Below are 70,401 nucleotides of genomic sequence, written 5' to 3'. Positions count from 1 at the left end.
TTGAGGCTCTAGACCCTTCCAGAGCTGAGATATCGAAACTCAAAATTTCGACCCGAAAAAAAAACGACAGTGTTACCCCTTACGTTTTTTTTTTTTTGGGCGAAAAATTTAGTATCCCCAATCTTCTCGAAACTCTGGATTCTGATAGAGGGCACTGAGACTTACACCTGAGCGCAAAAATGGAGGCTCTAGACCCTTCCAGAGCTGAGATATCGAAACTCAAAATTTCGACCCGAAAAAAAAACGACAGTGTTACCCCTTACGTTTTTTTTTTTTGGGCGAAAAATTAAGTATCCCCAATCTTCTCGAAACTCTGGATTCTGATAGAGGGCACTGAGACTTACACCTGAGTGCAAAAATGGAGGCTCTAGACCCTTCCAGAGCTGAGATATCGAAACTCAAAATTTCGACCCGAAAAAAAAACGACAGTGTTACCCCTTACGTTTTTTTTTTTTGGGCGAAAAATTTAGTATCCCCAATCTTCTCGAAACTCTGGATTCTGATAGAGGGCACTGAGACTTACACCTGAGCGCAAAAATGGAGGCTCTAGACCCTTCCAGAGCTGAGATATCGAAACTCAAAATTTCGACCCGAAAAAAAAACGACAGTGTTACCCCTTACGTTTTTTTTTTTGGGCGAAAAATTAAGTATCCCCAATCTTCTCGAAACTCTGGATTCTGATAGAGGGCACTGAGACTTACACCTGAGTGCAAAAATGGAGGCTCTAGACCCTTCCCGAGCTGAGATATCGAAACTCAAAATTTCGACCCGAAAAAAAAACGACAGTGTTACCCCTTACGTTTTTTTTTTTTGGGCGAAAAATTAAGTATCCCCAATCTTCTCGAAACTCTGGATTCTGATAGAGGGCACTGAGACTTACACCTGAGTGCAAAAATGGAGGCTCTAGACCCTTCCAGAGCTGAGATATCGAAACTCAAAATTTCGACCCGAAAAAAAACCGACAGTGTTACCCCTTACGTTTTTTTTTTTGGACGAAAAACTAAGTATCCCCAATCTTCTCGAAACTCTGGATTCTGATAGAGGGCACTGAGACTTACACCTGAGTGCAAAAATGGAGGCTTTAGACCCTTCCAGAGCTGAGATATCGAAACTCAAAATTTCGACCCGAAAAAAAAACGACAGTGTTACCCCTTAGGTTTTTTTTTTTTTGGGCGAAAAATTTAGTATCCCCAATCTTCTCGAAACTCTGGATTCTGATAGAGGGCCATGAGACTTAGACCTGAGCGCAAAAATTGAGGCTCTAGACCCTTCCAGAGCTGAGATATCGAAACTCAAAATTTCGACCCGAAAAAAAAACGACAGTGTTACCCCTTACGTTTTTTTTTTTTGGGCGAAAAATTTAGTATCCCCAATCTTCTCGAAACTCTGGATTCTGATAGAGGGCACTGAGATTTACACCTGAGTGCAAAAATGGAGGCTCTAGACCCTTCCCGAGCTGAGATATCGAAACTCAAAATTTCGACCCGAAAAAAAAACGACAGTGTTACCCCTTACGTTTTTTTTTTTGGGCGAAAAATTAAGTATCCCCAATCTTCTCGAAACTCTGGATTCTGATAGAGGGCACTGAGACTTACACCTGAGTGCAAAAATGGAGGCTCTAGACCCTTCCAGAGCTGAGATATCGAAACTCAAAATTTCGACCCGAAAAAAAACCGACAGTGTTACCCCTTACGTTTTTTTTTTTTGGGCGAAAAATTTAGTATCCCCAATCTTCTCGAAACTCTGGATTCTGATAGAGGGCACTGAGACTTACACCTGAGCGCAAAAATTGAGGCTCTAGACCCTTCCAGAGCTGAGATATCGAAACTCAAAATTTCGACCCGAAAAAAAAACGACAGTGTTACCCCTTACGTTTTTTTTTTTGGGCGAAAAATTAAGTATCCCCAATCTTCTCGAAACTCTGGATTCTGATAGAGGGCACTGAGACTTACACCTGAGTGCAAAAATGGAGGCTTTAGACCCTTCCAGAGCTGAGATTTCGAAACTCAAAATTTCGACCCGAAAAAAAAAACGACAGTGTTACCCCTTACGTTTTTTTTTTGGGCGAAAAATTTAGTATCCCCAATCTTCTCGAAACTCTGGATTCTGATAGAGGGCACTGAGATTTACACCTGAGTGCAAAAATGGAGGCTCTAGACCCTTCCAGAGCTGAGATATCGAAACTCAAAATTTTGACCCGAAAAAAAAAACGACAGTGTTACCCCTTACGCGTTTTTTTTGGGCAAAAAATTAAGTATCCCCAATCTTCTTGAAACTCTGGATTCTGATAGAGAGCACTGAGACTTACACCTGAGTGTAAAAATTGAGGCTCTAGACCCTTCCAGAGCTGAGATATCGAAACTCAAAATTTCGACCCGAAAAAAAAACGACAGTGTTACTCCTTACGTTTTTTTTTGGGGGGTGAAAAATTTAGTATCTCCAATCTTCTCGAAACTCTGGATTCTGATAGAGGGCACTGAGACTTACACCTGAGTGCAAAAATGGAGGCTCTAGACCCTTCCAGAGCTGAGATATCGAAACTCAAAATTTCGACCCGAAAAAAAACCGACAGTGTTACCCCTTACGTTTTTTTTTTTTGGGCGAAAAATTTAGTATCCCCAATCTTCTCGAAACTCTGGATTCTGATAGAGGGCACTGAGACTTACACCTGAGCGCAAAAATTGAGGCTCTAGACCCTTCCAGAGCTGAGATATCGAAACTCAAAATTTCGACCCGAAAAAAAAACGACAGTGTTACCCCTTACGTTTTTTTTTTTGGGCGAAAAATTAAGTATCCCCAATCTTCTCGAAACTCTGGATTCTGATAGAGGGCACTGAGACTTACACCTGAGTGCAAAAATGGAGGCTTTAGACCCTTCCAGAGCTGAGATTTCGAAACTCAAAATTTCGACCCGAAAAAAAAAACGACAGTGTTACCCCTTACGTTTTTTTTTTGGGCGAAAAATTTAGTATCCCCAATCTTCTCGAAACTCTGGATTCTGATAGAGGGCACTGAGATTTACACCTGAGTGCAAAAATGGAGGCTCTAGACCCTTCCAGAGCTGAGATATCGAAACTCAAAATTTTGACCCGAAAAAAAAAACGACAGTGTTACCCCTTACGCGTTTTTTTTGGGCAAAAAATTAAGTATCCCCAATCTTCTTGAAACTCTGGATTCTGATAGAGAGCACTGAGACTTACACCTGAGTGTAAAAATTGAGGCTCTAGACCCTTCCAGAGCTGAGATATCGAAACTCAAAATTTCGACCCGAAAAAAAAACGACAGTGTTACTCCTTACGTTTTTTTTTGGGGGGTGAAAAATTTAGTATCTCCAATCTTCTCGAAACTCTGGATTCTGATAGAGGGCACTGAGACTTACACCTGAGTGCAAAAATGGAGGCTCTAGACCCTTCCAGAGCTGAGATATCGAAACTCAAAATTTCGACCCGAAAAAAAAACGACAGTGTTACCCCTTACGTTTTTTTTTTTGGACGAAAAATTAAGTATCCCCAATCTTCTCGAAACTCTGGATTCTGATAGAGGGCACTGAGACTTATACCTGAGTGCAAAAATGGAAGCTCTAGACCCTTCCAGAGCTGAGATATCGAAACTCAAAATTTCGACCCGAAAAAAAAACGACAGTGTTACCCCTTAGGTTTTTTTTTTTTTGGGCGAAAAATTTAGTATCCCCAATCTTCTCGAAACTCTGGATTCTGATAGAGGGCACTGAGATTTACACCTGAGTGCAAAAATGGAGGCTCTAGACCCTTCCAGAGCTGAGATATCGAAACTCAAAATTTCGACCCGAAAAAAAAACGACAGTGTTACCCCTTACGTTTTTTTTTTTTGGGCGAAAAACTAAGTATCCCCAATCTTCTCGAAACTCTGGATTCTGATAGAGGGCACTGAGACTTACACCTAAATGCAAAAATGGAGGCTCTAGACCCTTCCAGAGCTGAGATATCGAAACTCAAAATTTCGACCCGAAAAAAAAAAACGACAGTGTTACCCCTTACGTTTTTTTTTTTGGACGAAAAATTAAGTATCCCCAATCTTCTCGAAACTCTGGATTCTGATAGAGGGCACTGAGACTTATACCTGAGTGCAAAAATGGAGGCTCTAGACCCTTCCAGAGCTGAGATATCGAAACTCAAAATTTCGACCCGAAAAAAAAAACGACAGTGTTACCCCTTAGGTTTTTTTTTTTTTGGGCGAAAAATTTAGTATCCCCAATCTTCTCGAAACTCTGGATTCTGATAGAGGGCACTGAGATTTACACCTGAGTGCAAAAATGGAGGCTCTAGACCCTTCCAGAGCTGAGATATCGAAACTCAAAATTTCGACCCGAAAAAAAAACGACAGTGTTACCCCTTACGTTTTTTTTTTTTGGGCGAAAAATTTAGTATCCCCAATCTTCTCGAAACTCTGGATTCTGATAGAGGGCACTGAGACTTACACCTGAGTGCAAAAATGGAGGCTCTAGACCCTTCCAGAGCTGAGATATCGAAACTCAAAATTTCGACCCGAAAAAAAAACGACAGTGTTACCCCTTACGTGTTTTTTTTTGGGCAAAAAATTAAGTATCCCCAATCTTCTCGAAACTCTGGATTCTGATAGAGGGCCATGAGACTTAGACCTGAGCGCAAAAATTGAGGCTCTAGACCCTTCCAGAGCTGAGATATCGAAACTCAAAATTTCGACCCGAAAAAAAAAACGACAGTGGTACCCCTTACGTTTTTTTTTTTTTGGCGAAAAATTTAGTATCCCCAATCTTCTCGAAACTCTGGATTCTGATAGAGGGCACTGAGACTTACACCTGAGTGCAAAAATGGAGGCTCTAGACCCTTCCAGAGCTGAGATATCGAAACTCAAAATTTCGACCCGAAAATAAAACGACAGTGGTACCCCTTACGTTTTTTTTTTTGGGCGAAAAATTTAGTATCCCCAATCTTCCCGAAACTCTGGATTCTGATAGAGGGCACTGAGACTTACACCTGAGTGCAAAAATGGAGGCTCTAGACCCTTCCAGAGCTGAGATATCGAAACTCAAAATTTCGACCCGAAAAAAAAACAACAGTGTTACCCCTTACTTTTTTTTTTTTGGGCGAAAAATTTAGTATCCCCAATCTTCCCGAAACTCTGGATTCTGATAGAGGGCACTGAGACTTACACCTGAGTGCAAAAATGGAGGCTCTAGACCCTTCCAGAGCTGAGATATCGAAACTCAAAATTTCGACCCGAAAAAAAAACGACAGTGTTACCCCTTACGTTTTTTTTTTTTGGGCGAAAAATTTAGTATCCCCAATCTTCTCGAAACTCTGGATTCTGATAGAGGGCACTGAGACTTACACCTGAGCGCAGAAATGGAGGCTCTAGACCCTTCCAGAGCTGAGATATCGAAACTCAAAATTTCGACCCGAAAAAAAAACGACAGTGTTACCCCTTACGTTTTTTTTTTTGGGCGAAAAATTAAGTATCCCCAATCTTCTCGAAACTCTGGATTCTGATAGAGGGCACTGAGACTACACCTGAGTGCAAAAATGGAGGCTCTAGACCCTTCCCGAGCTGAGATATCGAAACTCAAAATTTCGACCCGAAAAAAAAACGACAGTGTTACCCCTTACGTTTTTTTTTTTTGGGGCGAAAAATTAAGTATCCCCAATCTTCTCGAAACTCTGGATTCTGATAGAGGGCACTGAGACTTACACCTGAGTGCAAAAATGGAGGCTCTAGACCCTTCCAGAGCTGAGATATCGAAACTCAAAATTTCGACCCGAAAAAAAAACGACAGTGTTACCCCTTACGTTTTTTTTTTTTTGGGCGAAAAATTAAGTATCCCCAATCTTCTCGAAACTCTGGATTCTGATAGAGGGCACTGAGACTTACACCTGAGTGCAAAAATGGAGGCTCTAGACCCTTCCAGAGCTGAGATATCGAAACTCAAAATTTCGACCCGAAAAAAAAACGACAGTGTTACCCCTTACGTTTTTTTTTTTTGGGCGAAAAATTTAGTATCCCCAATCTTCTCGAAACTCTGGATTCTGATAGAGGGCACTGAGACTTACACCTGAGCGCAAAAATGGAGGCTCTAGACCCTTCCAGAGCTGAGATATCGAAACTCAAAATTTCGACCCGAAAAAAAAACGACAGTGTTACCCCTTACGTTTTTTTTTTTGGGCGAAAAATTAAGTATCCCCAATCTTCTCGAAACTCTGGATTCTGATAGAGGGCACTGAGACTTACACCTGAGTGCAAAAATGGAGGCTCTAGACCCTTCCCGAGCTGAGATATCGAAACTCAAAATTTCGACCCGAAAAAAAAACGACAGTGTTACCCCTTACGTTTTTTTTTTTTGGGCGAAAAATTAAGTATCCCCAATCTTCTCGAAACTCTGGATTCTGATAGAGGGCACTGAGACTTACACCTGAGTGCAAAAATGGAGGCTCTAGACCCTTCCAGAGCTGAGATATCGAAACTCAAAATTTCGACCCGAAAAAAAACCGACAGTGTTACCCCTTACGTTTTTTTTTTTGGACGAAAAACTAAGTATCCCCAATCTTCTCGAAACTCTGGATTCTGATAGAGGGCACTGAGACTTACACCTGAGTGCAAAAATGGAGGCTTTAGACCCTTCCAGAGCTGAGATATCGAAACTCAAAATTTCGACCCGAAAAAAAAACGACAGTGTTACCCCTTAGGTTTTTTTTTTTTTTGGGCGAAAAATTTAGTATCCCCAATCTTCTCGAAACTCTGGATTCTGATAGAGGGCACTGAGACTTACACCTGAGTGCAATAATGGAGGCTCTAGACCCTTCCAGAGCTGAGATATCGAAACTCAAAATTTCGACCCGAAAAAAAAAACGACAGTGTTACCCCTTACGTGTTTTTTTTTGGGCAAAAAATTTAGTATCCCCAATCTTCTCGAAACTCTGGATTCTGATAGAGGGCCATGAGACTTAGACCTGAGCGCAAAAATTGAGGCTCTAGACCCTTCCAGAGCTGAGATATCGAAACTCAAAATTTCGACCCGAAAAAAAAACGACAGTGTTACCCCTTACGTTTTTTTTTTTGGGCGAAAAATTTAGTATCCCCAATCTTCTCGAAACTCTGGATTCTGATAGAGGGCACTGAGATTTACACCTGAGTGCAAAAATGGAGGCTCTAGACCCTTCCCGAGCTGAGATATCGAAACTCAAAATTTCGACCCGAAAAAAAAACGACAGTGTTACCCCTTACGTTTTTTTTTTTTGGGCGAAAAATTAAGTATCCCCAATCTTCTCGAAACTCTGGATTCTGATAGAGGGCACTGAGACTTACACCTGAGTGCAAAAATGGAGGCTCTAGACCCTTCCAGAGCTGAGATATCGAAACTCAAAATTTCGACCCGAAAAAAAACCGACAGTGTTACCCCTTACGTTTTTTTTTTTTGGGCGAAAAATTTAGTATCCCCAATCTTCTCGAAACTCTGGATTCTGATAGAGGGCACTGAGACTTACACCTGAGCGCAAAAATTGAGGCTCTAGACCCTTCCAGAGCTGAGATATCGAAACTCAAAATTTCGACCCGAAAAAAAAACGACAGTGTTACCCCTTACGTTTTTTTTTTTGGGCGAAAAATTAAGTATCCCCAATCTTCTCGAAACTCTGGATTCTGATAGAGGGCACTGAGACTTACACCTGAGTGCAAAAATGGAGGCTCTAGACCCTTCCAGAGCTGAGATATCGAAACTCAAAATTTCGACCCGAAAAAAAAAACGACAGTGTTACCCCTTAGGTTTTTTTTTTTTTTGGGCGAAAAATTTAGTATCCCCAATCTTCTCGAAACTCTGGATTCTGATAGAGGGCACTGAGATTTACACCTGAGTGCAAAAATGGAGGCTCTAGACCCTTCCAGAGCTGAGATATCGAAACTCAAAATTTCGACCCGAAAAAAAAACGACAGTGTTACCCCTTACGTGTTTTTTTTTGGGCAAAAAATTAAGTATCCCCAATCTTCTCGAAACTCTGGATTCTGATAGAGGGCCATGAGACTTAGACCTGAGCGCAAAAATTGAGGCTCTAGACCCTTCCAGAGCTGAGATATCGAAACTCAAAATTTCGACCCGAAAAAAAAAACGACAGTGGTACCCCTTACGTTTTTTTTTTTTTGGCGAAAAATTTAGTATCCCCAATCTTCTCGAAACTCTGGATTCTGATAGAGGGCACTGAGACTTACACCTGAGTGCAAAAATGGAGGCTCTAGACCCTTCCAGAGCTGAGATATCGAAACTCAAAATTTCGACCCGAAAATAAAACGACAGTGGTACCCCTTACGTTTTTTTTTTTGGGCGAAAAATTTAGTATCCCCAATCTTCCCGAAACTCTGGATTCTGATAGAGGGCACTGAGACTTACACCTGAGTGCAAAAATGGAGGCTCTAGACCCTTCCAGAGCTGAGATATCGAAACTCAAAATTTCGACCCGAAAAAAAAACAACAGTGTTACCCCTTACGTTTTTTTTTTTGGGCGAAAAATTTAGTATCCCCAATCTTCCCGAAACTCTGGATTCTGATAGAGGGCACTGAGACTTACACCTGAGTGCAAAAATGGAGGCTCTAGACCCTTCCAGAGCTGAGATATCGAAACTCAAAATTTCGACCCGAAAAAAAAACGACAGTGTTACCCCTTACGGTTTTTTTTTTTTGGGCGAAAAATTTAGTATCCCCAATCTTCTCGAAACTCTGGATTCTGATAGAGGGCACTGAGACTTACACCTGAGCGCAGAAATGGAGGCTCTAGACCCTTCCAGAGCTGAGATATCGAAACTCAAAATTTCGACCCGAAAAAAAAACGACAGTGTTACCCCTTACGTTTTTTTTTTTGGGCGAAAAATTAAGTATCCCCAATCTTCTCGAAACTCTGGATTCTGATAGAGGGCACTGAGACTACACCTGAGTGCAAAAATGGAGGCTCTAGACCCTTCCCGAGCTGAGATATCGAAACTCAAAATTTCGACCCGAAAAAAAAACGACAGTGTTACCCCTTACGTTTTTTTTTTTTGGGGCGAAAAATTAAGTATCCCCAATCTTCTCGAAACTCTGGATTCTGATAGAGGGCACTGAGACTTACACCTGAGTGCAAAAATGGAGGCTCTAGACCCTTCCAGAGCTGAGATATCGAAACTCAAAATTTCGACCCGAAAAAAAAACGACAGTGTTACCCCTTACGTTTTTTTTTTTTGGGCGAAAAATTAAGTATCCCCAATCTTCTCGAAACTCTGGATTCTGATAGAGGGCACTGAGACTTACACCTGAGTGCAAAAATGGAGGCTCTAGACCCTTCCAGAGCTGAGATATCGAAACTCAAAATTTCGACCCGAAAAAAAAACGACAGTGTTACCCCTTACGTTTTTTTTTTTTGGGCAAAAAATTTAGTATCCCCAATCTTCTCGAAACTCTGGATTCTGATAGAGGGCACTGAGACTTACACCTGAGCGCAAAAATGGAGGCTCTAGACCCTTCCAGAGCTGAGATATCGAAACTCAAAATTTCGACCCGAAAAAAAAACGACAGTGTTACCCCTTACGTTTTTTTTTTTGGGCGAAAAATTAAGTATCCCCAATCTTCTCGAAACTCTGGATTCTGATAGAGGGCACTGAGACTTACACCTGAGTGCAAAAATGGAGGCTCTAGACCCTTCCCGAGCTGAGATATCGAAACTCAAAATTTCGACCCGAAAAAAAAACGACAGTGTTACCCCTTACGTTTTTTTTTTTTGGGCGAAAAATTAAGTATCCCCAATCTTCTCGAAACTCTGGATTCTGATAGAGGGCACTGAGACTTACACCTGAGTGCAAAAATGGAGGCTCTAGACCCTTCCAGAGCTGAGATATCGAAACTCAAAATTTCGACCCGAAAAAAAACCGACAGTGTTACCCCTTACGTTTTTTTTTTTGGACGAAAAACTAAGTATCCCCAATCTTCTCGAAACTCTGGATTCTGATAGAGGGCACTGAGACTTACACCTGAGTGCAAAAATGGAGGCTTTAGACCCTTCCAGAGCTGAGATATCGAAACTCAAAATTTCGACCCGAAAAAAAAAACGACAGTGTTACCCCTTAGGTTTTTTTTTTTTTGGGCGAAAAATTTAGTATCCCCAATCTTCTCGAAACTCTGGATTCTGATAGAGGGCACTGAGACTTACACCTGAGTGCAATAATGGAGGCTCTAGACCCTTCCAGAGCTGAGATATCGAAACTCAAAATTTCGACCCGAAAAAAAAACGACAGTGTTACCCCTTACGTGTTTTTTTTTGGGCAAAAAATTTAGTATCCCCAATCTTCTCGAAACTCTGGATTCTGATAGAGGGCCATGAGACTTACACCTGAGCGCAAAAATTGAGGCTCTAGACCCTTCCAGAGCTGAGATATCGAAACTCAAAATTTCGACCCGAAAAAAAAACGACAGTGTTACCCCTTACGTTTTTTTTTTTTGGGCGAAACATTTAGTATCCCCAATCTTCTCGAAACTCTGGATTCTGATAGAGGGCACTGAGACTTACACCTGAGCGCAAAAATGGAGGCTCTAGACCCTTCCAGAGCTGAGATATCGAAACTCAAAATTTCGACCCGAAAAAAAAAACGACAGTGTTACCCCTTACGTTTTTTTTTTTTGGGCGAAAAATTTAGTATCCCCAATCTTCTCGAAACTCTGGATTCTGATAGAGGGCACTGAGATTTACACCTGAGCGCAAAAATGGAGGTTCTAGACCCTTCCAGAGCTGAGATATCGAAACTCAAAATTTCGACCCGAAAAAAAAACGACAGTGTTACCCCTTACGTTTTTTTTTTTTGGGCGAAAAATTTAGTATCCCCAATCTTCTCGAAACTCTGGATTCTGATAGAGGGCACTGAGATTTACACCTGAGTGCAAAAATGGAGGTTCTAGACCCTTCCAGAGCTGAGATATCGAAACTCAAAATTTCGACCCGAAAAAAAAAACGACAGTGTTACCCCTTACGTTTTTTTTTTTTTGGGCGAAAAATTTAGTATCCCCAATCTTCTCGAAACTCTGGATTCTGATAGAGGGCACTGAGACTTACACCTGAGTGCAAAAATGGAGGCTCTAGACCCTTCCAGAGCTGAGATATCGAAACTCAAAATTTCGACCCGAAAAAAAAACGACAGTGTTACCCCTTACGTTTTTTTTTTTTTGGGCGAAAAATTTAGTATCCCCAATCTTCTCGAAACTCTGGATTCTGATAGAGGGCACTGAGACTTACACCTGAGTGCAAAAATGGAGGCTCTAGACCCTTCCAGAGCTGAGATATCGAAACTCAAAATTTCGACCCGAAAAAAAAACGACAGTGTTACCCCTTACGTTTTTTTTTTTTGGGCGAAAAATTTAGTATCCCCAATCTTCTCGAAACTCTGGATTCTGATAGAGGGCACTGAGACTTACACCTGAGCGCAAAAATGGAGGCTCTAGACCCTTCCAGAGCTGAGATATCGAAACTCAAAATTTCGACCCGAAAAAAAACCGACAGTGTTACCCCTTACGTTTTTTTTTTTGGGCGAAAAATTTAGTATCCCCAATCTTCTCGAAACTCTGGATTCTGATAGAGGGCACTGAGACTTACACCTGAGTGCAAAAATGGAGGCTCTAGACCCTTCCCGAGCTGAGATATCGAAACTCAAAATTTCGACCCGAAAAAAAAAACGACAGTGTTACCCCTTACGTTGTTTTTTTTTTGGGCGAAAAATTAAGTATCCCCAATCTTCTCGAAACTCTGGATTCTGATAGAGGGCACTGAGACTTACACCTGAGTGCAAAAATTGAGGCTCTAGACCCTTCCAGAGCTGAGATATCGAAACTCAAAATTTCGACCCGAAAAAAAAACGACAGTGTTACCCCTTACGTTTTTTTTTTTTGGGCGAAAAATTTAGTATCCCCAATCTTCTCGAAACTCTGGATTCTGATAGAGGGCACTGAGACTTACACCTGAGCGCAAAAATGGAGGCTCTAGACCCTTCCAGAGCTGAGATATCGAAACTCAAAATTTCGACCCGAAAAAAAAACGACAGTGTTACCCCTTACGTTTTTTTTTTTTTGGGCGAAAAATTTAGTATCCCCAATCTTCTCGAAACTCTGGATTCTGATAGAGGGCACTGAGACTTACACCTGAGCGCAAAAATGGAGGCTCTAGACCCTTCCAGAGCTGAGATATCGAAACTCAAAATTTCGACCCGAAAAAAAAACGACAGTGTTACCCCTTACGTTTTGTTTTTTTTGGGCGAAAAATTTAGTATCCCCAATCTTCTCGAAACTCTGGATTCTGATAGAGGGCACTGAGATTTACACCTGAGTGCAAAAATGGAGGCTCTAGACCCTTCCAGAGCTGAGATATCGAAACTCAAAATTTCGACCCGAAAAAAAAACGACAGTGTTACCCCTTACGTTTTTTTTTTTTTGGGCGAAAAATTTAGTATCCCCAATCTTCTCGAAACTCTGGATTCTGATAGAGGGCACTGAGATTTACACCTGAGTGCAAAAATGGAGGCTCTAGACCCTTCCAGAGCTGAGATATCGAAACTCAAAATTTCGACCCGAAAAAAAAACGACAGTGTTTCCCCTTACGTTTTTTTTTTTTTGGGCGAAAAATTTAGTATCCCCAATCTTCTCGAAACTCTGGATTCTGATAGAGGGCACTGAGACTTACACCTGAGTGCAAAAATGGAGGCTCTAGACCCTTCCAGAGCTGAGATATCGAAACTCAAAATTTCGACCCGAAAAAAAAACGACAGTGTTACCCCTTACGTTTTTTTTTTTTGGGCGAAAAATTTAGTATCCCCAATCTTCTCGAAACTCTGGATTCTGATAGAGGGCACTGAGACTTACACCTGAGTGCAAAAATGGAGGCTCTAGACCCTTCCAGAGCTGAGATATCGAAACTCAAAATTTCGACCCGAAAAAAAAAACGACAGTGTTACCCCTGACGTTTTTTTTTTTGGGGCGAAAAATTTAGTATCCCCAATCTTCTCAAAACTCTGGATTCTGATAGAGGGCCATGAGACTTAGACCTGAGCGCAAAAATTGAGGCTCTAGACCCTTCCAGAGCTGAGATATCGAAACTCAAAATTTCGACCCGAAAAAAAAACGACAGCGTTACCCCTTGCGTTTTTTTTTTGGGGGCGAAAAATTTAGTATCCCCAATCTTCTCGAAACTCTGGATTCTGATAGAGGGCACTGAGACTTACACCTGAGCGCAAAATGGAGGCTCTAGACCCTTCCAAAGCTGAGATATCGAAACTCAAAATTTCGACCCGAAAAAAAAAACAACAGTGTTACCCCTTAAGTTTTTTTTTTTTTGGGTGAAAAATTAAGTATCCCCAATCTTCCCGAAACTCTGGATTCTGATAGAGGGCACTGAGACTTACACCTGAGTGCAAAAATGGAGGCTCTAGACCCTTCCAGAGCTGAGATATCGAAACTCAAAATTTCGACCCGAAAAAAAAAAACAACAGTGTTACCCCTTACGTTTTTTTTTTTTGGGCGAAAAATTAAGTATCCCCAATCTTCCCGAAACTCTGGATTCTGATAGAGGGCACTGAGACTTACACCTGAGTGCAAAAATGGAGGCTCTAGACCCTTCCAGAGCTGAGATATCGAAACTCAAAAATTCAGCCCGAAAAAAAAAACGACAGTGGTACCCCTTACGTTTTTTTTTTTTTGGACGAAAAATTAAGTATCCCCGATCTTCTCGAAACTCTGGATTCTGATAGAGGGCACTGAGATTTACACCTGAGTGCAAAAATGGAGGCTCTAGACCCTTCCAGAGCTGAGATATCGAAACTCAAAATTTCGACCCGAAAAAAAAACGACAGTGTTACCCTTACGTTTTTTTTTTTTGGGGCGAAAAATTTAGTATCCCCAATCTTCTCGAAACTCTGGATTCTGATAGAGGGCCATGAGACTTAGACCTAAGTGCAAAAATGGAGGCTCTAGACCCTTCCAGAGCTGAGATATCGAAACTCAAAATTTCGACCCGAAAAAAAAACGACAGTGTTACCCCTTACGTTTTTTTTTGGGGGGCGAAAAATTTAGTATCCCCAATCTTCTCGAAACTCTGGATTCTGATAGAGGGCCATGAGACTTAGACCTGAGCGCAAAAATGGAGGCTTTAGACCCTTCCAGAGCTGAGATATTGAGATCCCACGTAGCATTTATGCCATTGTAAAAATAGTGGGTTATTAGACAAATAGTGGGTTTGTGGACACGTGGTTTTTAAGCTTAGCTTTCAGAATTTTAGGATGAAAACTATTTTACTGCACTCAGGGAGTCCCCCTGAGTCTGTGGCACCAAGGCATTATAATATTTTTATAATGTGTCTGTGCCAGTACTGAAAAAATACAAGAAAACTCAGGATGCACACAGGAAATGACTCTAACATGAATGCATTGATTGATTCCTAGGTTAATTTTGTTATGAATAAACAAATGTGCAATATAAAGGAAAAACCTTACGATTAAAGTTGTAATGTTATAATGTTCAAGTTTTTGTTCTAAAAAGAGAAAGATGCACACAGAAAATGACTCTAATATGACCAGATCGATTGATTCGAATACGTTTAGTTTGTTACAAAAAATCTGTAAAACAAAAACCTCAAAATTATAGTTGAAATGGTATACTGCTGGAATTTTTTGACCTTGAGAAAAAGACTAAAGTGTAGACCAACAAATTTTATGTTTATTAATTTATTTCATGTTGGCACATTTTTGGAAAGTAAGCTGTTTTGACCTGATGTCCATTGGAATGGACAAAAAAAAAATCACAATGAAAGCAATTATATATTTAAAAAAATCATTTGTTTACATTTATAGAAACCTCATGAGCTGGGAAAATGTATTTTTATATTTTTCAGAAACTTGAAACATAATTCAGGTCTGAGGGGGTTAAGGTGTCATTGTTACTGTGTAATTATATATTAATAGTAATATTAATTAACTACATGTACTTGTAGGGTAGGAAGAGGATTGGGTTTCATGTAGTTATGCATCATTTACAAGCACATGTAACATATGTAACAAGGACGCTGTAGAATACAGTGTTTCCCCTTAATGTTGATACTGACTGCTATGGATGCCAGTTTGTGGAGACGAGATGAACGAGCCACAGTTCTGACACAGACGGCAAACAATATTCCTGATATGAGACACCAGCAGAACATGAGCAGATCTGCAGTGAAGGACGATCATGGCTCACTCCTGCCATCTGTTGATGAAGAGAAGAGAAACACTGTCATCACATGTTTAAACCTAGTTTCCCACTGGTTTCCCCTGGATGGTTTTGTCGGACTGTGTTTGTTTGACATCTCGCCTTAGTCACCCTTGGCTGACAGAGTTGGGGACATCATTTAATGTTCAACACTATTATTGTGTATGTATGAATAAAGCGGACTTGAACATTATTCCACACCTCTGACTGTCTCGTTCTGGGCCCGTATTCATAAAGAATCCTCTCAGAAAACTCTTAATTTAGCTTAAAAACTTTTACGTAGGAGTCTTAGCTTTAGAACGATTCGGGACCGATCTGAGAGAAACTCTGAGTAAGGAGTAGACAGAAATGTTCATCTCAGTGAGGGGGCGGGGGTGACCCCGTTGCTATGTGTGACACAATCTTTTGAAGACTGTGATTGGTTGGTTGTCCGAGAAGGTAAAAAAAAGCAATTTTAAGTATAGAGTTTATTCACACACACACATTATATAGATGTATATATAAATCTTTTTTTACCATGCTGTTAATTTCCTAAGGTATTTGATTGGATTAGAATGATAAAAATTGTTCCACTCTCTCCAATTACACTTACTGCTGTCTATTTAAAGCCACACTGTGCAGGATTTCCGTTTTTGTCAAACTGTGACCCCTAGAGTCGCTTGTACTGTTGTAAATAGCACTCACGCAGAGATGTCTCTGCACTCACGGCCTCCCTGTATACCGTCAGCCCATTCTCATCCCAAGACATCACCTAGCGCCAACATCCGACGTTTTGGGGTACCCTTTAACGTTAGTTAGATGACGTCTTGGGATGAAAATGTTTTGTTTCAGTAGGATGGAAGCTTCTACGAGTGGAAATAAGGTGTGGTCCCTTTAAGAGCCACGCCCTGTTGAACTGTCGGCAGTCTGTATTGTATGCGCCTCGAAAACACCGCATGTATACAGCGCCGGGTAATTTCTGTTTGATGCTCGTTTTAGCAGATCTTTCTTGGTTTTTTCTTTAATTTTAAGAGTAAACGCCCACATTTCTAAGAATTGTGTCACTAGGAGCGACTCTTTGCACTAAGAGTCTTAATGAATATGGGCCCAGGTCTTTAGAGGAACGGCTGGTGTTTGGAAAGAAACCAGTGCCCTGCTGGTCTTTCTCTCTCGTGGCCGGTATCTCTGTGTCCGGCTCTCTCTCTCTCTGAGTAACAGCAAGAAACGAGAAGAGAGAATGATCTCGGTCGAGGCGATTGCGTATGAAGACAGAACATTTCTGGAAACTTCCACACCAAGATGCCTGAAAAAGAAAAGTGCTGAATCAGAAGCAAACACGCTCACCGCCCCCGTCTCTCACTCTCGTTCTCCATCTCTCTCTCTCTCTCTCTCTCTCTCTCTCTCACTCTCGTTCTCCATCTCTCTCTCTCTCTCTCTCTCTCACCACTTCTTACCTCAAGAAATCAAACTCTTTTCAAGCCAATCAGAAGTATTTCAGCCAGACTCCATGTCTATCTATAAGGGGTGTAGTGGTACATGTACTCGTCACGGTTCATTCATTCACTCAGATGGTGAACACACTACACACTCTGATCCAGAAGGGGCAGAACTGGGCAAACGAGCAGAAGAAGAAAAGACAACATATGCACCAATTCACAAACAAGAGTTCAGATGGCGAGCAAAAGCTATCTATCTATCTGTCTGTCTGTTTGTCTGATATCCACTGAAGAGCAGGGCGGTTGGATCATGTGACTCAGTTCTACTTCCTGTTGTGTTCAGGTGAGCGTCTGCTGAAGGAAACCACCAGGTGTGTAATGTACGCAGAGATGCCGTGTCACGCCGACCGCACGATTTCAGGAGTGAACAAGAGCTCGTAGTGTTTGAGATGTTTGCTCCTGATAAACTCAGGAACTGTGATCTACAGCGCCACACTGAGGTCATGTTGGTACAGATACATGTGTATCAGGCCTCGGCCACACTAATAAGGGTTTTTTATCTCTTTTTCTCTCTGTTTTGGCCTTTCGTTGACACTGAGGCGATGTTTTTATTAATGAAAACAAAGCTTTCTGAAAAGCGGATACATTTGAAAACAGTTTTCGTGTTGTAGTGTGGACTGGGAAACTCAACGTGTTTGAAAAGGATGGCGTAAGTTTAGTCATGTGACCCATATTGAACACAGATATTGATGTTTATAGCGGTATTGAGCCTGTTATGTGCCATTCACTTTCACACCGCTGTTGAAATGTGTTCCTTCACACACTCTTCATATAACAGTTCTGCAAAGATTCATGCATTAGCATTAGCTGTCCTGCGGTGAAACATGAGAGCAGTTGCGTTTCAGATCAAACATGTAATGGGGATTGAGAGCGACCCAGACCATCAGTGAATGCTGACATATTGAGATTAATGAAATGATCCTGTCAGGTGTGCTTTAGCTTTATTATTTATTCTCAGTGAGCTTTCATGAGGGGTTACGCAAATTTTGGAAAACGTTTGAAAACACTATGTGGAACGCCCCAAGATGCCGTTTTCAAAAGTATCCGTATTAATGTAGACGTAGCATAAGCGTCCCAAGCGGATTCGGTAAAACAGATCTGGGTCGATTGCAATCACTCGTGAGTCTCCTGTGAACCGAAGCCCTGAGATCAACATCTGAAGAACACTCCTGAGATATCAAGTACTGCTCAAACCTTTCACTGCTTTGAGTTTAGGTTTGTCTTTACGTTTCTGTGAACCTGAGGTGGGAAACCCTATGGTAGTGAAACACTGATCATGTTTCCCCTGTTATGCTGATGTGTGCAGATTACAGACACTGATGTACACTGATCTATCCAACTTCTCCTTCTGCAATCTCGTGCTTGTGACTGTCGTGAGCTGTGATGTCAATAGCAGCAGAAAAGGAGAAACCATCATTCAATTGTTCAATTGTTTCAACAATTACAGTAACATGATGCCTCTAATGTCAGACCCAAGTTGAGTTCTTTAAATGTGAGGATACCAGCATTTCCCGCTAGAATTTTTCAGCTCTGTTGAGCGGATTCTTAAACAACTCTGATTGGACTTTGCGTTCACACACTCAACATAAATGCCTGCAATTGGCTACAATGATCAGCGTTTCAAAAACATGTTGTCTTTGATGCTCTACATCGAGATAGTCATGTCAAGCCACCTTGTGGAACACAATATCCAATCACGGTCAAGTATGTTGAGCATGTGAACAAAATGGCCAATCAGAGACATATATGTTAAGGGTGTGAACACAATGGCCAATCTCAACAATGGTGACAAACATATCACCTCTGAACATAAGCTCATTATTTATTCATGCAACAATGCATGATGGGAGCCATGAATGAGTTTTGATTGGTGGCACCCAGAATGCAATGCAACATGCTTCATGATTGTCACCATTGTTGAGATTCACAGGCTAATCATTGATGTCTGTGTGTCTTTAAAAAAATTAAAGAAAGAAGAGAAACTTTTTTCTAAAAAATTATTTTGAATACATTGTCAGGGCTGCCAACTATGTTGCTATGCTGCTATGTTGAACACAATGGCCAATCAGAGGCATTTAAGAATCCTCTCAACAGCGCTTAGAATACTAGAGGGAAATGCTGGTATGGTCACATTTTTTAAATGTCAGTTTCAGCTTGGTACCGAAGTCGGTACTTTTGTGCGCCTCTTGAGATCAGGGGAGTGAGGTTTACACGCTCAGCTTGGACGCTACTGAGACAGAAGTCGGCTTTGGATCGCCCGAAACGCCCGACTGACTCATGAACTGACTTTCCTTGAATAAGACTTTCAAACGGACTGGATGTGATCAGTGGACAGCAGTGTGTTGAGGAGTATCATATTAACAAACCCAGGCGGCCACACAGGCGAGCAGAAGACGTCTGCAGGGATTCTTGTCTGCCTTTCGCTCTTAAGGTAACAGAAACGAGACGTTTGTTTGTTTGTGGTGACAGCAGGTTTTTGGAAACTTCCGGCATGAGTGCAGAAATGCGCTGAGTCAGGAAAAGACGCAACCCCCCCCCCCCCCCCAAAAAAAAACCCGTTCCACGGTCCACTTTCTGTCTTATTCCACCTCGCCTCACCACATCCTCCACACTATCTCCTGCTTATCGCCATTTCCTCCAGCGCGCTCCCTCTCCCACCCTCGCATGTGTGTGGGTTTGAAGTGCAGAGCTGCATTCAGCACGTTGAGGTTGCAAACGAGAGAGAGAAAACAAGGTAGATAAGAGACATTGTTCAAGACCGACTCGCTAGACAAGACTATTTGAGGTTTCAATATTTTATTGTTATTTTTATGATGATAATTCATTAAATGCACATTCCAGTCAAAAATGACAATGCTCGACTGACACATACAGTTAGTACGTACTCTATAAATAACATCACAAATGTCACACACCCACTCTAACTGTAACACACACATGAATGTTAGATCTCATTGAACACACTCTAGAGGCCCGTTCACACCGAGGACGATAACGATGTCGTTTCAAATAAATCAAATGTTCTAAATGTAAAAGAGAGTCCAGATCAGAACTATCGGTCTTATTCAGCTACACAAAAATACAGCAGGGTTTTAACTCTATACTTGTAGAAAATGAAACTAAGAATGTGAATCAGTGTGAAATCTTTGTATATATTGTTTTGGTCAAGTTTTCTGTCCTTTTCTTGTCATTTTATTTATTTGTTATTTAGTCATGATTGTGGGTGGATCTTGGGAATGGGCTTTGTTGATCAGGTGTGCTGTTTTTTGTTTTGTTTTTTATTTATGAAACCACCGTAAATGTATTGTTACATATTATATTGGTATTTTACAATGCTATTATATTTTGTGCAGTTTGTCACTAATAATAAAAAAATCTAACCATATCACTGCTACATACCCTAAAGGGATAGTTCACCCAAAATTGTAAACTCTGTCAGGAATTACTCTCCCTCGTGTTGTTCAACCCCGTAAGACTTTCGTTCATCTTCAGAACACAAATGAAGATATTTCTGATTAAATCTGAGAGCTGGATCACTCTTCCATAGGCCTCTTGGTAATTTCATCTGCCAGCCCAGAAAGTTAGTAAAGGCATCATTAAAATAGTCTGAGTGACTACAGCGGCTCAACCTTTAGTTTATCAAGCGTCGAGAATACTTTCTGTGCGCAAAGAAAACAAACAAAAATAACGACTTTATTCAACTATCTCTTCTCTTGCATGTCGGCCAATAGTGAGCCTACGTTCTGACGTACAACCGCGCTGTTACACTACGCTGTTGCATTTTTGAGTGAACTAACCCTTTTATTTACATGAGTAATATATTTGAACTAACCCTTTAAAGTATTGTGGTATTTGGCCATTTTTCTCTCTGACACACACCCAACTCGTAAACATCTCGTTCATGTGCGTTAAACTCGTAAATACGATCTCTACGAGATGACTTGAACGCACCATATAACAATACCGTTTAGAGCAATTTTTTCCAGCTGGTGAATGATAAAAACATTAACAACCAATCAGAATCCATCCTGCTTTAAAGAGCTCGCGCATTTAAAGTGGCAGACGACAAAACTACAGCACCTGTAATATACAGATCGTCATCGCGCTTTGGTGTGGACGCTAACACAGTTATCGTTCTTGGTCTGAAAGGGCCTTTACTGTGGCGTTAACAAACTTGCTCAGCAAGATTCTCTCAAACTGTTGCTGAACTGAAACAAACAAGGAAAAGATTGATTTATACAGCAATGCTTTCCATTTCAGAATGCAGCGCGAGTTTGAGTAGATTACGTTTCTGCCCCAATGATTCAGTCTCTGACTAAATATTAAACATCACAGTAAATTAAGTTCGGTAAAGGTGACAGTTATAATCACATCATCTCGGAGGATCTGCACAGTTAGCACACGTACATCTCAGAGACGTCTATTTGATGTTCGGGTTACATCTTAATGAGGATCTGCACAGTTAGCACACGTAAATCTCAGAGACGTCTATTTGATGTTCGGGTTACATCTTAATTATAGAGCGTTTGCTCATCTGCAATACGGTTCCTGTCAGATGTTAAACAGACGTTTAGAAAACGTCTTTGAGATGTTTATGATTTAAAATGCACGAAAATCGGCTTTTACTAAACTAAGACGTTTGTGCTCTTTAGCAGACGTCTAACAGACGTACCTGTGCTATCTGGGAAATCCACTTAAACTTGTAACAAACACATGTAATACTTATATATAAAAAAAGACATGAGCTCATAAGCAAAATATATATATCAGACATCATGTTAACAAGCATCTGAATCATAATACACATGATTTAAAGGCACGGGATGGACTTCTGACCTCAGATAATGTGTTAAGCGACCCCAGATGAATCTGAGCTGACACAGTAAAGCACTTCTTTCTCAGGAAAGGGTGTGTATTATTAACAGCATTTTAAAATTTGTTTTAATACCAGCCATTTTGTATATCCACATCATTATTACATTTTAATGGTTATATACTATGAATTGTTTTTCTGAAAAACATTTATTGTTTTATAATGTAAATATAGGAATAACGCTGGTACGTTGGACCTGAGGTGGGAAATGAGATTTCTTAAATATTAAAGTTATTTAAAAATAAATTATTTTTAAAAAAATACATTTATTTTAAAATGGCACCGTCTCCTGAGAATGAGCCTTTAGCACACACACCGGCAGAATGCAATTTTACATGTACAGAGAAATTACATCTGATTTTAGCAATACACACACTAAATATATTTAAGCAACTAAAAAATAAAAACAATTAGTGGTTGACCAATATTGATTTTTTTAAGGCTGATGCTTAGAGAGCAGTGTGGACTAATTTATATTACTTAATATTTAATAAATTGTGAATAAATAATTTGGTAAAAAAAAAAATAATTAAAAAATAATCTGTGAAATAACAGACTTACATTATACTTTAGATGGCAACTTAATTCTCTAGTCCTATATTACAGTATTTTCACAAGAAACAAACTTGAATAAAAAGGAAGTAAATACTGTAACCAACAGGACACTCCGTAATCTGGGAAGATAACACTAATTTTACATACAGGTCACAGTATGAATGACATGAACATGACAGTGGATTCGAGCATAGTTTAATATCAAGGGTTATCCCAAAAGTCAAAAACCCAAAGTCGTGAATTTAACTTACGCGCAATATTTAAATATATTCAAATTGCAAAGTCCGACTGTTACGTTTTTATGCGGTCTACAAATACACACTTCAGATATCTCACAGCTGGATTCAAGGAAGTCTGCAAGGATTGAGAAATTAATGTTTATTGAATATTCAAAGATTTATTTAAATTATATAATTTCGTACTTGCTGAGTCAGAAACTTTTTTCGTTAACGTTAAAAAATAAATACGACCTCACTTTGTGTGAATCATGTTTACACGTGCCTCAGAAACTCGCATCGGTTAGTAAAAAAAAAACGGATCGGGTTCGATTTTCTGCATTTTTCATATCCGTAGCTCAAGCATTTTGGGAAGTGTTTAGACCGAAAGACGAAAACGAAAAAAAAACGCATACGAAAAATTTCAAGACCTTAAAGGCCATTGCACACCGAGTCCGAAATTTTCATATGCGTTTTTACATATTCGTGATTCGGTGGCTCTGAATTGTCAAAACACCCTTCAAACTCCATTCAAACTGCCTGCTATGAATGCGAAAAATGCAGAAAATCGAACCCGATTCGATTTTTTTTATGACGGACGAAAGTTTCGGAGGCAGTGTGCAAGCGTGATTGACATAACGTGAGGTCGTATTTATTTTTTAACGTGCGAAAATTTCGGACGCGAATTTTGGACTCAGTGTGCAAGGGCCTTAAATGAAAAAGTATTATATTGTTTGTGTTTATTACTATTGGGAGCATGGGATAGCATGGAATCAGCGCTGTCAAAATAAAAGTCGAAACCTCAGCCAAACAGAAAAGAGTATCATAACATGGCAAATATCGGTGGATATATCAACCTTTGGCAATATATCGGTCAACCACTTGAAAAAAGATATATAAAATTTTTATATTGCAATGCTTCACATAATGTGTTTATAAAAATAATATTTAAAACCGGAATGAGAACCTATGTGTGTGCGTGTATGAGTGAGAGAAAGTTTCCTGCAGATTTTTGTACTCAGACCATGAAGGCACCAAAAACGTTCTCGTACGTGCTATGGAGGACCAGCGAGCTGTTATTGACCATCACGAACACACTGTCTCCTTTACTCAGCTGGAAGATGCCGCCCAGGTTACTGTTGCCCTGCCCGCTCCTCGACTGGGGCTTATCCGGCACGCAGAGGATCCTGCAGTGAACACATTCATGATCGTAATGTTGACAGAAGTCGTCTGAATTCATTGTGCTATTTAGACTTAGAAATAGTCATTATGGCATTTCTAAGTGATTACGCTATTTCTGCAACATAACGCTACTTCTACGACATTATGCTATTTCTACAACATTACGCTATTTCTACGACATTACCCTATTTCAACAACATTACACTATTTCTACATCATTCCACTATTTCTACATCATTTCGAGGTCATTCCGATATTTCTACGCCATTATGCTATTACTACGTCATTACTTTATTTCTAAATTTTACACTATTTCTACGCTATTTCTTCATCTTTACTTTATTTCTACATTTTATGCTATTTCTACACTATTTCTACATCATTACGCTATTTCTATGTCATTACTTTATTTCTACATTTTACGCTATTTCTACCCTATTTCTACAACATTACGCTATTTCTACATCATTACACTTTCTACGACATTACGCTATTTCTTCATCATTATGCTATTTCTACATCATTTTGACGTCATTCCGCTATTTCTACGTCATTCCGCTATTTCTACGTCATTACGCTATCTCTACGCCATTATGCTATTTCTACGTCATTACGCTATCTCTTCGCCATTACACTATCTCTATGCCATTACGCTATTTCTACGTCATTTCTACATTCTACTGTGTTACTTTGGCATAATCTATACGCCATTATGCTATTTCTACGTCATTACTTTATTTCTACATTTTACACTATTCTACGCTATTTCAACGTCATTCCACTATTTCTACGTCATTACTTTATTTCTACATTTTATGCTATTCTATGCTATTTCTATGTCATTACGCTATTTCTACATCATTACGCTATTTCTACGTCATTAGGTGTAGATAAGGCATTTACACGAAGGCTTACAGTCCGACTGAGCCATCAGTCCTGACGGATTATTTGTATGCCTGTAAAGGCAGCCAGTGAGTCGTGTTATCAGAGGGAGTACCTGGAGTTCTGTATCAGCTCCATGGGTATGTAGTTGTAGCTCTGCGAGCACTTCATGAGTTTGTGTTGGAAGATTGTGCAATTCTCCAGGTGGGAGATCTTGGAGAAGACGTAATAGTAGCCCTCCTGCTGGATGTACAGACTGTTGTTCTTGTAGTCCATTCCCTTCATGAACATGGGGAAGCCGTCGGTCCTCCAGCCCAGGATGCCGCTGCCTCCAGACGCGGCCGAATTGCCTACACAAACACACTCGAGCTAGATTACATACGTATGAGTGCTGTCAGTCCATTAAACGCATCCAAAACAAAAGTTTGTATACACATAATATATGTGTGTGTGTGTGTGTGTGTTTTTTTAAGAAACTTAGATATTTATATATAAAATATTTATATATAATAAAAATGATGTAAAATATATATAATACACAAGCAAATATTTCTTAAATATATACATGCATGCATTTATGTATACAAAATAATTATACACAGTATATACATATCTATATATATATATATATATATATATATATATATATATATACATACTGCTACTTTAGAGCAAGCATGGACTACTGGAGGTTTAACGACCTCATGTTTTTTTCCGTAAAGTAACTAATCGCTGATTACATCATTAATAAATACAGGAGAGAAGGGAACGCTTTGCAACAAGCCACAGTTTGCAACTAGAAGCTAATGTTTGTGAGTTGGTGTGTGTTTGTTGAGCCTGAGCCGACACTGGGACATGTTAGTTAGTTAGCACAGCGTTAGTCTATCGCGGCTGCACAACCACTCGTTTTAGTCCATGGGTCGCTATTTCTCACAGTTTTCTGCCTGTTCTAAATCAGATACAGATAAAGTAACACAGTAAAATTATTTACTTGAATGTGTTAGAGAGAGAGCGATTGCGTGTGTGAATTGTTAGTGCTGCATTTTTCTACTAATTAGCGTTAGTTTTTAGTTACTTCAACAGGAAGAAATCTATGCTAGCACTTTTTAGTTCATAAGCTGGTTTATTGATAAAAAAAAGCAGTGTTGACGGTAAGTTTCGGCACTCCTGAATGATTTGAGTGCGCACTATTGTTTGTATGTGTGTGTGTTACAGCACATTAGTTTACTCGCGGAATAAACTAAAAGCGGCATTCACCCACGGGCGTAAAAGTGTACAAAGATTTCTTATTGCGTGACTCCCTCTATAGGCCAGCACTAGCATTACAGCCAACGTACATCTATGGGATTTTTTAGTTTTAGTTTTATGATTAGCATAAAACAGTAAGCCAGAACACTACAAAAGATCTTCTGCGACCAGCGACCAGCGGTGTAGTGAAGTATTTTGTAGTGAGTATACTGTGATACAAGCTTAAAGGCCCTTGTTGCACAGAGTCTGAAATTTGAGCACATTAAAAAATCAATTCGCCCTCACGTTATGTCTGTCACGCTTGCACACTGCACCCCCCCCAAAAAAAAATAAAAAATAAAAATAAAAAAAAATAAAAAAAATCGCATCGGGTTCTACTTTCTACGTTTTTGCATCCGTAGCTGTTTGAATGGTGATTGAATGGTGTTTTGACAATTCAGAGCCACCGAATCACGAATATACGAAAAAACGCATATGAATATTTCAGACTCATTGTGCAGCACAGACTGGACCGCAATATCTGAGTCTGAGCAAGCGATGTCATTGGCTGCCGGATCACCTGAGCCACTCAGCTTGTGCCATGTGGTAATGTGATTGCTTGCAGAGCTCATGTAAAGTCAATCAGAGTTTCATGACGAGATACTCGTTGTTAAAAATTAACAACATTAGTTTTTACTTTCGTAAAAAGTGTAACAGACGGCACAGAACGGTCAAAATGTTTTTAATGAAAAATGACATGGCTTATAATATCATGATTTTACTATAAGTTTTTAATGGATTTTAATCTTTTACTATTAATGGAAAGACTCTCTCTCTGTGTGTGTGTGTGTGTGTGTGTGTACCTACTTAACCACATTTTGGGGACAGATTTGTTCCCAGAAGTGAGCTCAACCTGACAAAACCTCAAAATGTTATAGTTTTATTCTGTTATTGTAAAAATGAAGGTTTTATGTTGGGGATTGCAGTATTTATAACTTGCTGTACTGTATTTAATTAAAAGTAATATACGCAATGTCCCCATTCATTCTGATAGTTGAGTAAACGCGTGTGTGTGTGTGTGTGTGTGTGTGTGTGTGTGTTTTCATACTTAGCAGAAATGCTGCCGGTTTGCCATCAGCTTTAGGGGTTTTTTCAGGTAAAATTTCATTAAGATCTGTTGAGAAAACAAACAGGATGAACATTAAAGACATGATGAATAGCAGTATTTCAAACGTGTGCGTGTGTGTTTACCAACCTTTAACACTAGCGTGAAAGACGTCCTTCTCTGCCTGCAGATTAATATTTACAGCAGAATTATTAAGATCAACCAAGATATGTTTATATATTTACACACACATTTCCGAGCAAAGAAAAACTCACTTTTCTAAACTCCACTTTCTGGATATCTGATGAAATCTAGGGGGAAAAGAGACATTTTTTGACAACCTGTTTTTTCTGGAACATTTTGCCGTTTCAGATTTAGTAAATTTTCTGGGAAACTAAAGCCTGTAAACACAAACGTTCAGAGCGATATTTTAATAAATGTATCTATTCGGACCGACACAAACACATAACCAAGAAGATTGTTGTAAGATTGCTGTTAACGTAAAAATATGACTTGATGGCGCTCATGACTTAGTCTGTAAATCTAGTATTTCAGATTAGATTTAGTATGTCTTCATTTAAATTTTTTGATCTCATAATTTCACGTTTTCCTCATAATTAATGACATATTTATCTCATAATCATGATTATGACTTGATATGTCATAATTATGACTTTTTATTAAGATGTACCCAAGCATGATTATTTTGACTTGTGTGTGTGTGTGTGTGTGTGTGTGTGTGTTTGAAATAGGCTGATCTGCTAAACGGCATCTAATGCGTGTTCATATGTTTGCTTTCTCAGGCCCTGAAACTAAGTGTGCAAACCAGTCTATATGTTTACAGGAAATCAACACTTATACAGAACTATGTCAATACACTGCGGGGGTTGTGTAACCTAGTGGTTAGTGATCTGGGCTAGTTACCAACATTCAGAGGGTTCAAACCTCCACCAAACACACATCTGAACCAAGATCCATTAGCTAAAAGACAGATTCATTAATGCCACTATAGATCAGCAGAGAGATGTGTATTATTAGCAGAGGACACTAGCTATCACACTACTTTTGCTTGTGTGTAAAAGTGGAGTTCAAGAGACACTAGAAAAGCATTTGGCTGTTTCTCCTCCATCATAAACGAGTGTGTGTGTCGACTAAACTGTCATGTTCTCTGGCGCTCGGATGCTGGTGTTTGGGAACACACTCGTTTGTGTGACCCAATCATTCACTTCGACTCCAGCGTTTCAGAAACACCAAACCAACATTAGAGACGCTGCGACGCCATTGGTCCACTGGCTACTCCAGTTATCCAATCACAGTTATCTTTTGTGTGCAATCATGTCCATTTGGTTCTGCGTTTGGATATACATTTAGACTTCATCGTGGCTGATTTGTAAACTATAACCCCAAATATTAAGCTTGCAGGGCAACCACCTAGTAGAGCATTACAGTAATCTAGCCTTGATGTCATGAACACATGAACCAATTGTTCCGCATTTGTCAATGAGAGCATATGACGTAATTTGGATATATTTTTAAGATGGAAAAATGCGGTTTTACAGATACTAGACACATGACTTGAATGAGAGATTGGTATCAAAGAGCACACGCAGGTTCCTAACCGACGACGAAGACTTAACAGAGCAGCCATCGAGTGTTACGTGATGAAGACGTTTTTTGTCCAATAATTAGAATCTCTGTTTTTTTCAGAATTTAGTGGTTATTACTAGTCATCTAGTTTTTTATATCTATGCATTCCGTTAATTGTGAATTGGTAAGTTTCATCAGGGCATGAAGAAATATATATTCATCAGTATCATTCGCATAACAGTGAAAACTAATGCCATGTTTCCTAATGAAATCTCCAGAGTGAACAGCAGCGGTCCTAGTACTGAGCCTTGTGGTACGCCATAGTGAACTTGTGATCAAGACATCTCTTCATTTATTGCTACACACTGATAACGGTCAGATAAGTATGATTTAAAACACTATTTTTATTTGCAGTTCCACTAATGCCAACATTTCAAAGAATATTGTGGTCAATTGTGTCAAATGATTGAGTAACACTAATAAAGAGATACAACCACGATCGGACGATAAGAGCAAATCATTTGTTCATCTCTAACGAGAGCTGTCTCAGTGCTATGGTATGGTCTAAATCCTGATTGTTCCTTTATTGAAAGAAATGATATCTGAGAGGATTTTCACAGTTGTGAGGAGACTGCCTTTTCTAGCATCTTTGACAGAAAAGATAGATTAGAGATTGGCCTGTAATTGACTAAATTCTGTAGGATCAAGTTTCGTTTATTTTTGTTTTTTTTTACAAGCAGTTTAATAACAACCAGCTTAAAAGTTTTCAGTGCATACCTAATGACAAAGATGAATTAATGATATTGAGAAGAGGATCTCTGACCTCTGGAAGCATCCCTTTCAGTAGTGTAGTTGGTATAGGGTCTAACATACATGTTGACGATTTAGATGATTTAACGATTTAAAAAAAAACTTTCCTCTCCTATAGTAATGAATTAATCAACCTGAATCAACAAGTTCAATGTTTAAAGAATAGCATTTTCTAATCAGCCTAATCAGCCTTTTCTAATCCGTATTGTTGGTATGTGAAATATGACTTTATGACTGAAAGCCACAAGAAGGACTCAGGAGTGTGTGTCTGCAGTCCTGACCGTGTGTCTGCTGTAAAGATGGCAGATAACTCTATGCTATAGAAATTAAGCACTGACCGGGTGTCTGCTGTAGAGATGGAAGATAACTCTATGCTATAGAAATGAAGCACTGACCATATGTGTAAAGATGGCAGATAACTCTATGCTATAGAAATGAAGCACTGACCGTGTGTCTGCTGTAGAGATGGAAGATAACTCTATGCTATAGAAATGAAGCACTGACCATATGTGTAAAGATGGCAGATAACTCTATGCTATAGAAATGAAGCACTGACCGTGTGTCTGCTGTAGAGGTGGAAGATAACTCTATGCTATAGAAATGAAGCACTGACCGTGTGTCTGCTGTAGAGGTGGAAGATAACTCTATGCTATAGAAATGAAGCACTGACCGTGTGTGTAAAGATGGCAGATAACTCTATGCTATAGAAATGAAGCACTGACCGTGTGTCTGCTGTAGAAGTGGCAGATAACTCTATGCTATAGAAATGAAGCACTGACCATATGTGTAAAGATGGCAGATAACTCTATGCTATAGAAATGAAGCACTGACCATATGTGTAAAGATGGCAGATAACTCTATGCTATAGAAATGAAGCAATGACCATATGTGTAAAGATGGAAGATAACTCTATGCTATAGAAATGAAGCACTGACCATATGTGTAAAGATGGCAGATAACTCTATGCTATAGAAATGAAGCACTGACCGTGTGTGTAAAGATGGCAGATAACTCTATGCTATAGAAATGAAGCACTGACCGTGTGTCTGCTGTAGAAGTGGCAGATAACTCTATGCTATAGAAATGAAGCACTGACCATATGTGTAAAGATGGCAGATAACTCTATGCTATAGAAATGAAGCACTGACCATATGTGTAAAGATGGCAGATAACTCTATGCTATAGAAATGAAGCACTGACCATATGTGTAAAGATGGCAGATAACTCTATGCTATAGAAATGAAGCACTGACCATATGTGTAAAGATGGCAGATAACTCTATGCTATAGAAATGAAGCACTGACCGTGTGTCTGCTGTAGAGGTGGCAGATAACTCTATGCTATAGAAATGAAGCACTGACCGTGTGTCTGCTGTAGAGGTGGAAGATAACTCTATGCTATAGAAATGAAGCACTGACCGTGTGTCTGCTGTAGAGGTGGAAGATAACTCTATGCTATAGAAATGAAGCACTGACCGTGTGTCTGCTGTAGAGGTGGAAGATAACTCTATGCTATAGAAATGAAGCACTGACTGTGTGTGTAAAGATGGCAGATAACTCTATGCTATAGAAATGAAGCACTGACCGTGTGTGTAAAGATGGCAGATAACTCTATGCTATAGAAATGAAGCACTGACCGTGTGTGTAAAGATGGCAGATAACTCTATGCTATAGAAATGAAGCACTGACCGTGTGTCTCCTGTAGAAGTGGCAGATAACTCTATGCTATAGAAATGAAGCACTGACCATATGTGTAAAGATGGCAGATAACTCTATGCTATAGAAATGAAGCACTGACCATATGTGTAAAGATGGCAGATAACTCTATGCTATAGAAATGAAGCACTGACCATATGTGTAAAGATGGAAGATAACTCTATGCTATAGAAATGAAGCACTGACCATATGTGTAAAGATGGCAGATAACTCTATGCTATAGAAATGAAGCACTGACCATATGTGTAAAGATGGCAGATAACTCTATGCTATAGAAATGAAGCACTGACCATATGTGTAAAGATGGCAGATAACTCTATGCTATAGAAATTAAGCACTGACCGGGTGTCTGCTGTAGAGATGGAAGATAACTCTATGCTATAGAAATGAAGCACTGACCGTGTGTCTGCTGTAGAGATGGAAGATAACTCTATGCTATAGAAATGAAGCACTGACCATATGTGTAAAGATGGCAGATAACTCTATGCTATAGAAATGAAGCACTGACCGTGTGTCTGCTGTAGAGGTGGAAGATAACTCTATGCTATAGAAATGAAGCACTGACCGTGTGTCTGCTGTAGAGGTGGAAGATAACTCTATGCTATAGAAATGAAGCACTGACCGTGTGTGTAAAGATGGCAGATAACTCTATGCTATAGAAATGAAGCACTGACCGTGTGTCTGCTGTAGAAGTGGCAGATAACTCTATGCTATAGAAATGAAGCACTGACCATATGTGTAAAGATGGCAGATAACTCTATGCTATAGAAATGAAGCACTGACCATATGTGTAAAGATGGCAGATAACTCTATGCTATAGAAATGAAGCACTGACCATATGTGTAAAGATGGAAGATAACTCTATGCTATAGAAATGAAGCACTGACCATATGTGTAAAGATGGCAGATAACTCTATGCTATAGAAATGAAGCACTGACCGTGTGTGTAAAGATGGCAGATAACTCTATGCTATAGAAATGAAGCACTGACCGTGTGTCTGCTGTAGAAGTGGCAGATAACTCTATGCTATAGAAATGAAGCACTGACCATATGTGTAAAGATGGCAGATAACTCTATGCTATAGAAATGAAGCACTGACCATATGTGTAAAGATGGCAGATAACTCTATGCTATAGAAATGAAGCACTGACCATATGTGTAAAGATGGCAGATAACTCTATGCTATAGAAATGAAGCACTGACCATATGTGTAAAGATGGCAGATAACTCTATGCTATAGAAATGAAGCACTGACCGTGTGTCTGCTGTAGAGGTGGCAGATAACTCTATGCTATAGAAATGAAGCACTGACCGTGTGTCTGCTGTAGAGGTGGAAGATAACTCTATGCTATAGAAATGAAGCACTGACCGTGTGTCTGCTGTAGAGGTGGAAGATAACTCTATGCTATAGAAATGAAGCACTGACCGTGTGTCTGCTGTAGAGGTGGAAGATAACTCTATGCTATAGAAATGAAGCACTGACCGTGTGTGTAAAGATGGCAGATAACTCTATGCTATAGAAATGAAGCACTGACCGTGTGTGTAAAGATGGCAGATAACTCTATGCTATAGAAATGAAGCACTGACCGTGTGTGTAAAGATGGCAGATAACTCTATGCTATAGAAATGAAGCACTGACCGTGTGTCTCCTGTAGAAGTGGCAGATAACTCTATGCTATAGAAATGAAGCACTGACCATATGTGTAAAGATGGCAGATAACTCTATGCTATAGAAATGAAGCACTGACCATATGTGTAAAGATGGCAGATAACTCTATGCTATAGAAATGAAGCACTGACCATATGTGTAAAGATGGAAGATAACTCTATGCTATAGAAATGAAGCACTGACCATATGTGTAAAGATGGCAGATAACTCTATGCTATAGAAATGAAGCACTGACCATATGTGTAAAGATGGCAGATAACTCTATGCTATAGAAATGAAGCACTGACCATATGTGTAAAGATGGCAGATAACTCTATGCTATAGAAATGAAGCACTGACCATATGTGTAAAGATGGCAGATAACTCTATGCTATAGAAATGAAGCACTGACCGTGTGTCTGCTGTAGAGGTGGCAGATAACTCTATGCTATAGAAATGAAGCACTGACCGTGTGTCTGCTGTAGAGGTGGAAGATAACTCTATGCTATAGAAATGAAGCACTGACCGTGTGTCTGCTGTAGAGGTGGAAGATAACTCTATGCTATAGAAATGAAGCACTGACCGTGTGTCTGCTGTAGAGGTGGAAGATAACTCTATGCTATAGAAATGAAGCACTGACCGTGTGTGTAAAGATGGCAGATAACTCTATGCTATAGAAATGAAGCACTGACCGTGTGTGTAAAGATGGCAGATAACTCTATGCTATAGAAATGAAGCACTGACCGTGTGTCTGCTGTAGAAGTGGCAGATAACTCTATGCTATAGAAATGAAGCACTGACCGTGTCTGCTGTAGAGGTGGCAGATAACTCTATGCTATAGAAATGAAGCACTGACCGTGTGTCTGCTGTAGAGATGGCAGATAACTCTATGCTATAGAAATGAAGCACTGACCGTGTGTGTAAAGATGGCAGATAACTCTATGCTATAGAAATGAAGCACTGACCGTGTGTGTAAAGATGGCAGATAACTCTATGCTATAGAAATGAAGCACTGACCGTGTGTGTAAAGATGGCAGATAACTCTATGCTATAGAAATGAAGCACTGACCGTGTGTCTGCTGTAGAAGTGGCAGATAACTCTATGCAATAGAAATGAAGCACTGACCGTGTGTCTGCTGTAGAGGTGGAAGATAACTCTATGCAATAGAAATGAAGCACTGACCGTGTGTCTGCTGTAGAAGTGGCAGATAACTCTATGCAATAGAAATGAAGCACTGACCGTGTGTCTGCTGTAGAAGTGGCAGATAACTCTATGCAATAGAAATGAAGCACTGACCATGTGTCTGCTGTAGAGGCTGTAGAGGTGGCAGATGCAGCCCGCCTCGAGGATCACGCCGAGCAGCGCCGCCGCCAGCAGCAGGTTCATGAGCTGGAGCCGCGGGACGTCCTGCCTGCCGCTCGCCTGGCTCGGGAACGCCTGGCTGTCCACCACGAACACCTGAGGAATGCGCTTCTTCTCGCCCGTGTCCGGCATGCTGACGCCACAGCACTGAGCTAACCAGACTCACTCTCCTCCATGCACTCACTGCATCCTCAGCGACAGCACAGCTCACACACCTGCATCTGAGGGAATGAGAGAGATATAGTGTGTGTGTGTGCGAGAGAGTGTGTGTGTGAGAGAGAGAGAGAGAGAGAGAGAGAGAGAGTAGGGAGGGGTTCAACAAGGGACAGAAACTAGGATGAGGAAGTGCTGCTGTCTAATGATAAATCATCCGTCACTTCATCTGTACGCACGTCTTCTGTTGCGGTTCTCTATTTATATTGCTCAACTTTGCAATATGAAAAAAGTAAAAAAAAAAATCATACAAAATCATATTGTACAAAAAGTAACAATATTCTACTTATCAGAAACTTAACTTACAATAACAATAGCCTACTTGATTACAAAAAAATTAATGTATTTAATTTTATAGACTTTATTCAATACACTAGTTATTGAATAAAATAACTTTGTATTATTGTTACTTAAAAAGACAATATCTTTTATGTAACATCATTAGAGCCACTGAAGTACCGAACAGGAACAACCTGATGTTGAGTAATTTCATTTCTCCAAATATATGATGAAATGTTGAGTCCTGATATCACACTGCGCTTGTTTGTTTGTGTGTGTGTGTGTGTGTGTGTGTGTGTGTGTGTGTAGGAAAGAGAAGCCGATGCAAGAAGATATGCACACATATAAAGACAATCCGGAAAAAGTTGAAACAAATAGGGTGACCACAGGTGCAACTGCTTATCTGATGACCTAGAGTCTAGTGCACACACTCACTCACACACACACACACACACACACACTGAGCTGAGAGTTCCGGTGCTCAGATGTAAGGATGCAGTGAGACAGGAAACAGTTGCACACAAGCTGACCATGAATCATTTCTGAACACACACGCACACACACACACACCTGCCCTCATGAAACTGAACAATAGCTGAACTCTATTAATAATGGTGATAACAAATATAATACATTTACATTTATTATTTTATCTGAGGATTCGAACCCGGGTCTCTCACACCAAAGGCATGTGTCTCACCCACTGCGCCATCACACCCACCAAAAGCTTACAAATTGTAGAGAATGAATTTCAGAAGATTATGTAGTGGTTCAATGCCAATAGATATCAGCAAAAAATAAATGTATGATATCTTGTAGTAAAAAAAAAATATGTTGAAACGTCATTGATTATTAAACGGATTAGAAATTAAAAGGGCACATGAGATTTTTATTCATACAACTAAAAACTCTGACATTTGATGAATTAACCTTCTAAAAATCGTGTATAAGGCTAATTTGGAAAGTTTACCAAACAATTTGCACCAAAAAAAAAAAAAATCACCAAGAGGAAAAGTATTTATGAGCTAAAAGGTACAGTCTTGAAGTCCATTTATGTGGTTAAGAAGTTTGTTAAATTATCAATGTTGCAGAAATATAATACTGCGGAGTAGCAGAGAAGCAACTGATTGTCAGATTTATTATTTTCCACACAGATGCACGTGTCGTTAATCCGCAGGACTAAACCTATGGACTAAACGAGATGGTTTAACTCTGCCGCCATCTAGCGAAAACAGATCATATTAGTGTGTAAAATAATATCCGATTAAATACTGAACTGCTGTCTGAAGTGTGAACTAGCCTGTATTTTACCAATATCTATAATTTGTTATATTAAAATGGTTTATAAAGTTAATCTTATCTATAATTGCTTGATGTTTATTATGATTACACGATTCAATGATAATATTAAAAAGTTTCGACGCCATGGTTTTACGCCGCATGTGTAAAACGCGAGTCCCTGCGCGCTGATTGGCTGCCGCGTGGACACTCGGTGAGCTCTGATTGGCTGAGAGCGAAAGTTAGGCTACGGAAGCGGAACACATCCGTCACTGGACGGACGGGGGGGTTTAACTGGTTTTTCTGCAAAAACTCCGCCACAAACACCGTTTAAAAGGCTCTTTCTGTGACAAAACAGCATGGATGATGTGCGGAGGTTGTGTGTGTCTCTGCTCGCGGTGTTTATCGGCGTGGTGAACGCGTTCAGTCCCACAGACAGCGAGTTCACGTTCCTGCTGCCCGCCGCCAGTAAAGAGTGCTTCTACCAGAGCGCCGTCCTCAACGGCAGCATCGAGATCGAGTACCAGGTAACGTTACATCTCTAACTGTCAATATATACATGTAACGTTAACGTTACATCAGTACCTGTGAATATACACGGACGCTTTCAGGACTTTAGATCACGTTCTGGAGAGGTTTTCCTCAAAGTTATGAGGCAAACGTTCTTCCTGTGACGTCAAAATAACGTTAATATTATCAAAATGTTCTCTCAAAAACATGAGGTAACACTTTATTTTTGATTAATATTACTCGGTATTTAAATATAGAATTACACTGTAATAATGACACCTCAAAATAAAATGTATTTATAACATTTTATCAGAACTGTAACGATAAATACGTATGGTTTAAAAGTCTATAATAATATTGCTTTATAATAAGTGTCAAGCCTTACATGTCTTTATCAGTTAAACTACAGGGTGTGAGCTCAGCTGTTTGTTTATCGTGGTGGCCTGTTGTGTGTCCTGCCTCACATCCGTGATCAAATGATAATCATATTCAGTCAACAGTCACAAATATGATTCTCCTAGTTTTTCTTTTATTATAGATTAAAAAAAAAGTGAATTTTGTTTACCTGTACAACTGTGATGGGATGTTGTGGTTGTTAAGGAATTCTGAGTGGTTGCTAGGGTATGCAGCAGGTAAAGGAGGATATGACGTTGTTCCCTCAGGTGATCGCAGGAGCAGGTATGGATGTGGACTTCTCCGTCGTCTCTCCCGAGGGGATGTACCTGGTCTCGGAGTTTCGCCGTTCTGATGGCGTTCACATGTGAGTGTTCGCATTTCCCTCACTCCACATTTATGTCTGGGCATCACACTATGGTAGTTGAATATGACGATTAGCTAGTACTACGGTGTTTATTACCACCTCATCATACATAGTTGTACCATAGAGCTGCCACCGTAGTCTTCGAAAGGGTTCTCACAGAACCTGCTGCTTTACTGTCGGCTTTCTACGTAAACGCGCGCGCTACGCCATTACGTTATAACTAAAATAACATATTTTTCATTACACTTCTCTGCGTCTCACATTTGTAAAAGCAAAAACCAGTTCTGTGTGAATCTCCCCTCAAGGAATACAAGTACAGTAATTGCACAGGAGTTCATCGTCGTATCAGAACGATTGGCGTTCCTGTTCCTGTTGTTTCCTCGCCTGTGATTGGTCCGTTGTGTTTTCAGGGTGGAGCCCACAGAGGCGGGAGATTATCAGATCTGCTTCGACAACACCTTCAGCAGGTTTTCCGAGAAGATGGTCTTCTTCGAGGTCATCCTGGACAACCCGTCCAATGACGCGGGAGCGGACGACGAGTGGGCGGGGCTAGGAGAACCAGAGAGCCTATTGGAGTACAAGCTGGACGACATAAAGGTGTCACATGTTTATATAGCGTTGAGTTTTGAACTATTATTCTTAGTGAAATTTAATTCGCTCTATGGGCAACATCTAATCATCTTTAATTTAATTTTTAAGTTTAAGTAAGAGTAATGTTTACAGTAATTAACTTGCAACTGAAGTCTATGTGTACACACAAATTAGTCTTGAGAATTGTTTATTTGATCAGTGAACTTATCAATTAGGCTATTTAATTTAAAAAATCAGTGTGAAAAATTCTGGTTCCCTAGATAGGCGTTATTAACTTTAAACAGATTTATTTTAGTATAATTTATGTACTATTATGCTTCTTTTTAATATTTAAATTTGATTTATTTTTATTTTTTAATAATATTTAAATTTGATTTTTTTTGTTTATTTTAGCAATTTTGTTATTTTTAGTACTTTTTTAAAATAGTTTAATAAATCTAAAGTTTAAGTTTCCGCTTCTATATTTATTTTTTTAATGTAAGCTTTATTTCAATGACTTTACATTGACCAAGCAAAATAGAATTTCTTATATTTTTCACCATGTTTATGTTTATTTTTGGTTGTAATATGGCCCGGACAAGTTTTCATGATATTTAATAGATCTTCAATGGTATTTGACTATGTAAGCTGGTTTCTTCAATGTAATTTCGACTATATTCAGACTTAGAATTGCAAGACAAACTCGCAATTGCAAAAAATAGAAATAAAATTATAATTATTAAAAAAAATTTTTACAAATTTGCGCCTTTCTCAGAATTGCATGTTCATATCTCACAATTTGGATTGACAAAAAAAAAAAAAAGTCGTAATTCTGAGAAAGTCACAATCACGTTTTTGATATTTTGATTGTTATGCGGTGGTGGAAACCAGCTTCCATGTTTAACCCGAAGTATAAAACGCAATAACCTGGGGTTTCTCGCGGCAGGAGTCCATGGAGGCGGTCCACCGGCGTCTGGAGCGCAGTCGTCAGATGCAGACGGTCCTGCGCGCGTTCGAGGCTCGCGACCGAAACCTGCTGGAGGACAACCTGTGGCGGGTCTCCTTCTGGTCCTGTGTCAACATGCTGATCATGCTGAGCGTCGCGCTCACTCAGGTCTACACCGTCCGGCGGCTGTTCGACGACAAGCGGAGAGTCTGCTCCTAACACACACACACACACACGCTCGTGTGTCGAGGCCCGAGACCAGGCGGAGACCGCCGTGCCTTTAGATGGAGTAGACGCTTTCCTATTGGACGATCCTTCGTGGCGTTTCCGGGTGCCTGTGAAGTTCAGTCGCGCAGTCGAATACCGAACTGCTGATCATCATCATCATCATCATCATCGTATCAGACCAAACCAATCGTCTGATCGCTTGAGGACGCAAGACTTCACATTTCTGTCCATTTCATGTCTTCCTGTCATAGTTTTGTCACTTTGTTTTTTTTTTTTTGTCCTGTCATTTCATAATGAGATGATGGCGTTTGGGACAGCGTTACCGTTTGCAAAGGGAATCTTCTGTACAGCCTTTTAAGACTTTTACACAATAAACAAATAAAACGGGTCATATGTTTGTACGTGGTGTCGCTAGTGTTCAATGATCAGGTCAGATCAACAGAACAGCACATTTTATCAACTCTGTTTACATAGAGACCTTCGTATTTAACCGCTCGATTCATTCATGGATAGAAATTCAGTACAAATCTGGTTTAATTTGGAAATGCGTCACATTTACGAAGCTTCATGTCAGTAATGAAGACAATCGCATCCATTTCACACTGAATATCCGAGGGACAAGAAATCAAAGCAGTCGCTTAACAAATTGCCCTTTTATTCTTATAATCACTGCATTACGATACGTTTGCTTTTGTTCGCAGTCCTTGCGAAAGGTCATGAAAGAGAAACAATGAAGGAGTGAAGAACCAATGAAAGGTCACGCCTCCGGTTAGTCACATGATGTATAAAAGTGTTCAAGTAGAAACATCCATAAACTGCTGTAGTTGAAGAGGAATAAGACTCTTATTGTGGGAAAGTGTTGACACTCGACGGCTGCAGAAGCGAGCGTAGTTTAGTGTGTTACACACACACACACACACGCATAACAGCGTTAATGTGTCGAGCGGTAAAGTGCTGAACGTTAGAGGAGATCATGTGATCATGCGTCATCATTATAAACACAATACAGAGGAGGAGTGTTGAAGAGGTTCAGTCGTCTGTGTGTGTGTGTGTGTGTGTGTGTACGTGACGATGATGTCATGCGTTTAAGTGTTGCTTGTTCTCCCAACAACGGAAATGTTTATCGAAACAAATCATTATTACTACAACTACTACTTAAAGTGTATCAAAAATCATCTCTCAATCAAATTTTGAGTTGACGTCCTTATTTGCACTTGTGTGTGTGTGTGTGCATATTAGTTACTGTGTGTATTAGTGTGTTTGCTTTGGCAGTGTGTGAGTTGAAAGTGTCTCAGTCCAGCAGAGACGGTTCTGACGGTCTGATGATCGTGGGCCGGTTTGGAGCCGCTGGAGGTCTCCTGCTACACACACACACACACACACACGAAAACACATCATGGTATTGCTGCACTATGAAATCAGTTTAGCCAGTTTTAATTGTTCAAGATTCTGTTTAAATGGATAAATAAATCAATAAGAATTTTCAATTAACTGAATTACATTTTGAATACAATTTATTAAAACATAATACATTTTTAGAGTTCTATGACAACCCAAATTCTGTTATTTTCATTTTTTCTGGATTCCATTTTTTTCTTCAGTTTTTGTTCATAATTCGGTGTTAATGGCTAAATTAGATTTTAGTAATCAATAACCAGCGCAATTTGAAATCATGACATTGATACAATTTAACAATAAGTTGCTAGAAGTTTAACAAAAATTTAAGTATTTTAGGGCCATATGAAATCGGTTTCATTTTCCTCAGTTTCTGTTTTTTTTTAAATATATATTTCTGGATTCCATTTGAATGATCTAATTCAATTGTAATAACCATTAAGCCTTTCTAATTAATTTAAATGTTTATATTTTGAGATTCGATTTAAATATTATTTAATTATATATAATATAAATATAATTTTTTCCTAAATTGTTATTTTTCTGGATTCCATTATAATGTTTTATTTAGGATGTAATAATCAATAAGCATGTATAATTAATTGAATTTATAAAACTTTAACAATTTGATTAAAAACAATTCCAATAATGAATTCCTTATGGAGTTATGGACCTGTTTTAATTCTTCTGGATTTATGATTTAACACAAATATATTATCAGAAACGAAGGCATAAAAAGTCAGCCAATTAGAGAGTCTTACTACGAATAATCCGTGCCTCATGAATATGTTATGGAACTTGACATGTGATCTAATTAATATTCATAAGCCTTCATTATAGAGGCAACTGGAAGTTAATAAAGGTGTGTGGTGTTTGAGGAGGGTGTTGGGCGTACCTGGGGATGCCGGGCGGCAGAGCGGGCGGCACGCGTGCGGGGCGGGACGGCACCTGAGGGGGCGGAGCCAGCGGGTCCAGAGCGCCGGCGGGCCTGTACGGCACCGGAGGAGCCCCGAACGCAGGCGAGGGGTTCAGCGGCGGCGGGGCCGGCGGGCCGGGGGTGGAGCCGCGCACGGCAGGGGGCCGGCCGGGGGGCGGAGCCACGCCTGACGACGGCTTCCGCTGAGACGGGGGACTGAGAAACATCGCCGTTAGGATCAGAGCAGTCACAGGGTTATTAGATCTGACTGAGATACAAACATGAACAGTTAAGCCAAGCTTTCCTAAGTTTGGGAATATCCCTGATTTGACACATGATGCTTGTACACTACCAGTCAAAGGGTTTGGATTGGTAAATCCAAGGTGACTTAGGAAACCCTGGCTTAACTGTTCATGTGTAGATCTCGTGTGTGAAGGCTGTTAGAGTACCTGGGGTCGGTGTGTATCCAGGTGTCGTCCACCGGAGGCGGGACCGGTGCTGATATGGTGCTGGTGCTGATGTCCCCGATGATGAGCAGCGCCTCCTTGAGCGCGTGATACATGCGGAGCATCTCGTCTCGCCGCTGCGCCTGATCCGCCGACTCCTCCATCAGACTGTTCTGATCGCCCGACGAGTACAGGTACGCCAGCAGCTCCGAGTGGATGAAATCCTTCGCCTGACACACACACACACACACCGGATCAGCCCGGCTTCAACACGCCTGACTGGATCCAATGAACCCCCAAACTAATTGTGAAAAACTCCCAAAAACAATATATATATATAAACCTCATTAGTCCAACACAAACAAAACATAAATTAAACAAAATAATAGAAACAATTAAAATAAAACCAAATAAAATTAATAAACCCTGAAAGTCCTTAAGAAATTAAAACATAAAAATAAAAAAATACTAATTAATAAATAAACATCAGAACTCCAACACAAAGAATTTATAGTCTTAATAAAAAATACATAAATATAATAAATCTCAAATAATCCAATGCTAAAAACAAATATTAATATTAAAAATTATAAAAAATAAATAATCCCCAAAAGTCCTTGAAATAAATCATATTAAATCAAAACTCCAACACAAAATACATAAAACAAAACATTAAATAAACCTCAAAACTCCAACTCAAAAAAACAGATACAAACCAGCCCGAAACAAAAGAATGAATGACAACAAAAAACTCCAATGCAAAAAAAAACTCCTGAAACATCTAAAACTAAAAATACTAAATATAAACAAATAAAAGTTAAAAAAACAAAACCCAAACCCCAATGCCACAGAAAAGGAAAAAGCGAAGTACCTTCTGTGATTGACAGGTGAATAAGACATGTGATCAGTATAAGATGATGGCGTAAGCCCCGCCCACACTCACGCTGTTGATCATCAGGTGCATGATGGCCTTGGGCATCAGGTCTCGGATGCTCTTGTTGACGATGCCGATGTAGGAGTCCACCAGGTTTCGGATGGTCTCCACTTGCCGCTCCAGCTGAGGGTCCATGGAGAGAGAGTCGGCCGCCACCCCGTCCCCGTTCTCCACCTGGAAACAGACCAGAGTCAGCGTGACAGTCACTGAGACTGATGTGCGTTTGAGACTCAGGTGAGACACAGGTGAGATGAGACTCAGGTAAGACGAGACTCGGGTAAGATGAGACTCGGGTAAGATGAGACTTGGGCAAGACACAGGTGAGGTGAGACTCAGGTAAGACATGGGCGAGACAAGACTCAGGTGAGACTCAGGTAAGACATAGGCGAGACGAGACTCCGGTAAGACATAGGCGAGACGAGACACAGGTGAGGTGAGACTCAGGTGAGATGAGACTCAGGTAAGACGAGACACAGGTAAGACACAGGTGAGATGAGACTCAGGTAAGATGAGACTCAGGTAAGACACAGGTGAGGTGAGACACAGGTGAGACAAGACTTAGGTAAGACACAAGTGAGACAGGGTGAGGTGAGAGAGTGAGGTGAGACAGGGTGAGGTGAGACGAGACTAAGGTAAGACACAAATGAGACAGGGTGAGGTGAGACACAGGTGAGATGAGACTCAGGTAAGACACAGGTGAGACGAGACTCAAGTAAGATACAAGTGAGACAAGGTGAGGTGAGACGAGACTCAGGTGAGACAGGGTGAGGTGAGACACAGGTGAGACTCAGGTAAGACAGGGTGAGGTGAGATGAGACTCAAGTAAGAAACAAGTGAGACAAGGTGAGGTGAGACTCAGGTAAGACAGGTGAGACAGGGTGAGGTGAGACGAGACTCAGGTGAGACAGGGTGAGGTGAGACGAGACTCAGGTGAGACAGGGTGAGGTGAGACGAGACTCAGGTGAGACAGGTGAGACAGGATGAGGTGAGACACAGGTAAGACACAGGTGAGACAGGGTGAGGTGAGACAGGGTGAGGTGAGACGAGACTCAGGTGAGACAGGGTGAGACAGGATGAGGTGAGACACAGGTAAGACACAGGTGAGACAGGGTGAGGTGAGACAGTCACCTGGTCTTTCTCGGGATAGACTCCCGCTCGCAGGAAAGAGGCCTTCCAGCTGTCCACATCTTCCTGAGTGTCGCAGGCCAGCTCGATCTGACGCAGGTCTTTATACACATTCCTGAAATCACAACATCACACATTAAATCATCAATGATTTGTAACTAAGGCTACGTTCACACTGTCGATGGATTCGATCTAAAATTACTGATGTCCACACTGTGTATCGCAACACATCCGATTAGTGTGTCCGTGCAGCTCTTCCGTTTCTGGAATATGTGCATCGGTTACTATGGCAATGCAGTGCGTCGGTAGGTTTAAACACATGCATGTGCGTGATAATTGACCCACACTCGGATGTGAACCGAGCACAAACATAGACTCAGCCGCACCTCTGCTCGGTGTTGAAGATGGCAAAGGTGTGTTTGGTGGACATGAACCCTTTCTCAACGTCTCGCAGCTTCAGGTTATCCAGAGGCAGCATGAACTTCTTCTCTTTCTCCTGGAAAACACACACACAGGGATTGTTTTCACAAAAGATGATGAATAAAGATCTAAACACACACACACACACACACACCTCCTCATCCTTGTACCAGGACAGGGACTCTGCGGTCAGGATGAACCAGTAGTCCTTGGACCCGCCCTTCATGATGCTGATGTTGATGGTCAGCCAACCGCGTCGGATCACCTGAAGCGAGGGAAGGGACTATGTTAATGAGGCGAAGGAACAGACCAATCGGCAGCTGGTTGAGTGTGTGAATGATGTCGTACCTGGTTGGGCATCGCCCTCTTCTTACTGACCGCCGCGCTCCGCTGCTGCGCGCTGAAACACACTGCTGTTAGACTGAATCAGGTCAAAGGTCAACAGGGGTCAGAGGTCAACAAGGGTCAGAAGTCACTCACTTGGCAAAACCGATGAAGTCCTCGTGGTTTGTGTTGATGTAGGAGAGCTCGATGTCGATCAGCAGCATCACCTGCAACACACACACATGAATAAATACACAAACATAAATATATATATTAATGTTACATAAAGAAAATAATGAAGCAGTAAATAACAGGAGGGAGGTTTCCGCACACACACACCTGGTCTTTAGTTTTGCTCTCTCTCTCTCTGACGTATGTGGTGACGATTCTCTCCGTCTCTTCTCTCAGCTGAGGATACGAGTTCAACTACGACACAAACACACACTGAGAGCGGCAGCAGGAACACGGATGAGTAGGACTGCATGCGGACCTGAACCGATGTGTGTTTGACGGCGAATGTGATGTGTGTGATTAGTAAATATAATCCCCACAAAGCAAAAACAAACACAAGCTGAGCTCATCCACCACAGACAAACACTGAACTTTACAGGGACTGGATTTGATTGGTTAAGGGATCTGTCAATCAAAGACTGGTCGGTTACAGGACTGGATTTGATTGGGTAAAAGATCTGTCAAAGACGGTTCGGTTACAGGACTGGATGTGATTGGGTAAGGGATCTGTCAATCAAAGACTGGTCGGTTACAGGACTGGATTTGATTGGTTATAAGATATGTCAATCAAAGAGGGTTTGGTTACAGGCCTGGATGTGATTGGTTATAAGATCTGTCAATCAAAGAGGGTTTGGTTACAGAACTGGATTTGATTGGGTAAAAGATCTGTCAAAGACTGGTCGGTTACAGGACTGGATGTGATTGGTTATGAGATATGTCAATCAAAGACAGTTTGGTTACAGGACTGGATGTGATTGGGTAAGGGATCTGTCAATCAAAGACTGTTCGGTTACAGGACTGGATTTGATTGGTTAAGAGATCCGTCAATCAAAGACGGTTCGGTTACAGGACTGGATTTGATTGGTTAAGAGATACGTCAATCAATGAGGGTTTGGTTACAGGACTAGATTTGATTGGGTAAGGGATCTGTCAGTCAAAGACTGGTCGGTTACAGGACTGGATTTGATTGGGTACAGCATCTGTCAATCAAAGACGGTTCGGTTACAGGCCTGGATTTGATTGGTTATGAGATCTGTCAATCAAAGACGGTTTGGTTTCAGGACTGGATTGGATTGGTTACGGGATCTGTCAGAAACGGTCATGTTTTACCTTCTCGGTGCACTTGAGGATGAGCGTTGCGAGTTCAGACACCACCAGGTCTACACACTTGAGACACGGCTCCTTCAGTTTAACAATCTGCTTTTTCACTATGGCCTCAAAGGCCAGGTCAGGGGTGAACAGCCCCGTCCTGGAGGATCATGGGACAGCGCAGGTGTTATTTGGGGGGATAATTAAGGGCACAATAAGGAAAAAGTGGACAGGTGGATGAAAACACAACGAGGAGTACTTCCTCGTTCCTAAAGGAGACGCTTTCTGGAACCGCAGCTCTTTAACCCGCTAGTCGTGGTTTTCTAACACTATTTGAGTGTTAACGGGACCGTTTCGTGTCAGATTGTATGGCTGATGTGAAATGTAATTGACAAGCCGAGCAGTTTTAGTCATTTCTTTATTGAAGTAGTCAGCCAATCAGCCTGAAGCAGCATGGCTAGCGTGTTTTTGCTTTGCGGAGCCGTTAGCGTGACATGCTCAGGCGTCTCTCCGTCTACCTTCAGTGTGCACTGCCTGACCGTATTGATGAGCTCCTGGATGACCAGGTCAATGCACTTGAGGCACGGCTCCTTCAGCTTGATCAGCTGCTTTTTCACGATGGCCTCGAAGGCCATGTCAGGGGTGAACAGCCCCGTCCTGAGGTCACACACACACACACACACACACGGTCAAACAGAGTAAAACCATGCCGTGTGTGATTACAGAAACCATGACTCTAATGAGCCGGTGCGTTTACTGAGATGGTCAAATATCAGCATTAAGTGCATGTTGAATATGTGTGGTGTATCTGTGCTCTTCGGTCTGCGATTTCTGACCGTACATTTTTACGTTTATATGATATAAAAATCTTGGTAAAGTTTTGGCACTTGCTATGTAATCACACAAAAAATCATGAACATCTTTAGAACAGGTTAAATGCTCCTGTATTAAATATTCACACTTGAGCTGCTCGCGGTCAGAAACGAGCGCAGTGGAAGTGAATGAGAGTTTCCTCTAGTGGAAGCGTTCGGTACTGCAGCCGAACACACTCTCACTGAACACACACTTATGGATTTTCTTGCAGTTTTAGAGTAAAATGTCTTTTTGAAAATATAGATTTCATACACAAATTTAAAATAGTATTTTTGATAAAACATTCGATTTAACCAAAAATTCTATTTATTTCGTTTTTAAAATTTCATTTTCAGGTCTATGGTCAAAAAGTGAATAAATGGATTATAAACACAGCGTAAATATAATTTAGTACCATAAAATCCCCTAAAAATACAAAATATTAAATAAAAAAACATTATCGAACTAAAATATAGTACATTCCTTTCATTGAAATATAAATAAAATTCAGTCATTTTTGACCGATACGCGAAGAGCACCCGAGTTAAACAGTTCTAATGTTAAAGAGGTTAAAGCATGTGTGATATAGGAGTTTAATAACTGAGAGAATGATGTCCGTGTGTTCTTGCCTGACTCCATGAATGTTCTTGATGGCGTAACTGATCTCTCTCCTCAACTCCTTCTCATCAAACTCCATCTAAACACACACACACACGTTTATCTACTGTGTTATGGGATTAAAAGGAAATGTTTGGCTGAAAATGTAACTTTCACTATTATATCAGCGCTGCACGATTCTGGATGATGTAAGAATCACGATTGTTTGGTTTAAAATAGAGATCATGCCATTAAACATGTCATTTACTAGAGGTTCAGACAAAATGTTAATTGTCTATTTGGTTGAGTGAATGATTCAATGACTCACTCATAAAGGCTTCACTTGTTTCATTACTGAATGAATCAGCGTTTTTGATCGAATCTCTTGAATTGATGATTAAATGACGTCATTTTCTAAGTCAGTTGTCGCCACCTACTGGTGTAATCATGTAATACTTTTTATTTGAAGCATTAAGTTTTTGCTCTATTCTGATCACTACCGTAGACAGCAGTGTTTATATCCCAACTATAAACTTTAATGCCCATAACTTTACATTACCCAGCACATCTTGTAGATCAGCTAGTGAGACTTCAGCGAAAGCAAACACAGTGAAACCTGGAGTAAACGAGGCTAGCGTACCTTAACGAGCTCGAAGGGGAAGCGCTCGTGGAAGATGCGGTTGATTCGCGCGCCGCCGGAGAGCTCAAGCGTGTCCACCTGATCGCCAGAGCCCTCGATACGCTTCTCGAAGTCCACGCCGAACTGCTGCACCATCCTACACACACACACACAGTAGTTTAATGCATGTGGTCTCCTCTATTCACACTCATTTCTGTCTATAATGTGATCTGATGATGCGTGACTCACTGCAGCAGGGCTTTGGTCTTGCGCGCGGGGTCGTCCGGCTTGAAGCTCTTGTACTCGTCCACCTCTTTCTCCAGGGACAGCAGCTGACTCTGCAGTTTGCTGCGCAGCGCCGGCAGGGTGTCGCGGATGTGGTTCGTCAGTTGCTGGAAACGGGACAAATACAAACGGTGTGCTTAAAGTTTGACTTTAATAACTGTAGTTAGTGTGTAATGTTGCTGTTTGAGCATAAACAACATCTGCAGAGTTACGACGCTCAACGCAAAGGGAGAGATTCGCTTTTAAAGAAATCTCTTTTAAAGGGACACTCCACGTTTATGGAAATAGGCTCATTTTACCTCTCCCCCAGAGTTAAACAGTTGGGTTTTACCGTTTTCTAATGTATTCAGACGATTTTCTGATATTCAGAAGAATATCGGTAACCAGACAGTTTCTGGTCTCATTGACTTCCATAGTATATTTTTTTCCTACTATGCAAGTCAATGAGACCAGAAACTGTTTGGTTACTGATATTCTTCTAAATATCAGAAAATCGTCTGAATACGTTAGAAAACGGTAAAACCCAACTGTTTAACTCTGGGGGAAAGGTAAAATTAGCCTATTTCCAAAAAAAAAAAAAAGTGGAGTATCCCATTAAAGGACTACAACAAACGGCTGATAGGAACTACACGAGCTTCCTCCCTGGCTAGTGACATCACAAACCCTAAAATTTACATAAACCCGCCCCCGGGAACATGATTATCAAGACAGAATATGCTAATCAATGATTGTTGTTGTCACTTCTTGAGTCTCTCCATCTTCCTGACTCACACACACACACACACACACACACACACACCTGGTTGAGTGTCTTCTGCAGGTACGGTGTGCCCATGCGCTCCGCTATGTGTCTGTACGCCGGATGGGACAGGAAGAACTTTCTCTCGGCCGCCAGAGCCACTCGGATGTCCTTTCTGCCGTCGATGTCCTTCTGACTGCGGTTCACCACACCGATATAACCTACACACACACATTCATCACAGAACATCATTATGAGGAAAACTGGAATATATCATTTGTAAATAAATCAGTGTTTCCATCCCGTGTGTTCAACAGAGTATGTGAGCGGAGTGGAGCGGCAACAATTTCCCCTCCACGCTCCAAGCATTATATAATCACTCCGCTCCAGCTCCGCTCCGGGTTCACCATTTACCGCTCCCGCTCCACTCCTCGCTCACTGATATCAGAAACACCGCTCCGTGTTCGCTCCCCAAGGAAATTCCGAATAAAGTATTTAAGTATGCTTTAAAATCTCACAAAATGTCTCCTCATCATAATAGATACATAGGCATAGTAAATAAATAAAAAAAAAAACAACGTTAGGAGAATAGTTGCAATGTTGTTTATTGGATTTGGATAGTGTGCAAACTTTTCCTATGACATGATATGCTTATTACATCAGCATTATAAATTAAATATCATTGCTGCTTTTTTCAGAGCACATTTTGTTTGGAAAGAAGAAAATAACTACGTTTTCATCAGTTATTTATCTACGGGTCGCTACATTTCTCACAGATTCATGCTCATTTAAAATCAAATACTGACAGATAGCCGACTGATTACATTTGTTTGAATGCAATGCATTAGTGAGAAAGCGATTGCGTTGGTGAATAAGTGTTACCTGTTTAAAATGTGCTTTCACCCCGCCCGATCCAGCGCCCCATCTCATGAAAGTGCGTAGGCTATCTATTTATTTCTCGTGGGCATACGCACTTATGGCAAGAACGCACTTTATACCCATCCTGACCAAGGGGTTTAGTGTGCGTCATTTGCACGCACAAACAATTTTTTGGCATATAATAATAGGCACGAGAAATAAAATGTGTGCTATAGATTCGCACTTTCATGAGATCGTGGTGCCCGCTCATATTCAGTACAGGCTTGATAACTATAACCTCCCGCAGCCACTCATGTCCATCGGCGTCATCATAACCCTCACATTTTTTTCTGATTTGAGTGATCCATCTGTATCATGCTAGCGTAATGTGTTTAACACGTGAATCCTTACTAAAAATGCAGTTCTATAATGAGCCGTTGGCATGAATTGTCCTCGTGATAGAGCGGTAGTGGAGCGCGCTCGGAGCGAGTGAAAACCACGACGCTCCGACTTTAAAAAAATCCGCTCCGCGCTCCATTCAAAATCATGCCGCTCCACTCCTCGCTCCGCTCCCACTCCACTCCGCTCACATACTCTGGTGTTCAAGAGAACCGAATCATCACTTCCTGCGAAACTGGATCAATATATCAGTAATAAACCGTTTCTCCTCCATCATAAACGAGTGTGTGTCGAGCGCTGTGGTGTTCTCTGGCGTTCGGGAACACACCCGTGTGTGTGTGAGACGCTTCTGGAGGGAATACACCAGATGATTCTGATCACACACTTCCGACTCCAGCGTTTCAGAAACACCAAACCAATATCAGAGACGCTGCGACGCCATTGGTCCACTGCCTACTCCAGTTATCCAATCACAGTACAGTACTTCTTCGCTAAATTTTGCCATAGTAGTTTATGCTAATTTCCATCCAGTGATTTTTTTAAATGTAATATCCCAAAATTTGCATAAAAAGTGGTGGATGGAAACATTATTACATACCATTATAGTTTTTGTCAATATGCATTAGCGTCGGCCCCCTCTTTCAATGTGAATGATGTCAGAGTTGATTCATGGGAGTGGGCGGAGCTAATGAGATGTTTAGTCGTGTTTTGCTTGTTCGACTCTCTGATTGGTGGAATTGTCCGTCTATCATCATGGGTAATGGTCGTGGTATTTTAAAAACAAGCTGAAATAGCACAGGCTAACGGCATTAGCAGAAGCAGTAACGGCTTATACGTTAGTGTTTATATGGGGAAAATTGATTTAGTTGCCCTCAATTAGCTTTTATTTCTATGATGTCTTTTCATTTTAGTTAACAGTTTAGTAATTTTGTTGTGTTTTTCTACATTTTTAGTTTAATTTTAGTTATTTTATTACATCAAATTACACTAAATGAACATGAGAAATGTTGCCTTGGAAACTAGCTGAAAGAATATAAGTTTAAGTTTTTCATATTACTCATTATGTAGAAGATATTTGTGTTGGTGTTGGTGTGATTTCCCATGAGGCCATGCGTGCGCACCTCTGCGCAGCGGCAGTAGCTTGTTCTCCAGGATGTCTCTGGCGTCCGTTCCTTCATCCATCAGGTCCAGTTTGGTCATCACGCCGATGGTGCGAAGACCTGCAGGCCAGAGGTCAGAGGTCAGCTATGTGAATGTAAAGTGAACGCTCCGTTGGAACGTTACTTTTGAATGTTCTCGGAAACATTTAAAAAAATCTCAAGTCAGAAATAAAACTATACAGGGTTTGTACAGAAACTGTCAAATTAAATTCCAGGACTTTCAGGGACTTTTCAAGCACTACTTATTTGGTTTTCAAGGACTTCAATCAGAGATCTCACTGATCAAACTTTATTATCTTTAAAATCGCTTTCCTTATTAAACGACCCCTGTGTGACACATAACACTTCATGAACGGACACTGGGAGAGGGTTTGTTCGCGTCCAGCGCCTCACCCTGAGGATCGACCTCTTTGCTGATCTTCAGCGCGTCGGAGTTGGCGAGGTCGGTGTTGGCGGGCGTGACGGCCAGGATCAGGCAGTTCTCTCTGGAGATGAACTGCAGCAGCATGTCTCTGAACACACACACACACACACACAGTCAGTGGCTGCGTTTACATGCACAGCTTCTGTTTCAGTCGGACTGAACTAATTGTGATTGATGAATCTGAGTGTAGTGTTTATATTACATGAGCGCTGAACGTGTGATCGGGTCGATGTGTGTTTTTATAGGTCACACTCTTCAAATCTATCTGAGCATCATAACTATTCTCCTGGACTGGTTCTTTATTTGATTTAAACAGCAGACTTAATATTTATCCATATCTGGTCATAATTTGGAGACGATATTATTGTATATATTATATATATTGGCTATTTCTACTACATTACACTATTTCTACATTACGCTATTTCTACATCATTATTCTATTTCTAAACTATGTCATCGCGCCATTTCTACGTCATTATGCTATCTGTACGTCATCGCGCCATTTCTACATCATCACGCAATTTTTACATTGCGCTATTTGTACGTCATCAAGCCATTTCCACGTCATCGCGCAATTTCTACATCATAGCGCCATATCTACGTCATCACACTATTTCTACGTCATCGCAAAATTTCTACGTGATAGAGCTATTTCCACGTCATCACGCTATTTCCACGTAATCGCACAATTTCCATGTCATAGCGCTATTTCTACGTCATCACGCTATTTCTTCATCATTACGCTATTTCCACGTCATCGCGCAATTTCTACATCATAGCGCCATATCTACGTCATCACGCTATTTCCACGTCACCAGCTATTTCCACATAATCGCACAATTTCCCCGTGATAGCGCTTTTCCACGTCATCGCGCAATTTCTACATCATAGCGCCATATCTACGTCATCACGCTATTTTCACGTCATCACGCTATTTCCACGTAATCGCACAATTTCCACGTGATAGCGCTATTTCCACGTCATAGCGCTATTTCTACATCATTACGCTATTTCAATTACGTCGTTGCACATGCGAAGTCCTTTTAGTTTCGTTTTTTAATCCTTCCCTTTAATAAACCTTCCCTTTCAATCGGATCGAAATCTCATTGGGACCGAGCTCAATCGGGTCGGTTAAGGCGTTTACATGAAGGCTTTCAGTCCGACTGGGTGGATTATTCGTATGGATGTAAACGTAGCCCTTGTTTCAACCAGGTCCTGTAGGCCATCAGACCCACAGCTCTTACCGGATCTGGAACTCGATGTCCGTCGGCTGGTCTCCCACCGCCACCTTCGTCATGCCGGGGAGATCGATCAGCGTCAGGTTCAGGACTGAGAGAGAGCAACGGTTCGAAGCGTCATTATGTTGATTCAGATCAGATCAATAACTGTGTTGCTTTTGGAAAGTGAGATTAATACGGTTTAAATTTCCTTATAATCCTATAAATACACAGCCACACATAACGTGTCATGGATATGTGACGTTTAACTGCAGCAACGACAGAGAGAGAGTTTATTGTGGAAGAGTGAGATGAGGTTACCGTTCGGCGAGTAGACGCGCAGGTTGATGGGCACCGGAGAGATTCCTTTATTGGATCCGGTGAGTCGCTCCGTCTCGGCCTCGATCTCCAGCCGAACCTCATCAAAATCTGTGAACTTACGGCTCTTACAGTGCAGGAACTCGGCGTATTCTGGAGGAACAGAGAGAGATCGCTGGAGAATCATCAAAAGTTATTGATTGTAAGAATTTTTATTTTCTGTATTCATTTTAATTTTAGTTCTTTAGTGATTTTGTTCTTATATATTATACACTAGTGTTTAGTGTTTTATTGTTTTTGAAAGAAGCCACTTTGGCTCAGCAAGGATAAACCTGCAGTAAAAACAGTGAAATATTATTACTATTTAAAATAAATATTTTCTAAGTGAATATATTGTAAGATGTCATTTATTCCTGTGATGCAAAGCTGAATTTTCAGCATCATCATTCTGCATTATTGCAATATTGTGATTTTTGGGCATGACGTAAATTAACACAGGTAATCATTGCGACGGTTGGAAAAGCGTGAACACGCCTTGAGTGTGAGAGACTGGATGTTCAGGAGGTGTGATGCGTGTTTTACCTGCTTTACTGTTGACTAGCTGGAGAATCAGAGGCCTGCGGGTGACGATGCCGGATCCTCGCGGGAGAAAGTCTCTGAATGACACAGACACACAGACGGATGAACATCTCTATGGATTAAAACATCAACTTTTTGTTTTCTTGTGGTTTAACACATTAGAAGATTTTTAGCAAAAAACTGTCCTTTCACAGTGAAGGGTTGAATCATTTATGAAAAGACATCATAATAATTCTCTGGTTCATCAAAGTACTGAAAACACACACCACAAGAAGAGGAAATATTGTTTGTTTCACTTCCCAGACCAAAGCCTCCATGAATATACATATATAGAAGCGTACACATATGTGTGCGTGTGTCTTCCTGTTGCTAGAGCAGGAATCCTGAAGATGTCAAGTCCACACACGCTGAAATCTGTCTCAATCACGCAGTTAGATGTGGTTTGATCTTCTTAGTGTACCATTCAGACACAGAAATCAACACATTTGAGCCTCTGAAGGATGAAGACACTCATGATCTGCAGTACAGATCCCACCTTCATTCACTCACACGCAGTCCTTCCAAACCCACATGCTCTCATTTTCCCTATAAAATGGCACATATGGACTTTTGTGGTGCTTTTGGAGTACGACATGGTGGTCACTCACTATGAATTATTGTTGTTGTATGGAAAAGATCCTCATGAAATGTCTTAAAACATCCAAATAAAAATGGGTGTGTAACAACATAAAGGTCCGTAAATGATCCTCATTCACTTCCATTGCATTTCTTTCCACTCTATGGAAGTCAATGGGGTCCAATTGTTTGGTCACCCATATTCTTCAAGATTTATATTTTTTGTGTTCCAGCAGAAGGAAATTCAGGTTTAGAATAACAATTTTTGAGTGAACTATCCCTTTAAGGGCCGTTCACACCAACAACACTAACTATGCCTTTAAATACCGGGATTCTGATTGGCTGTCAATATTTGTATTGTTTATCAACTAAAAAAAAAAATGGAGAAAGTGGTTCCGAACAATGTCGTTCCTCTGTGCTGTTACCAATCTATATTTCGATAGTTCTTGCTGTGAACGGCCCATGTACTTTTTTTTAACTATCACTTTTAGAGCACAGCAAGAGTCTGAAATCCACCCAAAAATAAATTCTGTCATCATTTACTCACCATCAAGTTGTTGCAAACCTGTATGAGTTTCTTTCTTCTGCTTAAGAAAGAAAAAGATATTTTGAAGGAAGATATTTTGAAGAACGATTGTAACTTTGCATGGCACCAGTATTTTTTTTTCTACTATGGAAGTCAATGGTGCCAAACACTGTTCCAATCGTTCTTCAAAATATCTTCCCAGATAGCACAAAGGTATTGGTATCTGAAAGACGTATTTTTAAGAGTGTTTGCTGCTATCTGGGTTCCTTTGTGTTATGCAGAAGAAAGAAACACATACAGGTTTGTTTGCAATAACTTGAGGGTGAGTAAATGATGACAGAATTTTCATATTTGGGTGGAGTATCCCTTTAATCTTTGACTAGCAGACATTCTGATCACTGAACGCCTCAACGGATCATTAGGGCACACATTTTCAAGTTCAAGTACATTTTCTCTCAAATTGAAATAAGTATTTTGACACAAAATACAGTGGTTTATCATGTAGAAGCCGCAAGGTCACCAGCTGCCTAGGAAGTTACCGAGCTCTTCCCGATATTAATATAAGCGCTCTGTTTATGTGTTCTTGCCGCTTTAAATGCTCGAGAGCTGGATTCTGATTGGCTGTCAATATTTTGTATCAGCTGAACAAAAAACCGTTGATTTCACCGTTGAAGTGAATCCAATACGATATCGTTACTCTGTGCTGCTGTTACCGGTCTATATTTCGATCTAGTTTTAGATTTTGGTGTGAACTGGCCTTTAATGTTAATTTTTGAGTTAACTATCACTTTTAGAGTACAGCAACACTATGAAATGGTTAATTTTTTACTAGACATTCTGAATGCTGAACGCGTCAACGGATCATTTGAGTTTAATGGTGCGGCACATATTTTGAAGTTCAGGTAACGTTACATTTTTCTCTTAAATTGAAATAAGTATTTGTCGTATTTCAGTGTTGTTTACACAAAAGACTGTGTTTTGTCATATAAAAGCCGCACGCTCACCTGCCTACGAAGTTCTCCAGCACCGAGCTCTTCCCGGCGCTCTGGCCGCCCACCACCGCGATCTGCGGCAGCTCCAGGTTACAGCTCTGGCCGATGGAGCTGAAGGCGTCCTGAAGTTTATTAATCAGGGGAATCAAGTCCTCCATCCCGCGGTTCCCCATGACTAGCTTCGGTCAAACCCCAGAGAAACTCAACTGATCACTTCATAACTCGCTGACTCAAAATAAACCGCTTTAACACTAACAAAACCGACGCAAAATTCCAGTTGTCAGACAGAGAGAAACACGAAGGCAGGCAGAAAGTTTTCCTATCCGGTCAGCAGACCACCATAAACTTATGAAGAACAGCCCTTGTGTGCAAACCGCGCGTTGCTATTGGCCATTGCTGGTGTCAATCAAATATTGACCGAGAGGATACGGGCGGGGCGTTAAAAGATGCAAGAAATAAAAAAGCAAAATAGACTTTGGAGTTTTTTTATGTTTTATTCTGTTTCCTTTGATGCTATTTTGAATGTAATAGATATACAATAGTTGAATATATACTAGATCCTCTAGTATGTGTATGTTGTTAGTTCTGCTATGCAATAAAAAACAAAAAAAGGGTGGGGCGTTTGAACAGCTAATTATCAGTTTAACCCTTTTCCATTAAAAACATAAAATACTTTAGTAAAACTCAAGAAGCGATATTACTGAAACACTTGTAGCCTATGTGTCTGAAGTAATTTAGTCTATGTTACAGACAAGCACTTGATTTAGAGTCTCACACGGAAATATTAAGGTGATTTTTCTCCCCAAATCGGAAAAAAAATAGAGTTAAAGTGCCTGTTTAAAGTGGAATGTATAAAAAATATATAGGGTAGGCTATAATAATTATAAACTATAATATACAGTATAGTACTATGCATTACTCATGCTTTCCATAATAAGTATTAATGTTGTTTCAAACCAGCTTTACAGTGATAACAGGTGCAAGCGCTGAATAATAATGGAAAAAAGGGTTACTTGACATCTCTACATAAACTTCTAACGCAAAAAAAAATATAAAAAATAAAAACTGTGAGAACACTGAAAAAAATCAAATATGTGAGAACACTGACAGTGCGCTTGTGGATCACATGTTCAGTCTAGGAATGCGCATTTGAACATGTCTGTGTGCAAGCGTGTAGTCTTTCTTACAAATTGCTAGATCAAATTGCAATAGATTAGATCTGGATACGGCCTGGATACAGCCGACTGCAGTAAACCTCGGGATAAACAGAGACTAATAGTAGCGTAGAAGCCATTTTTCTGATGTAATAAGAACATCAGGATTTAAGCGAAGTGTTTCCAGTTCAATCTGATCTAATCTATACAGCCTAACATTGAGTTATAGAAGTCTATAGTGTGTTGTGTATGCTTGGTCAAAGAGAAGTTATAATTATGACATAGAAAGTAAATTTTTACTTTAGTCTCATAATTATATTCATTATGAGACTAGTCATAGACAATTGATTAAAAAGTTATTGACGGTTTCAGATTTTAACTTTTTATCTCATGAGCACAACCTTTTGTCATTATTTACCAAAGCATGATTTGATTTTTTTATGTGGTCTTCTGTAGGTTAGAAAGACAGAACACATCATGAAAGATGAAAGTCACTGCAGAAATATCAAGGCATGTTCAGGGACTGATTCCAGCATCAATCCCAGTATGTGTCGGTGGTCACACAGAAGGCACACTAGTAATCTTATGGCAATTTCCCAGGATCAACACACTGTGTGAAAGTGGCTCTAGTGTTACACATCACATTTGAGCATTGCAAGAACCAACAAGACTCATTTGTTTTATGCAACCATATGAGCTACAGCGAGAACAAATTACCAGGTGCTTTAAATCCACCTGCCTTCTATAGAAGATTCCCCCAAAATAATGGGAGGAAGATTGGTAGAAGTCTGGAAGTTACAGCTTTCCTCAACATACCAAATAAAACAAACAATTTCATGTTGGTAGCGTTGCACAAAATGGTCAAACAAGGTCAAGGCTTAATATAATTTATTAAATACTCATAGAATCAGTCTCACTTCTCCACTAGAAACCACAGTTTGGCCAGAAGTTGTATTGTTTAAACGAACACCCCTTCCTAAAAGTGCAAGAAAAACAAATGCAAGTTAACTTTTAAAACACAAGCTAAATTAAACAGTTTAAAAAACAGGAAGCACTGACTTTGCCTGGAGCAACTTTGCTGACAAGAGCCAGAAGAGTGATGGCACACCTCTGTATTGCAATGGATGAAGACCTGAGAAGAGAACCAAAGCTGGCATTAGGAACCAAGAGACATTTGAAAACTGACACACTGGGTACTGTACCGTTTCCTGCAGAGGAGCCAGTGATGCTGGATCTACAAATGTGAACATCTTCACAACAAAGCGCTTGTAGTGTGTTGGGAACTGAAGACCAGATGATCCGGTCACTGGGACTAACGTGGTCAGGTAACGATCATCCCGGTAAGGGCATCTGAAAGGCAAAGAGGCAGTCAGAAACACCTTACTACACACTAGATGGATAAAGACTGGCCTTACTCACCCATCAACCAGAAGGTCCCATTGGGGTAGACTGAGTGGACTAGGGGTTGATGTCGCCCAGCAATGTCCCAGCATCAAGACAATGTTGGGGTCGGTCCTCTCCAAAAGGCGCACCTCAACATACACAGGCTCCCGCAAGACTTTTGTGACCGGATAATCAGCGTCACTGTAGTAGGACGTGTACGCCTCGTCCCCTGAAGAAGAATACAGGGTTTAACTAGAAACTAGAGTTTTAGAAAAGGCTTTAGGCATACTTGGGACAAACCTTCTGCACAGCCTTTGGTGACACATTGACCATTTGCCAGTCTAAGCTCCACTCTGAGGGGTCCAGGAGCAGCTACTGGTGGAGGAGGAGGAACAGTGTTGACCTCCACAACCAGAGCTTCCACAGAAGTACCAGAGTACCTACACTGGAAGAGAAGCCTGGACAACAAACAGTGAGCTTATAGCATTTGTCCAGGATTAACATTTATGATAAAGCATGCATCACTTACTCAAAATGGCTGTCCCTTGTGATGGAACCAATTGGTCCAATACCCACTTCATACGAGGAGGTCATTCTGTTTTCATACACCACATATCCACCGTCCTCCTGCAAATATTAACCGTGGGCATCTAGTCCATTCCAAGCCATGCAAAACAAAACCAGAGTAGCTACTCACCATCATGCTTGTGCCGCATGCAGTGACAGGGAACTGATATATAGCAAAGAAAGGTGTGGATCCCACAGGACTGCAAGCTGGATCATTTCCACCCAGGAGACGGACTGAATCCAGGCTCAATCGAGGAAGCGTAACATCTCTAGCCACCACTACCACAATCTGACCATCTCTTATACACTGAACAGTCACTGAAACAAGGTACAAGAGCAGGTTACTGCTGAAGATCAGTTTAACATGAACACCTTTACATTGAGTCAACACTCTTACCGGCCTTCCCATAGTAACACTGCTGTCCGTTAAAGCAGCAGTTGATGGCTGCACACTCAGCACCACTGATACCAGGTGGTCCACATTGGATCTGCTCAAAATCAGCTACAGTACATTTGTCAAGGGGCTCTGCCTTTACCGCTGGGTGCTTAGACTGAAACTGCTGAGGAAACTGTTGACTAGCTTGCTGCTGAACTAACTGAGGAAACTGTTGACTAGCTTGCTGCTGAACTAACTGAGGAAACTGTTGACTAACTTGTTGAACTGGCTGAGGAAACCATTGACTAGATTGCTGTTGAACTAACTGAGGAAACTGTTGACTAGCTTGCTGTTGAACTGGTTGTTGAAGCCGCTGGTCAGTTTGCTGGAACATCACAGTTTGAGGATTCTGGGGAAGATTACTCCACTTTGGTACAGCATGACAGAAAGCACCAAACCAAACACAAAGAGCCAGAGACTGAACAGCACACCAACTTCCTGCCATTGTTCATCAGCTTGTCACACTATTGAGATGCTGTCCTTTGGTCTTTTTGTACTCTACAGATTTTGGCAAATTAATGATAATCCCTCCCTCTTCGTTAACAGTCATGATTCTCCAGACTTGTATGAGTGGAAGTTTATGCAACTGGGTGATTCCATTGGTTCATAAGAATAAAGTTTTTCCTTGTTCTTTTCCACCCTTATAAACATACATAAAATCACATATTGGATTTCGCACTGGAGGTGGTGTTGGGAGAAAAGGCTTTTTTGAAAATTCAAATCAATCGAACCACTTATGGTTTCAAAAAAGCAACACACTGGTGACACAGCACGTCTGAGCTTCCTCGAGAACCAGTGATGTTCATTGTGTTATGCAGCACTTTGAGTATCCAAAAGAACCAATGACGTTCGTTCTCATGTTACACAGCATGTGTGAGCTTCAGCAAAAACCAGTAAGGTTAATTCAAGTGTTATGCGGCACATTTGAGCTTCAGCAAGAACCAGTGAGGTTTATTCTAAGCCCCTTTCAAACATAGATTCCAAAAAATACGCGGATAATGTTCACCGTGATCATTTGATTTTAGTTCATTGACACTGCCAGTGATGATCTCGAATTTGTAAGTGCATTCACACATCCCCGTAAAGACGTGACGTGAAATATCGCCACAGCGTCGAAGTTTACTTATCTGCGATTTCTCTCAATAATAATCATGCTTTTTTCCCCTCTGATTAGACCATGAACTAGCACATTTCACACCATTCCACTTGGTTAACTAATTATCTCAGCTTCTTCACACCATTGGTCCTGGTTTTTTTTTCTACACAACTCACATTTATTAATTTAGCTGACATTATTTATCCAAAGTGACTTACAATTGCTAAGTATGTCACAAATCACACACCTCTGGAGCAACTATGGGTTAAGTGTCTTGCTCAAGGACACATTGGGGTCTCACAGTGGATTTGAACCCACATGTCTCACACCAAAGGCATGTGTCTTATCCACTGCACCATCACCCCACCACTCCCATGTTCCAGGACTGAATCCAGCATCAATCCCAGGATGTGTTTGATTTCACACACATGCCACTCTAACAATTTTATGGCAATTACCCAGGATCACACTGTGTGAAAGCTAGCATCTTGCAGCACATTTGAGTTTCAGCAAGAACGAAATAGGTTAATTTCTGTTATGCAAAACTTGAGCTACAGTGAGAACAAATTGAAAGGTGCTTTATGATCCACCTGTCTCCCATTGAGGTTTCCCCCCCAAGACAATGGGAGGGAGATTTGTAGAAGAAAGAAAGTTACAGCTGTCCTCAACATGCCAAATATAATGAAAAAAATTTCATGTGGGTCTCATTGCAAAAAAGTGGTCACAAGTTCAAGGTTTAATATCATTTATTAAATACTTATGGAATCAGTCTCACTTCTCCACTAGAAACCACAGTTTGGCCAGAAGTGGTATTGTTTAAACGAACATCCCTTCCTAAAAGTGCAAGAAAAAACAAATAAGTTAACTTTTAAAACACAAGCTAAATTAAACCGTTCAAGTAACAGGAAGCACTGACTTTGCCTGGAGCAACTTTGCTGACAAGAGCCAGAAGAGGGATGGCACACCTCTGTACTGCAATGGATGAAGACCTGAGACAAGAAACAAAGCTGGCATTAGGAACCAAGAGACATTTGAAAACTGACACACTGGGTACTGTACCGTTTCCTGCAGAGGAGCCAGTGATGCTGGATCTACAAATGTGAACATCTTGACAACAAAGCGCTTGTAGTGTGTTGGGAACTGAAGACCAGATGATCCAGTCACTGGGACTAATGTGGTCAGGTAACGATCATCCTGGTACGGGCATCTGAAAGGCAAAGAGGCAGTCTGAAACACCTTACTACACACTAGATGGATAAAGACTGGCCTTACTCACCCATCAACCAGAAGGTCCCATTGGGGTAGACTGAGTGGACTAGGGGTTGATGTCGCCCAGCAATGTCCCAGCATCAAGACAATGTTGGGGTCGGTCCTCTCCAAAAGGCGCACCTCAACATACACAGGTTCCCTCAAGACTTTTGTGACCGGATAATCAGCATCACTGTAGTAGGACGTGTACGCCTCGTCCCCTGAAGAAGAATCCAGGGTTTAACTAGAAACTGGAGTTTTAGAAAGGCTTTAGGCATACTTGGGACAAACACAAACCTTCGGCACAGCCTTTGGTGACACATTGACCATTTGCCAGTCTAAGCTCCACTCTGAGGGGTCCAGGAGCAGCTACTGGTGGAGGAGGAGGAACAGTGTTGACCTCCACAACCAGAGCTTCCACAGAAGTACCAGAGTACCTACACTGGAAGAGAAGCCTGGACAACAAACAGTGAGCTTGTAGCATTTGTCCAGGATTAATATTTATGATAAAGCATGCATCACTTACTCAAAATGGCTGTCCCTTGTGATGGAACCAAGTGGTCCCATACCCACTTCATACGAGGAGGTCATTCTGTTTTCATACACCACATAGCCACCGTCCTCCTGCAAATATTAACCGTGGGCATCTAGTCCATTCCAAGCCATGCAAAACAAAACCAGAGCAGCTACTCACCATCATGCTTGTGCCACATGCAGTGACAGGGAACTGATATATAGCAAAGAAAGGTGTAGATCCCACAGGACTGCAAGCTGGATCATTTCCACCCAGGAGACGGACTGAATCCAGGCTCAATCGAGGAAGTGTAACGTCTCTAGCCACCACTACCACAATCTTACCATCTCTTATACACTGGACAGTCACTGAAACAAGGTACAAGAGCAGGTTACTGCTGAAGATCAGTTTAACATGAACACCTTTACATTGACTCAACACTCTTACCAGCCTTCCCATAGTAACACTGCTGTCCGTTAAAGCAGCAGTTGATGGCTGCACACTCAGCACCACTGATACCAGGTGGTCCACATTGGATCTGCTCATAATCAGCTACAGTACATTTGTCAAGGGGCTCTGCCTTTACCACTAGGTGCTTAGACTGAAACTGCTGAGGAAACTGTTGACTAGCTTGTTGTTGAACTAACTGAGGAAACTGTTGACTAGCTTGCTGTTGAACTAACTGAGGAAACTGTTGACTAGCTTGCTGTTGAACTAACTGAGGAAACTGTTGACTAGCTTGCTGCTGAACTAACTGAGGAAACTGTTGACTAGCTTGCTGTTGAACAAACTGAGGAAACTGTTGACTAGCTTGCTGTTGAACTGGTTGTTGAAACCGCTGGTCAGTTTGCTGGAACATCAGAGTTTGAGGATTCTGGGGAAGATTACTCCACTTTGGAACAGCATGACAGAAAGCACCAAACCAAACACAAAGAGCCAGAGCCTGAACAGCACACCAACTTCCTGCCATTGTTCATCAGCTTGTCACACTATTGAGATGCTGTCCTTTGGTCTTTTTGTACTCTACAGATTTTGGCAAATTAATGATAATCCCTCCCTCTTCGTTAACAGTCATGATTCTCCAGACTTGTATGAGTGGGAGTTTATGCAACTGGGTAATTCCATTGGTTCATAAGAATAAAGTTATTCTTTGAGCTTTTCCACCCTTATAAACATACACAGTGGCGTAACAAGCCAACACCGGGGCCTTCTGCAGGATTATCAAGGCCGATCCCCCTACTATAGCACGTGATGACCCAATGGCCATGAGTAGGCTACCATGAATCGTACCATACAGGATCAGAGACAGAGCATATAAGAGATGACTTTGTGCACTATAAAAAAATAAAAATAATAATAATAAAAAAACACTGGTGAATGCGCACCATAACACATTGTTACTCGCTGCTATGACTACATACGTTGGCCTAGGTCCAAATAGATAAAAAAAATTACATCAAAATCCATCATTGTTCGTTACACTCATGTATTTAATGACCAGTAAAATATGTTTTTGTCATTATTTATTCAAATAAATTTGTGATAAAGTAAAATGCGATCAGAGTAAAATGCAATAGGGGTTTCCGGCTACCAATCAATATCTTCCAGTCACGCAGGCCCCTGATTGGTCTGGGCCTGTAAGCAACCGCGTACCCTGCATACAGATAGTTACGCCTGTGAACATACATAAAAGCGCATATTAGAAGAGGTGGAGGCAGATGGAGTCTTCGTGGAACACTGAAACAATTGAAGCAAATGTGCCGTATTGTGTCAAGGCTTCGAAACATTTCGACACTTTGCTCCATGGTGACCTAGTGGTCAGAACACTGTAAATTCAACATAAACAGGCCAATATGACTATTAAAGAAGTAGTTCACTTTAAAAAAAACTTTTGCTGATAATGAACTCACCTCCATGTCATCCAAGATGTCCATGTCATTCTTTCTTCAGTCGAAAAGAAATTAAGGTTTTTGATGAAAACATTCCAGGATTTTTCTCCAGGATTGTATTATTTTATCTGTTTTAGAATAATCAATGTGTTTAAAACACAGAACCTCATGATGATTATAAACGGAGGGCTGAGGTGATGAACAAGGATGATGCAATCCAGAGGGGTGTTGGATAATTTCATTCACTGAATCAATCAAATAATTATTAAAATAGTTTGAAACTGTTTGACCATCCTTGTGGTTTTCATCATCTATTTTCAGTTTCAGTCTAGTTTCAGAACACCAGTGAATGGTTTAAATCACTTGATTCATTAACCTCTCACTTCTATTGGGAAAATAAAACACCTAAAATATCTCTGGAAAATTACAAAAGACAAAATCACACGGCGGCCTAGAAGCTCCAAATTTTCAATATTACTTTTTAGCAAACCTACAATATTTAAATAAATGGTATTCATAAATATATTCATAATAATTCAGGCACTCAATTTTCAGACACTTCATACTTCGGGTGGCAGTGGCTCAGTGGTTCTGGAGGTTGTCTAAACTAGAAGGTTGGTGGTTCAATCCCCAGTTCTACCTGTGTGTGTGTGTGTGTGTGTGTGTGTGTGTGTGTGTGTGTGTGTGTGTGTGTGTGTGGATCGGCGCTGAACCTGAGTTTAGAGCAAATGTATGGTGACATTGACTGAGCTAAATTTATTTTTATTGTTGTAGATTGCTAGAGCTAATGCTACTATTGTTGTCATGAATATGATCATTGTGAATACTATCATTAATACTGCCACCACTAATACTAATATATTACGGTTGTTTTTGTGATTGTTGGGATGATTATTACCTTTTTGCAACATGCTGTAATTTAGGACTGCATGCAACAACAAATAATCAAATAACAGATAGTTAATCAATTATTGGAGGTGACAGTTCAGCAGTTTTTCAAATTTAAATGTCATTTTTTAATTTGAAAAGGAAACATGCATCTAAAACAGCAATTACTCATAACCATTAACATAAATACTTACTGTTATTCATTAACATGATTTTCCTAAAGATTCAATGGGATAACAAGGAGCAAACAGCTCAATTTAAAAAAAAAAAATCTTGGTTTAGCACCATCTCTCAAAGCAAGCAAGATGTCTAATAATGTGCTAATGTCCATCTCAATGCATCAACAACAACAAAAAAGTAGTGACATTCATGAATATTATTTTTTAAAGAAATACGCATTCCCAGAGTGGTTGGGGCATTTTGCAAAATGCAATTAATTCAGGAATCTGATTTTTTTTATTTATTTTTTTTTTTTATTTAACTGATAAAAATACAAATAAAAGATTTGCAATGTTTTCATTAAATACTGTAGCTTAATTTGTATTTTGTACAAAAGCATTGTGATTAATAATTCCAGTCTACATGTACAATACTCAACAGCTCCAAACTCATAAAGTCAATTAATTCACATCTACGATTCCACATGTAGTGTTTCTGTTGTGGAAATAAACACTTCTGGGGTTTATTGAACATTTAAGAGGTCTTTTGGAAAGTGGATCTGAAATACTGACTCTGAACTACTGACTAAACAAAAAAGAAAAATGACAATACAGAGAAACCCACACCTCTAGTTAAAAAGAGTACAAAGTCATTTTTTATCATCCATAACTTCTGGAGAGAGCACTGGACACAGATGAAACTTCGTTGAAGTGCCTGTGTTTCTGCACACTGTCAAATGGAGTATATGTGTTCAGCTGTACACCTACTGTAACAATGTTAACTTAGTATATACTTTTGATCTTCATGCTGATGGATTTCATACTGACAGCGTAATCCCCTTTCCAGCTGCGCCAAGAAACACCAATGGCGAAATGAGTGGGATCTGTTCCCCATAAATACACACCATTGGGGTTTGCAGTGTGACAGTTTTTGTACCAAAATCCCCCGAGAAACTCTTTGGCACAGCTCTTCCCATATTCATCTTGATCTTTGTCAAAGGTGGAGAATTTCTGATTATTGTGTTGGGTCAAAGAGTCACCTGTAAAGAAGAGCATCATTATCAGGACTAACATGAGATATAAAAGAGTCACATACTTTTTTTACCCAGATAATAAACAATGGATTTATCACTTAGCAAGCTTCATTTTTACCCAGATAATGCATGTTATCAGAGCAACATGCCTGACATCTCACACTGCACTGTCATTATTACTCACTAAAGATTATTGTGCAGTTTTCTTATCATTTACCAATGTAAGCCACATTTAAAGAGTGAGACATACAGTACATTTACGAACTGATTGAACAATTTAAATTGAGGAATTTTTCATTTTTTTATATTTGAAATTACTAAAACATTTGAAAGTGCATGATAATGTACACATTTACTCCAATGAATGAAAGTGTCCTACCTGCTCCTCCATTAGTGAATCCTGAAACCCGCAGTCTATACCCGTCAGATTCAGGACCCACAGAGAAGGACGAGTACAGAGCAAAACCCTTCCTTCCTCCAAAGTCCTCCATATCCACTCTTAGCATGTTCTTTCTGTTACGCGTCAGCTGGTACATGTTCTCCAGCCCTGTTCACACACACACACACGTTCAACCAAACACATGATCATCCACACAAACGGGGACACACTGTGAGACCTTACCCAGCCAGTTTTCGCTCTCCACATTCCCGAATCCGCTCTTGTACTGACTCCACGGCCGATAGAAATTCACACTGCCGTCCATTCTCCTCTGAAACACCTGTGATGGGTTTATATAGAATATATGATTCATAATGTGTGTTCTGATGTGTGTTTGCTGATCTAAAGTCACATTCGTACCGTCCATCCCCCTTTGTCTTCATCTTTCCCATCTGAGACCATGTGACAGTAAACCCAGACAGGAACGTCTCCTGCTGGACAGATGGGGTAAATCCCACTGAGCTTTCGTCCTGAGTTGTAGATGTCAGAACAGTCGAATGGCATGAATTTACAGTCACGGCCAAAAACTACAGGGAGAAGAACCACCCAAAACACCTTCATCTACACAAGAGAAAGAGAGTGTAACATATTATTGGATTATTGGATATTTTTCTTATACCAACGCATCGCTTAACTTGAAAAGGCCTTTATTAACCCCCCAGAGTCTGTGGAGCACTTAAATGATGGACAGATGCACTTCAATAGACTTAAATAAGTCTTAACAAAATAGACTTAACAAAATATAAATGACCATTAACTGCCATTATAAAGCCAGGACATTAAAATAACTCCTATTGTGTTTGTCTGAAAGAAGAATTTCATATACACCGAGGACGCCTTAAGGGGGAGTAAATCATAGGCTAATTGTCATTTTTGGGTGAACAGCCCTTTAATAAACCTGAAGGCAATGAACAAATGAGAACATGGGACACATGACTAGAACAACCAATCAGAACATGCCACAGACAAGGGAAGCACATGGCAAACAGGAAACATGACTAAATTTCAAAATAAAAGACATGAAAACCTAAGCATGAGCCTAACCCAAAACCAACATAACAGAGAGAAATAAATAAACATCACACTGAATATTAAACAAAATATAAAATAATAAGTATTTATTGGTTCAGGGTAATAGACACAATGAAGGAACCAGATGAACTTACGGCCATTTTCTCAGTCTCTCCTCAGTAGATTGATTTTCTCTAAATAAAAGAAATATAAAAAAATTCTATTTTATTTTCTGAAAATTGTACAAATGTCCTGTGAGCTAAAATGGTAATAAAACAGTACTCACCGTTTGTGTTGTTCAGTCTGACACAAACTCTCTTTATATACATGTCAGATTCTCAGACTCCTCCTCTGCGTCTTAATAACATAATTTTTAACATTTTATTTTGGACTTTAAACATATTTATGACATTACTGTGCACTATAAAGCTATAGATATTGGTTCAAGATTAAGGAATCATCCGTTGGAAAACCAAAGTACATACTAAATGTTTATATATATATATATATATATATATATATATATATATATATATAAATAACAAGCAATTTCTTATGGTTCTTTATAAGGAAATAAACCACAATAAGGAAATTAAATGTACACTGGAATGTTATTTTGTGTTTCTGGCAGATAGAATAGATTAATTTACAAATATCAGGATGTTAAATATATTGTTTTAAGGAAATGTATCTAGAGCCATTTTCTTAATATTTTACAATGAAAGCAACCAATTAGATCAGTAATTAATTAATAACTGATAATTTCTTATAACTGGTCATTTCAGCTGTACATTAAATTTTATAAATGTTATTTTCATTTTGAGAAGGAAACATGGTTAATGAATAACAGTATGTTAATGGTTGTGAATAATTACTATCTTTGATCCATAATTTGCCTAAAGATTCAAAGTCTAATTAAAGCAGTTACATTTCTTTTGAAAACACTTCATGGTTTAGCGTTTTCTCTCAAAGCAAATAAGCTGTTTATTACGATGCAAAGTATACGAAAGAAAAGCATAAAGAAGGTTACATTTTTTAACAAAGAATGTTATTTTTTAAAATAAATATGGTGGTTTTAATGGGTTCTAAGTAGTGGTGGGCAATGATTAATCGCGATTAGTCACGTCCAGAATAAAAGTTTGTATATATAAATGATGTATAAATATATATCCAGTACATCCCTGCAAATATTTCTTAAATATATACATGCACATGTGTGTATTTATATATATACAAAATAATTAGGCTATACACAGCACACACATATATATTATGTAAACACAAACTTTTATTTTGGATGTGATTAATCGTTGCCCAGCGCTAGTTCTAAGTAAAAGTTTGTGGAAGCTCACGATTACAGGTAATAAAAATAGGTTCCCAAATTTCCTGAAAAGAGTCCTCTCTAAACTCTTCAGTCTTAATGCAAACAGATTAGACATTTTTATTTTATATACAGAAATAATGAGTAACTAATTTTGGCTCTTTATGAGGAAATAACCCCAATTCATAAGTTGTTATTATGAATTTCTGACAGACAGAAAAAAAATTCAATTAAAATATATTTTTAAGGATATGTATCTACTGTAGAGCCATGCCTCATATTCCCATAGGGCTTCACATGCAATATGTTTTATAATTTTAAATAAATGTTACAATGAGAGCAAAAAGATTAGTAATTAATAACCGATAGTTCATCAGTCATTAGAAGTGAAATATCAGGACTTGACCATTTCATCTGTACATTAAATTTATACATGTTAATTTTATTTTGAGAAGGAAACATTGATCTAAGACAGCAATGATTCATAACCAATACATACTTACTGTTATTGATTAACATCATCCCCCAAAGATTCAAAGTCTAATGAGGAACAAGCAGTTCATTTAAAAACAAAAAAACAAGAATACAGTCATCCTAGTTTAACGGCATCTATCAAAGCAAACAAGATGTTTATTAAGGTGGCAAGTATCAGAAAGAAAAAGAATATGTTGCTTTTGATGGGTTCTGGGTGAATAGTTTGTGGTTTTAGGAAGCTCGTGATTACAGGTAAGACTTGAGTGTGAAACTGTGAACTTACAGAACTGAAAAACAACATTAGACATTTACTACATTAGAACTAAAATAAGAGGTTCCACCCCTCTCCCAAACAATTATGCTCATATCCTTACATACAAAACAGCAACAACACTATTGTCAAACCCCTTATCTATTATAACAGAAATCATTAGACAAATCTACCTTTGATCTACTATCATAAACCCAATTCCTCTAAATGATCTTCATCTGCTCGTCACTGAGGGACAGTCACGTTTTTGACACTTCTGGCCAGGTGGAAATGATGTTTTTTTCCTGAATAGAGTTAACCGTCTTTCTAAACTGCTGAACTTTTTGCAAAAACAAAATATGCAAAAACAAACAAGCATTTTTCTTCTCTCCAAACACTGTCTTTCCAATGTGACATGGCAAAGGACAACACCCTCTGAATGTACTTTTGTGAGTTTCCTTAGTATATGATGGATAATCTATAATGGCTTCTTGAATGCACGTGTAAACTACGTACACACAAACCCTCTTTTAGCGTTAAAAAACTACTGCCAGTTGAGACGGGAAATTTACACTTTTTTTCTAATTTGTATATTAGAGTTAATGTGCTCAGGCTGAATGTCGTTGCTTTCATATGGATTACTTAAACAGATAATATTTGTTTTTGGGATGATTTACATCATTTAAAAATTGGGACTTAAAGCTCTAAAGACATAACTCACGCATGTGGGTGGCAAGTATTTACTAAGTCAAAGATCATTTTCTGTCGCGTTTCAGAATGAACTTCGCATTGAGAGAGATGACA

The 70,401-nt window shown here is 40.0% G+C and overlaps 6 protein-coding genes across 11 annotated transcripts; 1 reads left to right on the top strand and 5 right to left on the bottom strand.

Moving 5' to 3' along the window:
- Positions 1-22,278: 22,278 nt before the first annotated feature.
- Positions 22,279-36,863, bottom strand: tnfsf14b (TNF superfamily member 14b). The gene is made up of 7 exons (XM_039683850.2): positions 36,734-36,863; positions 33,823-34,109; positions 27,040-27,075; positions 26,915-26,948; positions 26,768-26,833; positions 24,548-24,782; positions 22,279-23,555 (listed from the first exon to the last, which is right to left on the bottom strand). The coding sequence occupies exons 2-7, from the start codon at positions 34,018-34,020 to the stop codon at positions 23,387-23,389; spliced, it is 738 nt and encodes a 245-aa protein (XP_039539784.2). The 5' UTR covers positions 34,021-34,109; positions 36,734-36,863; the 3' UTR covers positions 22,279-23,386.
- On the top strand, positions 35,887-39,073 carry tmed1b (transmembrane p24 trafficking protein 1b). Its single transcript, XM_039683840.2, has 4 exons — positions 35,887-36,185; positions 36,831-36,928; positions 37,339-37,525; positions 38,445-39,073. Exons 1-4 carry the CDS (start codon positions 36,018-36,020, stop codon positions 38,661-38,663), a joined length of 672 nt encoding a protein of 223 aa, XP_039539774.2. The 5' UTR covers positions 35,887-36,017; the 3' UTR covers positions 38,664-39,073.
- Positions 38,933-56,079, bottom strand: LOC120487565 (dynamin-2). Of its 5 annotated transcripts, none has more exons than XM_039683784.2 (21): positions 55,748-56,079; positions 53,606-53,679; positions 53,027-53,176; positions 52,733-52,817; positions 51,455-51,573; positions 51,023-51,121; positions 48,705-48,865; positions 47,870-48,012; positions 47,642-47,777; positions 47,034-47,101; positions 45,574-45,712; positions 44,572-44,658; positions 44,389-44,459; positions 44,257-44,308; positions 44,063-44,173; positions 43,875-43,984; positions 43,492-43,603; positions 42,373-42,537; positions 41,433-41,659; positions 40,963-41,199; positions 38,933-40,033 (listed from the first exon to the last, which is right to left on the bottom strand). In XM_039683784.2, exons 1-21 carry the CDS (start codon positions 55,906-55,908, stop codon positions 39,964-39,966), a joined length of 2,577 nt encoding a protein of 858 aa, XP_039539718.2. In that variant the 5' UTR covers positions 55,909-56,079; the 3' UTR covers positions 38,933-39,963. The 5 variants fall into 5 exon arrangements, with proteins under 5 accessions (XP_039539718.2, XP_039539737.2, XP_039539710.2 ...); XM_039683803.2 differs by having other exon boundaries at positions 38,933-40,030; XM_039683776.2 differs by lacking the exon at positions 45,574-45,712 and adding an exon at positions 46,071-46,209 and having other exon boundaries at positions 55,748-56,078.
- A 1,681-nt stretch (positions 56,080-57,760) lies between these two features.
- LOC148978419 (zona pellucida sperm-binding protein 4-like) lies at positions 57,761-59,754 on the bottom strand. Of its 2 annotated transcripts, XM_039683816.2 has the most exons (8): positions 59,237-59,754; positions 58,970-59,157; positions 58,802-58,899; positions 58,573-58,730; positions 58,309-58,501; positions 58,092-58,239; positions 57,949-58,021; positions 57,761-57,865 (listed from the first exon to the last, which is right to left on the bottom strand). In XM_039683816.2, the coding sequence occupies exons 1-8, from the start codon at positions 59,718-59,720 to the stop codon at positions 57,789-57,791; spliced, it is 1,419 nt and encodes a 472-aa protein (XP_039539750.2). In that variant the 5' UTR covers positions 59,721-59,754; the 3' UTR covers positions 57,761-57,788. The 2 variants fall into 2 exon arrangements, with proteins under 2 accessions (XP_039539750.2, XP_088988035.1); XM_089131909.1 differs by having other exon boundaries at positions 57,761-58,021.
- Positions 59,755-61,099: 1,345 nt separating this feature from the next.
- On the bottom strand, positions 61,100-63,138 carry LOC120487587 (zona pellucida sperm-binding protein 4). Its single transcript, XM_039683824.2, has 8 exons — positions 62,581-63,138; positions 62,314-62,501; positions 62,146-62,243; positions 61,917-62,074; positions 61,648-61,840; positions 61,431-61,578; positions 61,288-61,360; positions 61,100-61,205 (listed from the first exon to the last, which is right to left on the bottom strand). The coding sequence occupies exons 1-8, from the start codon at positions 63,101-63,103 to the stop codon at positions 61,129-61,131; spliced, it is 1,458 nt and encodes a 485-aa protein (XP_039539758.2). The 5' UTR covers positions 63,104-63,138; the 3' UTR covers positions 61,100-61,128.
- Positions 63,139-65,627: 2,489 nt separating this feature from the next.
- On the bottom strand, positions 65,628-67,788 carry LOC120487601 (microfibril-associated glycoprotein 4). The gene is made up of 5 exons (XM_039683835.2): positions 67,708-67,788; positions 66,902-67,102; positions 66,725-66,821; positions 66,482-66,649; positions 65,628-66,108 (listed from the first exon to the last, which is right to left on the bottom strand). Exons 1-5 carry the CDS (start codon positions 67,711-67,713, stop codon positions 65,852-65,854), a joined length of 729 nt encoding a protein of 242 aa, XP_039539769.2. The 5' UTR covers positions 67,714-67,788; the 3' UTR covers positions 65,628-65,851.
- Positions 67,789-70,401: the final 2,613 nt, after the last annotated feature.

The sequence above is a fragment of the Pimephales promelas genome, chromosome 6 (assembly GCF_988280905.1).
Source record: "Pimephales promelas chromosome 6, fPimPro1.hap1.1, whole genome shotgun sequence".
In the NCBI taxonomy this organism is placed as follows: Eukaryota; Metazoa; Chordata; class Actinopteri; order Cypriniformes; family Leuciscidae; genus Pimephales; species Pimephales promelas.
The sequence above is the reverse complement of the archived record's forward strand: the minus strand, read 5'-3'. Positions and strand labels throughout refer to the sequence as shown.

What these genes read in the sequence shown, in the direction of transcription:
- tnfsf14b (XM_039683850.2), bottom strand. Translation starts at nt 34,020, where the DNA reads ATGCCGGACACGGGCGAGAAGAAGCGCATTCCTCAGGTGTTCGTGGTG. An exon ending in AGAAAGTGGAGTTTAGAAAA is followed by an intron (nt 26,949 to 27,039) that starts GTGAGTTTTTCT and finishes ATTAATCTGCAG; the next exon opens with GCAGAGAAGGACGTCTTTCA. An exon ending in ACCGGCAGCATTTCTGCTAA is followed by an intron (nt 24,783 to 26,767) that starts GTATGAAAACAC and finishes GTGTTTGTGTAG; the next exon opens with GCAATTCGGCCGCGTCTGGA.
- tmed1b (XM_039683840.2), top strand. Translation starts at nt 36,018, where the DNA reads ATGGATGATGTGCGGAGGTTGTGTGTGTCTCTGCTCGCGGTGTTTATC. An exon ending in GCATCGAGATCGAGTACCAG is followed by an intron (nt 36,186 to 36,830) that starts GTAACGTTACAT and finishes TTGTTCCCTCAG; the next exon opens with GTGATCGCAGGAGCAGGTAT. An exon ending in ACAAGCTGGACGACATAAAG is followed by an intron (nt 37,526 to 38,444) that starts GTGTCACATGTT and finishes TTCTCGCGGCAG; the next exon opens with GAGTCCATGGAGGCGGTCCA.
- LOC120487565 (XM_039683784.2), bottom strand. Translation starts at nt 55,908, where the DNA reads ATGGGGAACCGCGGGATGGAGGACTTGATTCCCCTGATTAATAAACTT. An exon ending in GCTAGTCAACAGTAAAGCAG is followed by an intron (nt 53,177 to 53,605) that starts GTAAAACACGCA and finishes CTGTTCCTCCAG; the next exon opens with AATACGCCGAGTTCCTGCAC. An exon ending in AGAGCAAAACTAAAGACCAG is followed by an intron (nt 44,460 to 44,571) that starts GTGTGTGTGTGC and finishes TGTGTGTTGCAG; the next exon opens with GTGATGCTGCTGATCGACAT.
- LOC148978419 (XM_089131909.1), bottom strand. Translation starts at nt 59,720, where the DNA reads ATGGCAGGAAGTTGGTGTGCTGTTCAGTCTCTGGCTCTTTGTGTTTGG. An exon ending in CACCAAAGGCTGTGCAGAAG is followed by an intron (nt 58,502 to 58,572) that starts GTTTGTCCCAAG and finishes ATTCTTCTTCAG; the next exon opens with GGGACGAGGCGTACACGTCC. An exon ending in TGGCTCCTCTGCAGGAAACG is followed by an intron (nt 58,022 to 58,091) that starts GTACAGTACCCA and finishes TTCTCTTCTCAG; the next exon opens with GTCTTCATCCATTGCAATAC.
- LOC120487587 (XM_039683824.2), bottom strand. Translation starts at nt 63,103, where the DNA reads ATGGCAGGAAGTTGGTGTGCTGTTCAGGCTCTGGCTCTTTGTGTTTGG. An exon ending in GTGTTACTATGGGAAGGCTG is followed by an intron (nt 62,502 to 62,580) that starts GTAAGAGTGTTG and finishes ACCTTGTTTCAG; the next exon opens with TGACTGTCCAGTGTATAAGA. An exon ending in TGGGACCTTCTGGTTGATGG is followed by an intron (nt 61,579 to 61,647) that starts GTGAGTAAGGCC and finishes TTTGCCTTTCAG; the next exon opens with ATGCCCGTACCAGGATGATC.
- LOC120487601 (XM_039683835.2), bottom strand. An exon ending in AAGACAAAGGGGGATGGACG is followed by an intron (nt 66,822 to 66,901) that starts GTACGAATGTGA and finishes AACCCATCACAG; the next exon opens with GTGTTTCAGAGGAGAATGGA. An exon ending in GGAGAGCGAAAACTGGCTGG is followed by an intron (nt 66,650 to 66,724) that starts GTAAGGTCTCAC and finishes GTGTGTGAACAG; the next exon opens with GGCTGGAGAACATGTACCAG.